This window comes from Paramormyrops kingsleyae, chromosome 3 (genome assembly GCF_048594095.1).
Source record: "Paramormyrops kingsleyae isolate MSU_618 chromosome 3, PKINGS_0.4, whole genome shotgun sequence".
In the NCBI taxonomy this organism is placed as follows: Eukaryota; Metazoa; Chordata; class Actinopteri; order Osteoglossiformes; family Mormyridae; genus Paramormyrops; species Paramormyrops kingsleyae.
In genome coordinates this window covers 11,208,795-11,269,742 of record NC_132799.1, presented here as the reverse complement: position 1 = coordinate 11,269,742, position 60,948 = coordinate 11,208,795, and the positions used below count along the sequence as shown (strand labels likewise).

Sequence of the window (60,948 nt, the reverse complement as noted above, 5' to 3'; positions counted from 1 at the left end):
CTGCCTAAAATTTCATTCTTAATCCAGTTTATCACAGGGAACCGCACAGTCACACACTATGGGCATTTCAAAGATCCCAATTCACCTAATCGCATGTTTTTTACTGCAGAAAGAAACATGCGGGGCACACACAAATTTTACATGTAGAGAGCTGAGGTTGGGATTTGAGCCCCAACACTAAAGCAACCATGTTACCCCTTTTGTCGTCTTTATTGTCCATAAAAACCAAATAAATAGCCAAAGATTCAATTACAAAGCTTATCTCAAAACTGCACTGAAACCTCAAATATTCAGGGGAATCTGTATAATTTGTACTTGCTGGTATTAAATGTAGAGTGCCATCATCCAACATGGCAGAAACTGTCATTGTATCTATACTGTAAATGCATCCCAGTAATGTACCACTGATTAACTTAACCATAAAAAGAGAGATTGTGGTAGTAATTGTTTATCTGTGGTTGACTCTGTCTGTGACCTTGACGCTTGATACCTAAGAAAGTCATTAAATTTTAACTAAATTATTTATGTGTAAAATATGCATAATAGGGCAGTGACAAACTTGCTTCATATAGCCTAAGTCTTATGGAACATATGTGATGTATGGTGTAGTATGGTTTGGCGTATAATTATGCGGCGTTAACAACTCACTGTCATTATCCAATACCGATATCTGTTCTTTTGTTTTCTTAACTGCTATAAGTTTAGCTGATCAGAGGCCTCTGTGATGGAAAGGTTGCAAGGGCAGATGAAAACTGTCTGGAAGTCCTTGGGTCTTGGTCAAATACTTTCAGACTGAAAAACACTGGTGGTTCTGTGAAAGCCCATGTGCTATAAAGGAGACATAAGGTGGATTCCGTCTGGTGGTAGAACAATGAATCAACCATTGTGCCTCACAGAGCTGTGTGACTGTTTGTCAGAATAAGCTAACATTGTCTACATCTATGTTGTAGATCGTGAAAAGGTGTATGGTCATAAATACTCAGAACATAGAATGGGAGGTTCTGGAAAAACATGGGGTACTGGGGCCACTTTTATATCTTGTTAAATCCCCCCCCACCCCGTGCAGCAGTTGTGGAAATTTCAGCTCCAGAAAGTTTTTATTCCAACCAACCAGGGGTGGTTTTCCTAAAAGCTTCGTAACGCTAAGTAGTTTGTTATCTTGTTCGTAGATTTACGAGTGCTCTGACCCACTGGTTTTTTTTCTACATCGTTCTTTGTCCAACTTTTTCCAGCTGTCCTGTCATAGAGACACGGAAATCGACCAAAAGAGATGACAAAAACACATTGACACTTTTTTTTTCCAGTTCATAAATTCTGTACTACCCTGGTAGGCTACATAATGAGCTAGCCAATCAAACTTACTATGTGTTCACTCACAACCTTTGAATTGGGAAGGAGAATCAGCCCTTACCACCAAAAATGGCAGAAAATTGTGCTTGTCAACAGAAGACAGTGTTTGAGGAAGCCAAGAACCCCATGGACCATCTCAGTAATGCACAATTCATAGAGAAATACAGGCTGGTCTGGGGTGATGCAATGAACCTCCTTTATCTGGTGCAGGATAGATCAAAAAGAGGAACACACCAGAATTGCATTGATGCATTGATCACTGTTGCACCGTGTGCACAACTACATACAATATCTGGCAAGAGGAGATGCCTTGCATGAGACTAAAAGTGGTTTTCCTGGCATTGCCGGCATACCTATCATTGTAAGTGCTGTGACCCCTATTCATATTTGCAGCCCCTTGAATCCCACCTGCACCTGTTGAAAAGGGTTCTTGGCACTAGGTTTCAATGTCCAGGTGATATGCAACCATCAAGGACATTTTACAGACATTGTTGCCATGTGGCCTGGTAGTACACAAGATGAGTATATTTGATCCAGCTTTGGATTGTGTCAGATGGCAAAGGATGGTGCATTTTCTGGTGGCTGGTTATTGGGAGACATCAGGCATCCTCTTAGCTAATATCTGCTGATTGTAGTGTCCCAAACTGTGGCTGAGGAGAGGTACACTTCACACCAAAGAACACACACTGCTGTAGAGGATGCTTTGGGCATGTGGAAGATGTGATTCTGGTGCCTACACAAGTCTTTGGGAGTTCTAAGATTTCCTCCTGAATGTTGATGTGCTACTTTTGTTATGTGTAGTATGCTGAACAATATTGCAGTAATTATTTGATTAAAATATATTTTGATCACCTCCTCAATAATTTTAAGTGTTACTTTCTTTTCCTATTGCTGCTCATACACCTGTTTTTTTATAAGGACACAACATCACATTTTGAGCCTATTTTTATATTTTCAACAAATACTGACTTATTGTGGTCTTAATTATGTTTGCTATGGTTAGCTTTTAGTCTCTTACTGATGGTAAGATTATACATGACAAGAATAGAAGGTTTCATTTGGTGGCTGCAGGTTCATGGACAATAAACAGATCCATGGTGAGACTCAATCTACCCAATCCGCATCTATGATCATGATCTGTAATCATTTCAGAGATACTATGAACCAGTCATCTGGCCATAAGGAACTGGCCTTTGTCAAAGTCACTCAGATTTATACCCCAGCTGATATATCCCAGACCTTGACATGCACCGTTTTTACAAGATAGTCAACATACGAACCTAATTTTGTTGCTTGTCGATTTCAGCAGTTCAATTACAATAAGTTTTCTTATGCTTATTCTCTTATTTCTTATATGCTTCATGAATGGTCATAATGTTTTGGTTCATCGGTGTGTACTACAGTTATTGATCAATGGATGGACAGATAAGAAGGATTATGATGGGTTTGTTATATAAAGTAACGTTATCATGTTGTTATGTTTTACTTTTCATTCCATCAATATTATATTTTTTTGTGTGATAGAGCAAGAGGATCTATAAAGAGTGTGTTTAGTTCCTCTGGAATTTGAGGAAATGCTGCATATGATACAGAACAATTTAATGCTACTTTTATTTAACTATTAGATAGACTTAACTCCAATAGACATTTTCATCTGAAAAGAAAATGGAAATCCACTTATTACTAATTTTTCTTGTTTAAATGTTCTTGCTAAAATTGTGATCAAAGGTGCAGAATTTCAATGCCTGTGGGCAACACTGAAAATATGGGTCATGTTATGTTGAAATATGGGTCACGGCAGACTGACAGAACCTTTTGTAGTGACGTAAAGTCGATCCTATAAAATGGTCTTTTGGTGATGAAGACTCGATCGCTGTCTTCAGCATTTGTGACCAGGTTCTCAGAGTGGAATAAGACCTTATGTTTGATCACGGATGGGGGAAATGCAGCCAGTGATGTATTTCTGGTAAGTGCCCATCATTGCAGCTGGCATTGAAGGCCAAACAGAAAGGAGGGAGGTGTAACAGCACTAGTAGCCTTGATAAGAGGCTTTTGGCATATTGGGAATGTGGTTAGGTAGTCTAAGACCTAAGAGTTTTACTATGAAAGTGAAGTTACCTCATGATGATATAAGAAAGTGTACATATATACATAAAAGAAGACTGACATTTACTATGAATCCGAGGAATAACTTCACAGGCTCTTCTACTGGAATCACATGACTAAGGGTGCTTGGTAAAATGAGTAATTTGAAAGCAATGATTAAAATCAAGTCTTAGGGCTGCAGGAAGAAACTCCCACACAAAACCGGACGAACATGCAGGTTCACAAAACCGCAGCCCTGTAGGTGTGAGGTATCAGTGCAACTCATTGAGCCATCCAAACAAAAAAGCTTTTTGTATTTTTTTATTATATTTAATTTGCATACTTTTAACAATTCACTCTCTATCCCTATGACAAGATTTATAAAACAACATTTAAAGTGATTAGTTGTCACTGTTGACACACAGTGCACAATAACAAAATGGACCCTCTGTATTTAACCCATATATAACTTTGTGTTGTAGCAGAGGGCAGCTAATTCAGCGCCCAGGGAGCAGTGCTTGGGGGCTGTACCTTGGTCAGAGTATGTCAGTGGTACTTTGCTACACAGTTTTGTATTCCATTGAGAATCTCACATTTTATTGTGTAAAGGATACAACACTTGGGTGGCTGAAGACATTTGAAGAATTAATGTCTTTGCATTTTTTATGTTCAGCTAACAAGGACAAAGACATATTGCCTACCAGGTATGCCTTTGCAATGTAGGCCAAATGCAGATTTATTAGCTGCTGCATTTCTACAGAAATTTAAAGTATAATTCTTGACAACATTGTTGAAAACAACTGTAGGCAGAATTTGATGTTTGCAATTGTGGGCATATTGCATGCCTTATATGTCAATACATGCATTTGATGCACGCATGACATATTTTACCTACCTAGGGTATCTAGGGTACCAACAAGCTGTTCATGCAAAGGTGCCAAGTACCAGCATAGAACACAGTACAATGCTGGTCTTGCCATTTAACTGCAAGTTCGACTCAGGTGACTAGGGGAGGCACCCACCACCCCCCAAGCAGTCATATAATACTAGCAAATAAAATCAGAAAAGAAAAAAGCAAGAAATAATTTTACAATGGTCCCTAAACAACACAACGTTTACATTTCGCTATTCTGCTGTTGTTTCAACAAGTGACAGAAACTGTGATGCCTCCCCAGTATTTTAACATACTACACTTCTAAAATATTCACGTTCCCAAGTTAAAACTGTAATCGGAGCCTGTTTTTGTGAAACACGTCAATTAACCAGGTCACACGTGACAAGTGAAGTTCCTCCCTCAAAAGGTCAAAGTACAACGCGTTTTGCTCCCCATTCATTAGATTAGAGGAGCTATACTGGAAGTCCATACTTTTTAAGATACTGTTAGGACTCATCGTACTATTTCGTTCTCAGTAGGAACAGTTGCACGAAATCTAAAAAGAAAGTATTCGTTATTTTATGAAGTAGTACAACACAATCGGTATATGCTAATAAGCAGTTGTCTATGTTAACCACAGAAAAAAAGGAATTGAATTAGATTAAATGTTAATGTTAACTAATTTATAGGATGTATTCTTGTATTTCACAGTAAACGGTATGATTAAATTACCCGTTTTACGATTTAAGTACAGATTCGCGGAGATCCGTAATCTACTTCGGTTGTGCCTGGTACACCTAGTTTTTCTAACTACAAAAAGTGATTAGAACTTCACCATATCTGAGACTATAGTAGTGAATGCAATTTTTAATCCAGTTCCACCAGATAGTTCTAATAGCAGTACTTCAGTGCTGCATAAAACGGTCTGCATAAAATATGCAGACGACAACATACGGTCTTAATACGGTTTAAGATACCAAGCACTATATTCGGAGGTTTGCTAGGTAAATGGAGAGTGTGCGTTGTTCCTAAGAATTGGAACACGGCTGAAGATGACGACCGGAAGTTGTCACTGCATAAGAACAAGGAGCCATGTTTGGGGAATTGGGACGCAGCCTCACTATGTATTTCCGGGTTTGAAAATCACATTATCACCGAAGATTAAAGATGGGTTTAAATTTTTTGATTAATTACGAATCAAATCATTGTACTCGTATATCATATTATTATTAACAAATACTCAGACTGTAACTCCAGATAGCTAAGCATCAGAGAATTTGCCGAACTACTATGCCGGTGACGTCAGGTAGCAGTTCAGTCGAATAGGTTTTCGTCGCTTTTTAGCTATCGCATATCAAACGGAACGTGCCCAGTCATCTACCTGTTTCCATTGCAATAGTTTAGTATCCCTTATTAGTTACATCGATTTTTATTTGTTTAATCTATCCCAAGGATGTACAGCGGGCTTCCCAGCGGTCTCTCCTACAGTGACTCTGAATCCGATTCCGAAGACTGCAAAACTCTTTCACAGAATCAAACAGAACAGCAACACGAAACAGAAAAGAATGATTATCAGCGCGATCACAGTGTGATAACTGATCCTACAGAAAAGCTGGCTTCCATTGACACAGAGGACTGCTTACCTGGAGTTTCTCCTCAGCTGTGGCAAGTACGTATTTTAGCAGTCGAAAAAAAATATGACGAGTAGTTTTGTTTTTAAGTTACAGTTTAAATAATAATAATAATAAGAAGAAGAATTATTATTATTATCATTAGCTTTATGTAAACAAATATGTATATTGTGACATTCTAAAACTGTAGTTATGTGTTTATTGTTACTTCAATTTAAGTGTTAGACTGTAAGTTTAAAACACTGGAATTGACTCTAAACTTCAGGCCCTTTCCTACCCTGTTTTAAAGATGTTCTTCGTATATAATTTTATATAATCTTAATTATGCACACATTAGCACCGAAATGAAAGGATATTCTTTGACCCCGTAAACAGCTGAGGCCGAATTTAAGTGAAGTTTGACTTAGTGGTAAATTTAGAAAACTTTAATGTGTGTGTGGGTATATTCTGGGTTTTAGTCTGGGGCCTTTCATTCTAAGCATACAGTACTTCCAAAAGGGGAGGTATGCATTATGCGGGGAAATCTCAAGACGACCATATCATATATATATATATGTATGTGTGTGTGTGTATGTGTGTGTGTGTGTATGTGTATATATATATATATATATATATATATATATATATATATATATATATATATATATATATATAATATAGCCACTGCAACACAAAACGAGCAGAATATCACCAATTAACCCTAACTGCATTTTGGATTTAAATACTTAAATAATTAAGCTGCATAATAGGCACGCTGCATGTGTATACTGTTTTTATACTTTGTTTAGTTGCACGGCTTTTTCACATAGATTTTAAATTGACTTAAGCATAATATTTTATTCTCCAGATTTTGTGCTATGTTATAGTGTGGAGTTGATCATGCCCCCATCCCACACCATACTAAATACATAATAAAATGATTTCCTTGTCACATGCATTTATTTTACATTCTGACTGAAGGGATTCCTGCAGTATTAAATTTCAGGCCTCTGTGTGTAAATGTAAACCTGTTAAAGTGTATGTTCTGCTACCATAGGCCACTCTGGTTTAAAAGTACTGCTTGTGAAGTTGCACGTCCAGGAGGTTGTTGCAGAACAGTGGGACTGAAATTATGAGACTGACTGACTGGAATCTGTTAATAGAAGCTTTCTGGCATTATGATGCATATTTTTATATCATGCATACTAAGCATAGCAAACCAATTGCAGACCTTCGCTAAGCTGCAGTTTTATTGCAGCTTATTTCTTAATGTCAAAACATTAGTTAAATAAAGGGAAATATTATTGATCGTAGAAATTAAAGACACAACTAAAATATAACTGATAAAGGTAACTGAGTAGTCTGAAGATTTGAAAAAATCTTAAATTGTTGAACAATATATAACTATTTAAATATGCATGTAGTATCTTCTATAATTTTCAGTTTATTTTTTATATGTATGTAAAATGTATTACTAGATAACAAAACTGAAATAAGTGGTGGTCTAATTTAAAATTAAGCCTTTACGGAGTAGACCAAAGGAATTTTCTGTGATAACTAAAATGTACAGTATCAATTCTCTGTATAATTTACAGCTAGCTAGTTATAATATTTTGAATTAGCCTTGGAGAAAGATTAACTGAAAATGGAAATGGAAAAAATGCCGATATATGTATTGATCTTAACCTATAAAATATTTTTTCCTTCTCCAGGGTCATACAATAAATGCCTTCTTTTTTCCTCCTAATTTATTGATACTTATGTGATTTTTAATTTTTTTTAGTTATTATAAATGTTTGCTTTTATGTTACAGATTTCAATTGAATCTTAAACTTACGACCTGCCTTGAATAATTTTTTTGTAGAAAAAAAACACTGAAGATTATTGCTAATGATTAACAATTAATTGAAGACTTGGTCACTTTCTAAAAAAATTAGACATGGTTTTCCCAGTCAGTCACTGCCCATGCAGTCTGTTTTGGTGTTGATTCTGTTAATTGTGGTAAGCAGATTGGGTTGTGAAACAGCCAGTGTCAGCCCTTTTATTACGGTGGATTATGTTAAATTTTTACAAGCATGGGACATTTGAAAATAATTCCCACCACCACCCTGTTTTGGATAAGCTGTCATAGGGGATGGCTTGATGAAAATTCCATTCTTGACCTAAGACGGCATGTTTCTTGTTTGTATAATTTGTTATCCATCGTTGTCGTATGAAGGTCGGGACCGTGCAGTGTCCCAGCCTAAAGGACAGAGAGTGAAAGCGCACTCAGATCTCAATTCTGCTGAAGTCTATGCAGGGAAATATTCATTTAGAAAGGAAAATAATGACTGAAATTATATTAGATTTGAATGGCCCTATGACTTTCTGCTTATAACTTTTGTTTATTAAAAAAAACTGCATATAATTCTGCGTTTGTTTTTGTAAAATTTAGCCTTGCTTTATGTGTATATTGTTGCTATGTGCAGTGTTCCCATTGCATCATTGTGTTATTAATTGTTTTAAGTGGATATTTTAGATATAAGAATTGCCCAAGTAATCGCGTTGGTGGTGGTGGTAAGTGCTTGTAAAAATCGAATAACCTGTTTGCGATGTTCGCTGTGCTTGTTTCCATCTACGTCTGTGAACAGATAAGAGACACGATGTTAGTAATTTGCCAGTGGTTTGCAGTCTATCTTCACCCATAACATAACACCAACATTGTGGTGTCTACATGGCTGGAGCTGTAGCTCGTTTAAATTCAGAATTGAGTATATTAAAACCCTGATTTCACCCCCCCCCCCCCCCCATTTTGTGTATAGCATTATTGTACTCAACTACACTTTTAATATCTACTTAATGTTAAGCCAAAAAGTTAAGTTGTGCATTTATTTGAACTGCTCATTCTTCTCACCATGAAATGTCGTATTTATTCTTTGAATTTGTCAATTTTGATTAATATCAAAACATTTTAGCTCTTTAAAGAATCCCTTAGTATATTAGCAGTACCGTGCTTTAATTGATATAAATAAAATAGTATTTTTGGAATGCAGAGGTAGTTTAAAGGGGTTTGTGTAACTAATATATATTGACATTTTGGTGTAGTAGTTATTTTTCCATTGGCAAACATCTCATTATCACACGAATTGCGCCAAATGTAGAGCAAATTTCTTTTGTTAGTTGAGTAAAGCAGGTTTCATACATGTGCTATTGTTATAACGCTGGACCTATATGTAACTAAACCTTTGTTTATTATCTTGTCTTTTTTAACCAGAAATTTAGAGAACTTAAGAAAAAAAACCAGGAGCAGAAGCTACTTGAAGTGAAATGTAAAAGACGAAAGAGGAATAAAAAAGGTATAATCATTTAAATTCCAGCATAACAGTGCTCATTTGAAAATACTTATGAGCATTTACATCTATAAAAGATTGTAATTTGTGAATGGAAAACTATTTAGCAACACGTGATTATTGGTAGGCTAATTACCATATATTTTATTTGTTGTAATTGTAATAGTTTTTTTGGTAATACAAAATGCTACATTAATAGATGGAATTTAATGTCTTTTTGACATTCTTTTCACAGACATGTTTGCACAATGTATTGAACTCTAGAGTGCATTGTGGGGCAAATGCAGCACAACAGTGGTGTTATAGTTTCTGTTGCATTTAGCATATTTATCCAGATCATTTTTGAACTGTAACGGTAAACTTGCAGCTGTATACCTGTTTACAATGGTGCCTAAGATTAAGTCTGCAGAATTAAAGTCTCTGCTTTTAAACAAATTAGATATATACAAATATTGGAGTTTCCAAGCCCCTCCCCCCAGGAAATGCAATATTTTCACTTTGGTATTAATTAAACCTTTTGGCAAAAATGTTTTAATGTATAGAGTGTTATCTGTATTTCCTACCTCTTCAGGACTTGTTTTATACTTTATACTTAAGTTGATTTTATTCCTTGCAGTATTTTTTTTTAATGGAATTGGGGGTTTACTGTCATCATTCAGAAGTTCGGTAGCTGTGAGGAATATGATTGAATGCTTTATAGTCAGTATACTGTTTGTTTGTTTAATAGCAGTGCTCATTTCTGAGTCAGTTTGTCACCCCACGATATCTTATATACAGACTGTCTCCGACTTACAGCCTATGCGACATACAACCAACGTTTAAACCAAATATATGTAAGAATACATTTTGGGCAGCCGTACACCTTGGCAGTGATACACTATCCAGTGTGCACTGTGCGCCGTGCAGTAGTTGCCACTGGAAGGTACTGTACTGTATAGCAGTGTGACCATCTGAGTCTCACATACATCTCCCAGTCTCATTCTCACACCTAAAAGACAATGTGATGATCTTATTCTGAAATATGTCCAATTCTGAGTACAAGCTGTCTGCCAGAAAGGGACTCAGCCATAGATTTTGGGACAGTCTGTATATGACTTTTGAAATATCACTGTTGCTCTTTTTGGTTGTAGACGTTACATTAACTTAAATTTCACACTCATTAGTGCATGATCAACAACTTTGAATTTACTTCAAACACTGTCACAGTCTTTCTCATACTGGTAGTGACGCAACTTAAATCATTAAATCATAAACTAACTTCTGCATTGCTTAACTGAAATGCAAAGACAATTTTTCTAAAATTAACCAGCAATATAAAAACACTAAGCTATGGAAACTTGTAACTTTGCATTTGGCCTAAAATGTATGACTATGATTTCTTTCTGATTTTTCAATAAATAAAAAAGTTTACTGTTTATATTTTTCACCATGTATATACTTCACCATTTTTGTCTTTATATTCCTAAAACAGGTGATACAGCTGCCTGTGAATTGGAGAAAAAAAGGTAATGAACTTTACAAAAATATATGTAATTGAGTATGATATGTTAATGGTTTTATTGTATATTAATAGCCTCACTTGTATGTCTCATTGTAATGAAAACAGACACCATTTTTATACATCGTCATGCTTGTTCTCTTTCTGGGTGTTACGGTTGTCGTATGTAGCTGAAAACAGCCTGTGTCTTTAAAGTTTCTGTTGTGTCTGGGCTTCCTGGTTCATAGTAACCCTCTAATGAATAAATTGTTGTGTAAAATGGATGGATTTCTGTATGTTTTTGTGACTTTAAAGGCTGACATATCTTACAGTCAGTGGGGCAGTGGTAACCAATTCTCATACCTTGTAACTGAAATTTTTAGCATTTTACTGTGAAAGGAGCGAGGAAAAGATTATGCTTAGTAATATTTAAGATAAGTAAACATTACATTTGACAGTCTCTGATGTTTAGGTTTTGGAATGATTATATTTGTAAAGTTAAGGATGGTTAACATACTTATGACCAGTAATACTTTAAATTTAGAGAGTTAAAATAATGTTTAAAGATGTTCTTGTCATTTATCAGTGTTGCATAAAACTAATTATAAGGCATTTTAACTGCATTTTTACATTCTTTTTTCCAGAAAGCTTCAAGCTGAGCATGAAGAACAGTGGAATAACCTTAAGCAATATTTCTCCATAAATGATAGATTCCAGCCTCCGCCTTGTAACAGATCCAGTGTAAAGGTAAATACTTATACCATTTTATTATTTTATAATTAAAAAAATGTATATTAACATTATTCCCTGAACATGAAATTAAATGTTTGTTTCAATAAAGACAAAAAATTATTATAGTTTGGTCTGTGTATGTTATTGGTTCTTGGTTGAGAATGAAATATGACGACTGTGTATCCGTTTGTCCAACTTCTTAGCATTTTTTTTCCTGTCAGTGCTATGGAGGTGAACGTGGAGCCTATTTCAACACATACCTGACGTCACAGAAGTGGCAAAAAAACCCCACTAACCATACCTTTATAGACTAGGCCTGTTTCGTAGTTAGAGTAAATTGATTTAACACAGTGGCACACAGATGTTTCACATGCAGTAATACTAATACGTCCAATTTAATGTCAGCTTCTATTCGGTATGTGTTGGTATATAAAATTCCAAAAGATAGAAATAGAGCATACTCAACAGTTAACAAAAACCCTAAAATTATACGGAATAATATTGGGTTTTTTTTGTCTGGGATTACTGGGAAGTGCTGTGATTAGGGGTGTTTACCCTGAAATCGTTGGTGGGCCCCTCCAGATACTGCCCTTCGCTTCAAGAGGTTGAAGTGTAAGTGATACATTTACAGTGTATTCTTCTCAATGGCTCTAAACATCCCTAATAGACCTTGTGACCACTGATTAAGTTTGATTTAAGTATGGGTAATAATAGCAGCTCTCCATCTCCCACTGTAATTTAATCCCTTTGTTATATGACATTTGTTGCTGTTTCTGAAACCGGAGCAGATGTTCCCCGCTACCCCCTTTGTACTGTGCACCCATCGCACTTTGCTTTCTGCTCCGATCCTGCTCTCTTATTTGTCAGACTTGAATCTTCCCGTATTTTAAATGAGATCTAATGTGCTGTTCGCCTGGTTGCTGTATATCAATGAAAATAGGGAAAAGTCCTTCGGAACTTTGAAACTTTGTGAATGTTGAATAACAAACAATTGATTAATTTCAGTAATCACTGAGAGTCTGGTTATCATTTGTCTGGGCTGGCCGGGGGTTACTTTCACATGCAGCAGTGTATATAATTCTTCTCGGATGACAAAAAGCCCTGCAAAAAAGAATCTCTTTTAATGGCATGCTCACCTTGGACAAAAAGGGGAGCCGTAACCTCAATGATAACTTTAGCTTAAATATCGTCCGGGCTTCCAGAAACCATGTTGCGCTGCATACTTTGACTAACGTAAAACAATGCACAAATGTAGACCAATCTAATTGAATAAACTGGGTAAAGCAGAAGTATGTAGTGACATTAATTAGGTACATATCCTTAAATCATGCATTCTTTTTAAGGTTGGTTTCTACACATTTCCGCACTGACTTCTAATTAATCTACTACGCTTCTGTTAGCATGTAAATGTGCTGCTGTTGACTGAAAGAAAAATGTGATTTACGGTCATCCGTCTTTCATATTTAATTATCCAGTATAGAGTCAGAGTGATGATTTGCGTATGAAATATATTTAATGCAGGAAATGTGGTAAGGACTTAATGTCTAGCATAATTATACTTAAATTTTTAATATGAATGTACTATTTCCAGTAGAATCCAGTTCCGTCTATAGTATCCCATTGTGAATGTCGAAATGGTTATTTCTCAATGTAAGCTGTTCAAGAAGTTTAATGGTATATTAGAAAGTGTTTTATCTGCAATTATTTGGAAATAAAGTCTGACATTCAATTAAAACCTTTTAAATAGTTTCTTGAAATGTTGTTCTGAGCCCAAATTATCTTACTGAGGCATAAAATTAAGTTTTATTGCTTTTTTTGCTTAGCAAAGCATAAGTAACTAAAGTTACCTCAAAATATATTTGTACAATTTATTTAAAATTTTACAGCTATTTATATATTAATTTAAGTAAAAATTCCTGAAGTATTTTTTTGACAAGCAAAGAGAACAAATTAATTGATGAAATAAAACAGAACTGATATCAGTATACACCATTTTGTAAATGTTGCTAAATTATTCCTGAGAATTTTTTTTGTAGTTTTGTTATGGGTGTACATTTGCTTAATTGTGAAAGTTATTTAGTTTATTGTTGATAAGGAGTAAATTGTGTGTAATGTGTGATTGTGTGTACATGTGTGTGTGTTCTGCAGTGAGCTGACATCCTATCCAGGGTGACTCTGTGCAAGTGAGTGGAGGGTTGCTGGTTCAAATCCCAGCATAAGCATAGTGATTTTTGGGGCCTTTTACTGTTGGGGCCTTCAGCAAAGTTAATGTTAATATGGATGGACTGATGGATCTAACTTTCTATGTAAATGTTGTGGCGTGGTGGCTCTGTGTGTAGTTACATTGCTGTTTCATACCTCCAGGACTGAGGGTTCGAATCTCAACTCTGCTCTGTATGTGTGGGGATTGCATGTTTCCCTGTGTGTGTACTGGCTGTGTCTTCCTCCAGGTGCTTCTGCTTCCTTCTGCAGGCCAAAGGCTTGCCGTCAGGGTGTGGAATCTCAGCTTTTTGCTTATGCTGCCAGAGAGGGGTTAATTGGTGACCAGGATGAATGGCTAGGAGATGGATGGATGGATGGATGGATGGAAATTCCTAAAGACATCAAACATATGAATAACTGTGCCTAAAAGAAGTAGTTGAAATCCACAGGTCTTTAAGGATGTAAAGTTTTGTTCCGATATTATTTCTAATATTTAATAATTTCTAAACAAGAAAATCAGAAACTTCGGGTGCTATTCCAACTGAAATTTAAAACAAGACATCCAAAAATCTCTTTGAAATTGAAATGTTGAATTTAAATATTCCCTCACATTGCTGTTGATTAGTAAAACGAATATCTGCTGTTTCTGAAAATGGAAGCTTTTAAATTAAAGTATATTCTTAAAAATGTTTTCTGACTCCAAAGCGAAGCTGAATGTCAGTTTTGGTGTAGTGCTGCCCCAACTGGTTTGTCCCACAGCCGACCTTTTAAAACTGCATTTCAGCCACGAAATCCTAAAATCTTGGAAGCATTTTAAACAATCCAGCACATATGTAACACATGTGTTGATCTAGCTATTATTGTTTAAAATACTTCAGTAGACTAGTGACCTTTACTTTCATACTCCTGTGTGTTTGAAGGGATTGTAAGAATCCTCAGTATTTAATTTAATGAAAATGTATGCTATGGTGGTTATTCATAGTGGTTAGCAGTATTGCCTCACACCTGTGGGACCAAGGTTCGAGTCTCTGTTGTGGTTTCCCGTGTTGTTCTGGTGTTTCCTCTGGTCACTCCTATCTGCCTTGTGTCCACGGGTGTCTGTGATCAGATCCAGACCTTTGCAACCCTACATAGGCAGCAGGTACAGAGGATGGATGGAAAATGTAGACTGTCTGAATATTGTCTGCTTTGGTTGGAGAAATTGATAGGCATGTAATATTCTTTACTGTGTTTTTTTCCTGTATTACACTTATGTTTCAAGCACATAAGTCATATATGAAATAACATATGTACAAATGTACCATATTTATGGATTTTATTTATGACCTGACTCCAACATGAGTTGGATACACGGAAATGATTCAATTAATTTTTCCAGTAAAGTAAATTAATTGCCATTTTTACTCTTCCTAAAAGTGTATGATATTGCTCAGAAATTACATGTTTCCGCCTATCAGCTTCATCTTGATTTGAGGTCAGACTTTATAAATATGGTGAACTTTTTAGTAAATCATTCGTCACCTGAATTGAGATTATTACAGTTTTCATTATGCATTCAAACTGGTTTAATTAAAAACCATTACTTGAATAAATGCACAGATAATTGAACCCTTCAAAACAAAACAGAATGAAAACATTAATTGAATTATTAGGTGCAGAAAAGGCTTTCAACAAAATAAATTAGAAATTTCTATTTGCAACCACAGAAAATTGGCTTTGGAAAACCGTACATTCATTGGATAATAATATTGCAAAACTTGCCTATGGCCACAGTCACTGCTAATGAAATAACATCACAAAGCTTCGCATTATATATGGAGATCAGGAAAGGGGCCTCACTCCTGCAGTCATTGTTTACACTCATTACTGAAACTCTTGCAACTGCAATACAGCTAAATATCAGCCTTAAACATCACACCACCAATATAATGATCAGCCTTTGTAACTATAACTAGAAGACCCACCTAATTCTGTACAAATAAGCCATTAATCTCATTAATGCATTCTCTGGAATGTCTAATTATCCTGTAAATTTGCCTAATTCCATTGGTTTACTTACTGTGTAGATTACCAATATGAAAACTGGTAAATCAGAATTTTGTCAAAAAACCACCTTGCTTCACTAGCAAGATTAGGTACTAGTGTTGTTACTGCCAGTCAGCTACTAAAGAACATAAAGATTATCTGTACCATAGCGTAATTTTCGGAAAAAGTTAGAGATACCTACCAAACATATCACCACGTTGTCATTTGCAAAGCACCGCGAACCAGAATCTTCCTCTTCCTCTATGCTTTATAACAGGCCCTTGCAGAGAACATCCGTTCATTTGAACTTTATTACTTCTGTTTGTAAAAAATCAAGCATTTAAAGATAGACTTAATGTAACTACTATTTAATCAGGTGTGTCCAAATGTGACTGACAGTGTATGCATTAAATATGTTTTCTTGTATTTGTTTCCCCCAGACAGGTCTAGAAAACAGCATTGATCTGGCCATTACAGAAGGTGACTATGGAAAAGCGGAGGAACTGAGTGATAGACTTGCCACTAGAGAGGTAGGTTTTACAAGATGGCAGTGCAAAACCAACTGTATTGAGAATTATAGCAGCTGATAGAATTGAAAAAGGTAAATACTGTTTTTGTTTTTTTTTTAAAAAAAGGGGGGAAATCAGCAGTTTTGAGTCTTTCCAGTCATCTTTTTGGAAGTATACTGTAGCAGTATCCAGATTTGTTTTACTGATGTTTTTATTGCTCTCAAGGTAACTGATAAAAGTATGAATCATCATTTGTGAAAACACAATTTACTTTGCCTGAAGTTTTAAAGCTACATAATAATGAAATGAACTTTTTGAAGGAAATTTTGCCACACTCATATTAAGTACACCCGAAAATAGTTCACATGCACTGGTGTTTCCATGTCTTAGCAGACTGTGGTATATATTTGTATGCTATATTTTATTTCTGAATCCATGCTATTTTAATGCCTTTTTCACTATATTAATCTACTACAATAGGCTAAATAACTCCACCCAATAGCCTGCTATCTTGATACACACAACTTAATTCTAATCATCATTTAAAATAGCAACAATTGCTAAAATAGCAACTACCCTAGTAAATTAAGCCCTAATACTTTATATAGAACGTATGCACTGATGTCACTTGCCCACTGGACCATGCAAGCAGTTGGACTCGACAGAGATCCATACAACTACCCAAAAGACCAATGGACCATGGGCATTGATATGTGGCCAGGAATCAGGTCTCCTGACATTAATATGTGTGCAGCCTCCTCATTTAGCGCATGACTGTACTCAGACCGCACTGTCACCTTGCAGGCACTACCTATTTATATTTCAAATTTGATGTATTTTAAAATTTATTATTCATTATTATTATTTCTGTTTTTATTTTTCTATTATTTTTCAATTCCATTTCTTTAACTTACTTGTTATATTTCCTTCAGTATTTTTGTACTGTGCACCAGGACCTGAGGAAACACGTTTAGTTCCTGTCCGCTGTACAGTGTGTTGATGTATAGGAATGACAATAAAACCTTTGAAATTTAAATTGAATTGAATTATATGTACCTGATTTCGACGCCAGGGAAATGCACAAAGCAAAGCCAGAGGGCAAACAAAAGCTTGACGCTTGGTTGTACTTCAAGGTGGGATTTGATGACGAAATGAAAGTGAGGAGGACACCAATGGATATTCCACTTACATGTGGACAGCTCTGTACAAAATTTATTTTATTATAACTTTTATTTTGAAATTCCAGCTGCAGATCCATGTTTCAGAGTCTGGATTCCAGTTGTTTCTGCAGATTGCAGCTATCCATTTGCTTCACTTTTATTTATTTTTCAGTGGTTGTTAAAAAGGTAGCTTGGATTTCCTGTTACATCGATTTGTACAATCAGTCGCACAACAGCTTTTTCCCATTTTAGATGTTTTTTTGGCAGCGTTCAGGTCCATTTATTGCCACTCAGTGGGTGTAACCACAGTGGCAACTGCCTACTGTGACATGTGCATACCCTCTATTTTTGTTCAGTAATTTAAACTACATGTGCTTGATATGTGCTTGCCAGTTCTGTCGTTATAATAGTGTTAAGTAGTGCACTTGTAAGTGAGCATTCACTGGAAGCAGCACTTGTAATAACTACCAATAACGTAATAAATTTACCATTCTTATTAATAAAAGTCGATAATGTAATAACTGGCTAATAATATAATACATTTTCTGTACCAATAACGTGATGAACTTTTTACCGATAATGTAATAAATTATTACATTATCGACATTTATTACACTAAGAATTGATGTTATGTCATTTTATTACATTATTGGTAGATAGCACCTATGTTTGTAATGTTTGTAATTAGTTGGTAAACTAATTGATCGGCTCATAAAATCGCCCATATTTAGACTGATTGGCCAACTGCCAGTCAGCAGCGATCAGGCAAAAATCTGCCGTTTCCCGTCACTAACTGATCAATCGATGCATCCCTAGTTTGTGCCTGTACGCACTTGCATTTCGTTTGTTCTACAACATGGCAGTGCTTCAAGTAGTGAAATAAGCTTGCTATATTTCCGATTTTAGTTGGCATGAGTTTGTAGTACACAGTACCAGTGTGTTTTGTGTTGAACTTTAAACCTAAAGAGTGCTGCCATACCACCAGTGTCTTTTTACTTTGTCCACCATATCTCAGTTTTTAAAGGATGTTGTGACTCCTAAGCTGCTGCTTTCTTCATTGACACTTAACGTTTCCTCTGAGGAACCACTTATCTCCTATGATATTGCCAAAATGGCACCTTATGACGTGCCCCGCTAACTTAATCAGCCTTGCTGTCTGTTTGCTTTATGTAGGTTGTGCATGGAATTGCTTTCATTTCTGTGATGCCATAGGCTGATGTGTACTGTCTAACAGTCTTCCTTATCCACAGTTTATCAAAGTTTCTCATTTTCTTATAATTTAAATTTTATATGACGATAAGCCGATATATCGTTTGTTGCCCAGCCCTGTGCCGCACCCATTGACTTTAGCCAACTAACGTTGATTATGATGCTGACTGAATGGAGAATATTATGCTAATTTTCCAGTGACATTATGAAAGACAATATCATTATTTATGCATTATCAGCATCTTTAATGGCCACATTGCATTCCTTGGACTTTTCAGTTCTTCTTCTCTTTTTATATGCTTTGTAATTTGTGCATCCAAAAGCCATGATTTAATGATATACATAATTGTAGCTAAACGTGTATTACTGTCCTGTTATGGGGGGGCTTATTGTTCATGAGTCCTAAGAGTGAAGTCCAAGTTGAGTCTGAAGTTATTCAGGTGTACATCTGAGTCGAGTCTAAAGTGGCAGGTATGCTCCACTTAAGTGTGGCTTGAGGTTGAGTTGCCGTTGAGTCCCTATCTCTGGATCTTTTTACTCTGTTTATTCTATTTGATCTTTGATGGATCTTATTACCATTTCACAAAAACATTATATGGATGAAAATATACACCTGATGCAACTGTGACAAATGGCCCCAAAACTGAAGCTAAATGGCATCAGAGACTGCAGAAGCCATCTTGTGAACAATAAATCTGAAAGTATCGACCTTTTTCGAAGTCTAATCTGAAGCAGGCACAGCAGCCTAGAAAAGGCCTATTACTGCTTAAACAGCTCATTTCACTGGTCATAGAAACAAATCAAAACTTTCTTTTGATGACCATAAGGTAGCAAAAACACTATAACATTTTAGCATTTACCCCTCTTTCTTATATATTTTGTATGTCTTGTATTTATTCTCTGTCTATTCTCCCATCAAACACTTATCGTAAGTCAAAAAAGCACTTAAATTAACACAATTTTGAGTTGCCCATATTTTCTCCTTATCAGTGCGGTCACGCCTACCATGTTTAACCTAAAAAAGAAGGCAAGTCTAAATAATTCATCAAGAAAGAATAGGGAGTTACTCCCTCAGTGATTTTGGCAATAAGAAAAACATGGTACATGTACTTTTGAACATGAACATGAGAATTTTTAGACTAAAATGAAATGTCAGTTCAAACACTGCATTTCATTGTAACATTACCTTCACTTGTTAGGTAAATCAGAATTATGTCGTGTCCCTCAATGGTTCAAAAAGGAGCATTTCATGATCCACATGGATTGCAGTGCATTCAGTGTTGGTCAGTTGAAGAACATCAAGATGAGGGCATCTCTATCTCACTCTTGTCGCAGCGCAAATACATGCACTTCTGCTTAGGATTACAAGGACAAACTACTTCCTTTGAACCTGTTTTTTACTCATTTTAATTGAAAGAATTATAATTTATTCGACCAGTCATTCAGCCTACTAGGCGCGCTGACAAGGACGATGTCATTTGAATCTTACCTAATAGTACTAAACTTGTATATACACTCCTGGACAATCGACCATACCTTAATGTTGTGCAGTTTGGGTTTGGCCCACTTTTTTGCCCAGGAGTTTACATTTCTGTATGCGGCTGTTATATAATTCTTATGTAACTGTATAATCATTCACATGTGCTTTGGATTATGACATTTACTTCAAAATGTATGATAATTGTAAAGTTTCATTTTGTTACATGCTTGGGTTTCTGAAAACTACAATGTTACATTTGGCCATGTAGATGTATGTAACTTAATGCAGCCCTCCAGAGTGCATAGTGAAAAATACAATTATAAGTACTTAAGTCAGTGGCAGAATGTGCGTAAGGGTCATTATATGCGACACACTTTGCACATCTAGCTTAAGCGCACGTAAACCCCAGTCATACATTGATGGGAGAACACGCTTAAGTGAGAAGTGCACATCTATGCTATATTATGCGCACATATATGCTATCATACTGAATACCTGTAACCCTGCTCCCCCCCCCCCCCCTCAAAAAACAACAGAAAAAAACCTGCAACACAGAATCATTCTTTTCAGTATTACAACAGCCCATCAACATCACATTTGTACAGAGCCCATAAGGGAGGTGAGAAATAATTTTGCGTTCACCCATGATACTTTTCGATCCCTTGTAATAGTTTTGCGTTCACCCATGATACTTTTCGATCCCTTGTAATAGTTTTGTGTTGTCACTAATAATGACTGTACTGTGTCCGTTTAAAGTACAAAACAGAATTAATGGACTAAAGTATAATCCTAAATGATACAGATATATCCCGTTAAGTGTGGTATAAGCATTAAACTGGGGAAAATGCACACCATGTAACTTTCTCTATGTGTGTCTTTATATGTATTTATTAATAATTGCACTGTATCTGTTCACCAGCAGCGATTGTAAACAACAGCTGGGCTAGTGAACGAGAAGTGCGCACATAAACATTGTATAAAATCATAAATTGACTGTCAGTCCAATCTGTAATGCAAAATCAATTGCTCATCCTTTGGTTCTCCCAGTCACGGAACACACTTTTTGGCATGTTTTCTTCATTTATCACCATGAACTCGGCCATGTTGAGGTTGAAAGCTGTTTTACTTACTGTGGTTACTAAGGTCCTTTGTGCAACCATTTAATGAACTTTAAGGGATTCCTAAGTGTAAGACCAAGATAAGGAGAAAAACTTAAATATTTAAGCGAACATTTTAAGGAAACCTTAAGGAGAAGACTTAAGGGTGTTTTATGCAATTGGCCCTTGATTCTGAAAGATTATGATTAAACTTAATGCTGAGGAAATTGAAGCTAACCTATCTTGGCATTTTGTCTTAGATTTTTTTCCATCCTGTAGAGCACAGTCCATTATATCTTATTTATGTTTACGAGATTATGATGAGGTCGAGTAACCTAGAAGGAGTTATATATTTGGAGAAAACTTTCCAAAAAGGTGTCTGCTTCATTGTAATAAATACTTATCTTTACATTTTAGTAGCTCCAGCAATGCTGGGCAAAGCCATCAAAATGTGTTTATGTTTGCTAAGTGTATCTAGTCTTGTATAGCGGGAGTAGAGTAGAAGTAGAAGAGTAACTGCAGTTTATAAGAGCAGAATTTGTAAGACCTGTAATTAAAAACCATATTAAACAAAATGTACAGCAAAGATCAGGAGATTCTCTTAATGGTATGGCAGTCCATTGCTGGTCAACCATCCACATGCACCAAGCCTATTTCACCAAGCCTAAGTTTTATTTATTTGATTGTTTATTTATTTGTAAAAAAAAAGGAATCCGTAACCTTTTAATTTGGACCTATAACCTGGATAAAGGCTATATTTTGTATGTCTGCTTTACTTACAAGCTTGTTGGGTTGGTCCTTCATACTTAGTGGGGTGAAATCCAGAGTACTAGGGCTAAGAATCATTGTACTTTTTCTTTGTGGGAAGATTTTAAATACATACCCACATATTTCGTTTCATTTTTATATCAATCCACAAAGATTTTTTAATTTGAATGGATTTTTTTCTTTACAAAAAACAACATATCTGAGTGGCAAAAAATAATTTTGAAATCAATTGATACAAAGCTTTATCAAAAGCTGTGTAATCTTATTTGGATTATTGTATTTCATTAATTACTTAGAAAACCATACATTTCAATGTAGATTTATGCTGTTTAATTAATTACCATGTTTTCTTTTTTTTTAATTAAAGCATTTTTAAATTAAAGCCCATAGCAAAACATATAATTTGTTTGTAATTACTCTTTAATTGGTGGTAGTGGAAGCTTAACACCTTCTGTTTTGTTTTTCATGATTGCCATTTTATTACTAGTCAGTCATTAATTAAACTGCTTTCTAATTAGCTTATAAAACTGTTGATGGCACATTATTGTAAGTGTGAGTTCAAAGCTTTCTAATAAGCCTTGCCTACTCAGAAGAATAAGATAAAGGGATGAGCACAAAGCAGAAAAACTTTCATAGTTTTTTTTTTTCTTTCCCTAAATATGTCCTGTAAGTTTAGAAGCAGTTTATTTAAATGGCAGAAAGACAGAGTTTCTTGTTCCGTCTTATTTCATATAGTCAGTAATGTTGTTTGCAAAACAGAATAGCACCTAAATAGCAGAAGATTGTAAGTTGATATTGTCATTGTGTTGGATTTGTATTACTTGTGCATGGGTAGGAGTTTATTGCAAAAATTATTGTACAAGTGTTGATTTGTGTAAGGATTTGTGCAGAGTGGCCTCAGAGTAAGTCATACTAGATTATAATAATGTAATAATGTAAATGACTTAATTTTGTTTTCTAAGTTTTAAAATGCATTAATATAAAAATAAGGGTTTAATTTTTATTTTATTGTTCTTTTGAAGTTGAAATTGATTTTTTTTTTATTTTATTACTTTTTTAATGCCCTTTTTTATCTCACTTGGTCCTTTGGTTATAAATATAATTCATTTTCATCAATTTTTTCCCCTTAAAGTACTTTTTAAATGTGTTGGCAAGACATTTTTAATGAGTGACATTGTGGTAGAAATATACATGGCTGCATATATGTGCAAAATGAAGTTACTTAAAAAGTAAACGTGTAAACAACATAACGTTAATTATAGAGGAGAATGCTATTCATCTACCCCTAGTGGACAAAATCTGCAGTAGTATATTTGCAGGAGTTACCTGATTTTAGGTCACGGCACTAATGTTGGCCTTGTGTTCCTCCTGCTCTTTTGTTCTAAGCGTCATCAGCAATCTTAAACAGCTTTAAGAAAAGATACAAATGATACATGTCGGCCTTTCGTAAATGTTGGAGTAGCCCCTGTATTTCTCTTGAACAAAGAACATATGAGAACATATATTATTATTCACCCCCTGTTTCTCCTTTGCCAGTTTATGATATGAAAGGATTTGGCATTAAGAAGTATGCATGAGAGGGGAGGGCAAAAATCCTGAAAAGTGGATCAAAAAGTAAATGAAAAATAATGTCATATTACTGAAAATATGAGAGGCTAATTTGTCCCGACTTTTTGCTAATTTTGTTCCAGCCATAAAAAGAAGAGCCGTCACCTGCTCACTGCAGCGGCGATGACAGTGCCAGTGATCCATGAAATAAGCTGCCGCTGGCTTTGTTCTGATAAGAATGAACAAATCTGCACAATGTACTGCTTAGAATCTCATTTTCATACTTGCATGCAGGCTAAAAGAAATAAGCTGTTTGCAGGCTTGATTAATCAGACATTTGAGGGTGTTTTTTTTTTTTGTCTCTTTGATCTGTTCCGTCTCCTAGGTAACTTGGTTGACATTAATGTTGTGCTCTGGTAAAGACAATCAAGAACTGATTAAAAAAGACCTTTACTGCTTTAAATAGTTACAGTTCTCCATATTTGAAAGAGGGGGAAATGGTTATTATTTTGATTTTGAGAAATATTTGAAGAAATGTTTAGCATGGAACGTTTTGAAGATATTTGCATAGGAAATATCCCTTAAACATAAGCACGATAATGTGAGTAATCCTTGTGTAGAACAAAAAGGAAATTTGAAATAATTTAGCATGTTCTAGATTGTTTATTTTTGCTGGATGTGATATTTTCTGTGAGAATATCTGGGGGAAAAATCTCTTTTCGTCTTTCACCAAAGATGTTTTAGTCCTTCAACACTGCGCAGTTCTCAGTAAGACCCCTTCAAAAAATCTTTTCGTTAATCTACACTTAACATAAGCATGATCTGCCATTATAACTTTGCCTTTTTTTTTACCAACATCTGACTAGAAAACATGATTTACAGGTTTTAAACCTATAAAAATGTGAAGAATTAACCGACTGCCACAGTTAGCTCCAGGTTATGCAGATGCTTTTACAAATCTTCCAAGTGATTCTATAGATGAATGCCTCGAGGGCCCAGCCAGAGCCAGCCACTTACAGCCAGCTAAAGCCCTTATCTTAAATCCAAGCAAAGTACCATTAATCTTTTTGAAAGACCTTTATGGCTTTTAATGTATCCCAAATTAGAACATTTTACACCCTTGGTTCCTGAAATATGGTGATAAAAAGCCTTTAGAGTTTAATTTTTCCTGACTACGCGCTCTGACCTGCTTAATCCCAGCATACATTATAAGATATTTTAGTTTCAGTCTTTCTAATAAAGTTTATCCCAGTTAATTATTATTGAAACATTTATTTTTCCCCTGTTTTTTCAGGTGGAGAAATTATGATACATTTCTTTATTACCCCAAGAATTTCCCCTTCTTTGTATGCTGTAAGCCATCTAGAATTTGTTTTTGGTATTATACTGAATATGTGAATATTATGCTGAATTATAGTAATATTTAGTGATTGTTAGAATTTCATTTATTCACCTGTTATCCTCCAAAATCTTCAGGGTTGGTATTTTTTCCCTCGCATAGTCTTTTATATTGGTTTCATTGAGGGTGTACAGTGTGAATTCAGCTATAACAATGCACATATCACAAATGTAATGGTATTACAAATGACACGCAATTCAAATTGATCATTTTCCCCATCAAAGGCGGCATTGGTCTGTTGGTGGAGAGGAGTGAGATTTGGTTATTTGATGAGGCTTATTGGCTCGAAAGCAATATTGTCTTCGTTAATGTTCTTTTTGGAAATCAAAGTTACCAGTCTTATCACATAATATTAATCAAACTGATAATTCTGAGCACATCGGACTTATTTTATTCAGCATTTTAAATTTTACCCGAAAACCCATACTGATGTTCAAATACATTAATTATTTGACTGCTGTAGTGTTTTGAATTTGTTGGTAATGAAGATTTTTTTTTTTTGTTTTTCCCTTTTCAGCTCATTTTATTTTCCATAATGACGGAATATAATGCTAGATTGTGGCAACATTATGAATTGCTTTTTGTTCCACGGCACTGTAGAAGGTGTGTGTTCCAGGATGACTGCTTTACATTTGCTAATGGGCCTCGTCTCTGTCTCCTTTTCAATAGCTGGCCGTGAAAATTGCAAAAGCCACAGATTGCCGTGACTTTGTGAAAACCAAACAGGAAGCAGCAGCTTCAGGGGAAGCCCAGAAAAAGAAGAAACAAGTAGCTTGGGGGTTAGTCATGTTTCTCGGATTATTTTTCAGTTTCATTAAATCAAAATACATTTTACACACCACATTTATGACTATCGTAAGGCGGCCTCAGTGGCTGTTCTTTAGTTTTCACTTTTTAAAATCCAGTGTCTCTGGGGAAAAATTGCTGTCAGTGGTGAATCAAGATGCAATCAGTTCCAAAAGGCAGTTTACAATGTCCTAGCTATTTGTTTTCATGTCATTAAAATGTTACTGCAGATGCAGTCTTGATATTACAATTGATGTCAGAATAGATCATCATTCATAATATTATTTATTAATAAACCATCACCTCGACCATACATTTCTATATCATATGGCAGTGGCCCTGAACCCTGCCATCTTGTTGTGGTTAACTGAAAATTAACGTCAATGCTATTCTTTTAATACCATTTCAGATTTGAAGCCAAGAAAAGATGGGAAACTAAGAGCAACATGGGCTACATGTGACTTCAACATATAAGATTTCTATATATATATATATATATATATATGCGCATTGCCTTTTTAGGGGAATTTTAAGTTAATTGCTTGAAATACTGTAATAATTATTTTATATTGTGCAAAATGGTATACCGAAACATGAAATGTGATTTTTGTATACAAGTATGTAATGTAAATATGTTACATAAGAAACAGCTGTAATGTACAGTTGACAGTGCTTTGTGTATGAGGGCTTAATTCATATGTTCAATTCATTCATATGTATTGCTGTATCTGAAAGAGAAACACATCACAATAAATCACACATTTTATAAAAATTCTTGAAATACTTATAAATACATCTGTTCAATGATCTTCAATAACCAGTTAATTGAAAATTGCAGGAAATCCATGGCCGATTAATAAATCGCCATTTCAATCAGATGATCTTTGATGCTACACATTTGTAGAAGCATTGATTTTACATGTAATTGTAGGAGATGTTTTGCAATTTATGCATGAGACAACCAGAGATGACTAGAAGTTTCCAGCAACAGCAAGGATTTTTCCTTAGCCTCACCAACAGCCATCCCTTCATCTTCCATAACTGCTTATTGAGTGCAGGGTTGCAGTGAGCTTGGAGCCTATCCCAGGAAACGGGACACTTTGGAGAGGATGCTAATCCATTGCAAGGCATACATTCACATTCAAATTCACACACACACACACACACAAAATTGCAAAATCACAAACTATGGACAGGTGCCAACCCATCACAAGGCACACACCATTCACACGACGACATCGGAGGAACATGCAAATTCCACACGCGTCAAGGTGGGGTGGAGACTCGAACCCTGGTCTCCAGAGGGGTGAGGCAAATGTGCTGCCCCCCCCAAAGAAGCCTATTTAGCTATAATTATTATAATGGAAGACTTCAGTTTAAAAGAGGTGTGACACTGGAGCTCTGATGTTAGTAGGGAATTCAGTGACCAATAAAGCTCAATTTCAATATCTTCTGAGAGAAAGGTAATTTCATCATGAAACTCAGTCATCCACAACAGTGCTCAAAAGTGTTTTCGGTCTGTTTACGATAAGAAGTCATTTAAAATGAAAGAAAATAAACAATTGCTGGTCAGTTGACTGTAATGGTCAACTGGTTCATGAACCACCAATTCAAGCTTAAGAAACTTAATATATACTTGAATTGGAGTACAATCGTGAAATTGCAGTCGACAGACCAGTTATCACACCTGGAATTGTTGAATATTGGATATTTAAATATTGGATTGATCTCTGCACAGGTAGAGATCACTGTTCATGTCATTCCTGACAAACAGTGTAGAAAATGTGTGGCACTGGCTTCAGCTATAGACCTCAGTTACAAGACTGAAGTTCTATCTTCCAACTGCAGGTTGCATTTTTTTGACGTCAGATACTACAGTATTTCTTTTATTTCTAAAGTGTGCAGTTAAGCTAATTGGTGTGTCCAGTCCGCCCATACTATGATGGTCTGTGTGCCCTTCAATGGAGTAGCATCCCTTTGCTGCCTGGGATAGGTTCCACTCCCCAGCAATACTAAAAATGATAAGCAGTTTGAGAATGTATGGATGGAAAAGGCCTTGTATTTGTAACTGATACAGAGATTTACATTCAAGGACTCTAAATCCTATTGAAGTTTATCTAAAACCCTGCCTGTTGTATCTAAAAATATGCGTTATTTATGAATTTGTTTATAAATGTATTGGCAGGTATAACCTACGGTATGTTGAGTTACACTCAGAACACGCCCCATATCTCATTTCTTGATCTTTAAATCCCTTTGAATGCCTTGAGCAGAGAATATGTCTGCCTTAAAAGGCTGAAAATACCTTTTGTCTTTGTTACTGCAAAAATTCTGTGATTGCTGCAGGCCAGGTTTTTTCTTGTTTTGTTGCAAAAAGCAAACTTGTATATGCCAAAGCACTTGAGGCATGACCTGCATATTCTACATAACTTAAGAAATAGTCTTTTTAAAAAATTCAATCCTATTATATGGTTCAAATGAAACGAAAAGTTGGTTCCGCGGTGAAAGAAACATCCTAACATGTTTTTGGTAATCAGAAATCAATAAGCCATTGTATTGAGAGAGAAACAAAATTAAAGAAAATAAAAACTGCAAGACAATAGTAACCCTGAGTCAAATATGACAGATAAGCTACAATCTTAGAACAATGTTCTAGCACTTTGATATCAAAAATCTTAACCGGAAGCTGTATGTTTTCTAGGAATGTCTTAATACTAGTTAGTAGTTTAAATACGAGTGTCGTTTTACTTTTGCTCAATGAATATCATATACGGAAAGGACAAAATAACGTGCACATCTACAGTTATGTCAAAATCTAGGAGTAAGGTCAGGCTTTACCTTCAGAACAGTTTCAGTCCGTCTTGGACCACTGTCATAGAAGTCCTAAACTACAACAATGATGTGTGTCTTCTGCATTTAACCCATATGTGACATAGCAGGGGGCAGCTAATTCAGCGCCCTGGGAGCAGTGCTTGGGGGCGGTACTTTGCTGGTCATGGATTCAAACCAGCAATCTTTCTATAACTATAAGTGTGCTTCCCTAACCATGAGGCTACCACTGCCCCATGTCAACAGGCCTAGGGGATTTAAGCATTCTTTGATAGAAACGTGAACTGGCAAAACATTCCAAACACAACCGTATTTATGTTGCTCAAGGGTCCAGCCCTTGTGTTCATCACAACAGGTTATGTGTGTTTGTGCATGCATTGTCCTTGGATACAAGTGGTCTCTGAATGGCAGCTTCATGAAGTTCAGTGGCTATGTGGTTCAAATATTTAGATAGATGAATGTAACTGAGAGCCATGCAGTCCATTTGTCCCGGATATGAAAAAAGAGCAAATAGGAATGCTTTCCTGATCAGAAGGGTAAAGTTACTATTTTATAAAGTACACACATAAATTCATAAATACATACAAAAATCTACATTCTTTTTTAAAATTAGCAGTTAATTCTCAAGGTTGCAAACTGACTGACATTATACAGTAATAAGTAGGTTTACACTCTAAAATAGCTTCATCCATGCAGTCAGAAAATTTTAACAATTATTAAAATGAAATCATACATTACTACCTACAGTCATTTGACTCCACATAAAGTTTTCAAAATTTCTTTCTATACTTAATAAAATATATTAATGGTGGGTAAGGTAAGTTATTCAAAGCTGATTTAAAGCTGTGAGCTATTGGAAATAGTAGTAATTTAATGCTATTGAAATCTGGTTTTATTAAAATTATGTTAATAAAATTTCAGGTATAAAGTCTGTATTTGTCAAAAAATCTTGTCACACATTACACTTTTCTGCATCAACAAATCTGCCAACAAAATATATTCCCGATCATACAGTTGTGTTCAAAATAATAGCAGTCTGACATCACTAACTTGATCAATCACTGTTTTTGGTAGAAATTGTATTTCTACATGGCAAATAATTTACTAGTAGGTGTAGTAGAGTAATGGAAAACCAACAGACCCAACAGTCATGACATGCACGCTGCTGATTATGTGTAACAGAATCATTACTTGAAAGGGGCGTGTTCAAAATAATAGCAGTGTGAAGTTCAATTAGTGAGGTCATTCATTCTGTGAAAAAGTAGGTGCCAATTATGGGCTTTATTTAAGGAAGGAAGGCAGCAAATGTTGTACATGCTGGTTATAGTGCATTTCTCTCTGAAATTCTGAGTAAAATGGGTCATTCCAGACATTGTTCAGAAGAACAGCATACCTTGATTAAAAAGTTGATTGGAGAGGGGAAAACATATAAAGAAGTGCAGAAAATGATAGGCTGCTCAGCTAAAATGATTGTGAATGCTTTAAAATGGCAACCAAAACCTAAAAGACGTGGAAAAAAACGAAAAACTACCATTCGAATGGATCGAAGAATAGCCAAGATGGCAAAGACTCAGCCAATGATCAGCTCCAGGAAGATCAAAGAAGGTCTAAAGTGAGTACTGTAACAATCAGATGACGCCTATATGAAGCCAAGCTATCTGCAAAAAGCCCCCGCAAAGTCCCATTGCTGTAAAAAAGACACGTGCGGAAGAGATTACAATTTGCCAAAGAACACACTGACTGGCCTAAAGAAAAACGTCACAACATTTTGTGGACTGATGGAAGCAAGATTGTTCTTTTTGGGTCTAGTGGCCGCAGAGAGTTTGTCAAATGACCCCCAAACACTGAATTCAAGCCACAGTACACTGTGAAGACAGTGAAGCATGGTGGTGCAAGCATCATGTTATGGGGATGTTTCTCATACTACGGTGTTGGGCCTATTTATCACATACCAGCGATCATGGATCAATTTGAATACCTCAAAATACTTGAAGAGGTCATGTTGCCTTATGCCGAAGAGGAAATGCCCTTGAAATGGGTGTTTCAATAAGATAACGACCCCAAACACACCAGTAAACAAGCAACATCTTGGTTCCAGTCCAAGAAGATTGACTTTATGGAGTGGTCAGCCCAATCCTTGGACCTTAATCCAATAGAAAACTTGTGGGGTGACATCAAAAATGCTGTTTCTGAGGCAAAACCAAGAAATGTAGTCCAATCATCCTGGGCTGGAATACCTGTTCACAGGTGCCAGAAGTTGGTCGACTCCATACAACACAGATGTGCAGCATTTCTCAGAAACAGTGGTTATACAATGAAATATTAGTTCAATGATTCAAAGGAAAGCAAAATCTTAAAACATTTTTCAGTTCATGCAGTGAATCCTTTGAGTTTGTAAAGAAGAATGTGGACACTGCTATTTTTTTGAACAGCCTAATGTTCCCTTTCCTTCACTTTCTGTATTGGAATAACACAAATGTGATGAATTTCTCTTCTTGTTTTGATTTGGAATAGACTTTTTAGTGTTCCTGATGCATTTGCATGTATGGAAATAAAAACTATTATAAGGATTTTCAGCTTTATTCACTTTTTTAGACGCACTGCTATTATTCTGAACAGAACTGTATATAGCACAGTAGTAAACTATTATTTTTAATCACAACAAATCTATACAACAATACATAGTATATCCACCACAAACCTAGTGAAGTATGGATTGCTGACTTGAGAGCACTACTACTTGAATGCAAACCATGACATTGCAAGAGCACAGCTCCAACCCCTAACTCTGACTCATCTACCTCCACTACAAAGGGCAGCATGGGATAGGGCTGTTTGAGGATTGGAGATTGGAGCGTCTTTAATTCTTGAAAGGCTGAGTGGGCTTCCTCCCTACAACTGACACAAAGCATACTGGTTTGCATACTACTACTGTGGACAAGAATGCACAGCCCTCGTAAAGATTGTGATACAGGAATCTTTGTAGAGAGTTTTCTTTGACTTCACATTGCAACCTTTTCCTCAAGGATAAGATCGAAATGCCATATGGAATTTTCAAGGTTCAAGGTATGCAGTTAGTAAGTTGCAAAAATCTGTGTTAAAATCTGTACACAACAGCTTCGTAAACTCCTTTCCTCAGTCCCCAGTTTCATAAACTGTGTACTATATAAGTCTCATTCCATGATTTTCTTTTCCGCCAAACATTGCAAGGGTTAAGAAGAACATAATGTCAGCAATGCATTTGGTTTAATATAATGTATAATGTACGCTGGCACATATTCCGTTCTCTGCTTAAGGCGCCATGTGAGAGTTATTTAAAAAAATATTTTTGAATTTCCCCCATTGAAGTAGCACTTTACTTGAGCTGCTTATTTGGGCAAATGATATAAACATTCATAAATAAACACTGGTCTATTCCACACAGAATATTTCTGCTATACCTAGCACTGAGAATTAATTTATGCTATATAGTGGATGGATCATGTGGAGAACTGTGAAATTTTAGCTAGAGGCAGAAATTGTGCAAATACTTAATATTGCATTTTGAGTACCCAAAAGGGTGTTTTAATTTACTTATAAGTGCCAGACCTTTGGGACTATAGCTAACCAAATTAATAGGATATTTACAAAGTTTATCCTTAAATATCCAAGAGTTCTTTCATCAATATGACTGAATGATGAATATGTAACCGACGAGTCTTGAGTTCATGCAGAAGTCAAGAGTCAAGTTTTAGCATTATATTATTATTGGCTATAGTGATCCCTTCGGTCTTAAGACCATAATACAATAACATTATCATCATTATACATGAAAATATGTATGTTTAAAATTGTATGCATAAATCAGGGGTGGGCAATCTTATCCACAAAGGGCCGGTGTGTATGCAGGTTTTTGGGGTAACCTTTAGGTCAGCTGCTCTAACCCAGGTGTGAGGAGGACTCAGCCAATCAGTCCTCTAATTAGTAATATAATTAGTAAGTTTCAGTAAAAACCTGCATACACAACGGCCCTTTCTGGATTAGATTGCCCACCCCTGGTCTAAATGACGTGTAAAATGTGTGCGCTTATATATCTTTAAAAGCACTCAAAGTGTTTGTAGAAATTCTGGTGCATGCTGACATGACTGCAGCACGTAACTGCTACAGATTTGCTGGCTGCACGTTCATGCTGCAATTCTTCCAATTCACCACACCCAGGTGATCCACTGGATTAAGATACATTATTGTATTACGAATATTGCCAAATATGTATAATTGAAGTTCACAAAAACTGGTAGCTATGAAAAGAAGAGCAGTAAAATATTCATAGTATGGTAAAAAGAAAACACAATGTTCTTTCTTCAAATTGGTGTGGTATAATTTAACATAAAATTAATGTATTGAAAATATTTACATATTACAACAATCTTTGCTGAATGATACAATTCATTTGCTCAGTTTCGTTTACATACATGGGAGTTCCAATCCCATCTATGATGAGCGTGTACAGATGTTCTTCCCATATAACATAAGTTTCCTCCTGCAGTCTAAAGGCATCCATTTAGGCTAATTGGTGTAGACTGTGTGTCCACATACGTCCCGTGATGGACTTGCAGCATGTCCAAGTGGCCCTAATGTTGATCCCTATGCTGCCTTGGCAAGACTCCTGGGGACCCTTATTATTCTAAGTGTTTAGAAGACGGTCAGATGAAGCATTCTTGAAATCTGTGCACAGTATTCTAAAAAATTCAATATTGCTATTTTTGCCAAGGAAAAATACAAACAAATAAGGACTGCTACATATGAATAAAGATCATCTTACATTACTCATTACACTCCATCTTTGCTTCTTATCTCTTTATTAAAGAAGTTGCTTTGTGAGCAATCTTATTCTTATTTGTTTAAGTAATTACTGTTTGTCTTAATTTCCTGCTGGCTCTGACAATTCATGGATTCATGAAAAATAAATGTTCCTCCAAGAGGATGGAAGATGATGGGTGTCTGTAATGAAATACAGTTAAACAGAGCTCCCACACTGCATGGGGAAAAGGTTATTTGCTGATTAATTATTTGGGTTTGTTTTTAGTTTAATGTCTATAATTTTTGTGAGATGCACTAAATTGAGCATACTGATTTTGTAAAGAGTTGTGTCTTTGTGCATATATGCTGGTGCTTAAGTCATTAATAAAAAAATGGCAATGGATGCATGTTTCAAAGGATTGTAATAAAATTTAAATCTGTTTTCCACCTGATCTGAGAAGATTACTGTCTGCATGATATGACCTCAGGTTGAAGTTAGTTGCATGAAACTTGTATCAACTTTTCAATAACTGCATTTTTAAATAAAAATGTACATTTTTAAGAAACTGATTATTCAATTTGCATCGCTAGATGTACCTTGTATGGAACTGCATCATGCTCAATGTTGTTCTTCATCAATGACTGAAAATATTATTGGTATTGCACAAACTGATCAAGACCTAGAGACAATGCTCTAGTCTCCAGTTAGTGAAAAGAGTGTCCTAGGTTGGTGTTGGTCCTGGTATTAAAAAAAATGTTCCTGCTGTACTTTTTTGTATCTTTTCTATTTTGATCAAGGCTCAGGGCGCTCAGTTAACAGATGAACAGAGCACCATAAACTAGACCACAATTCTAGCTTTTTGGACAGTACACCACAGGAAACAAGCAATCAATCAGATTCATGGCTGCTAATGGATGTGTTTCTTAATACGCATACTTGACTGTACTTGTGTTCTCATGTACCCGTTTTACATCATCTTCTGTTGCTGAAGACCAGTTCCACTACTCAAAAACAGAAGTACAGGGGGCGGTAAAAATCCCTGGATATCGCTTGCCCCGCCCAAAATATCAAAGACGCATTGGTTGCATGCTTGCCAAGCGAGACCAATCCCATTATTCATTGCACCTCAAGGTCGTACTTGGGAAGCAAGTTAGTAAGACCCGTCTCGTTAAGACCACAAGTACGATCTTTGCATTCTTGCTACTGAGAAACACCCCAGGACACAAATATCAGGAAATGGGACTGAAACAGAAAAACAAAACAACCACAAAAACCTTCCAATTCTTGCCTGGATTTGGTTGCCTTGCTGATTGCCGTCTCGTTATTGACCCTGTACCTGCATTTTGTCCTTTGGCTTGTTTTGTTTTTCTGCCTCTCTGGTTTTGACCATGCATGTTGTCAACTTCAATACGAGCCTCCAAATTAAACACCAGATCACCCTGCATTTGAATCCTCTCAGTCTTTTCACTATAGGATACTCAGCCACAACCATGGATACAGCAGAGGTGGAACAGAGGCTGATAAGGCAAGAGGAACAACTGAGACAACTTGTCCAATTGTATAGTGAAGGCATGGCCTGCCTTCCTTAGCTGAATCAAACCACCACCGCACCTGTTCCACCTGCCTCTACTACGGTGATGTACACTCACCTAAAGGATTATTAGGAACACCCGTTCAATTTCTCATTAATGCAATTATCTAATCAACCAATCACATGGCAGATGCTTCAATGCATTTAGGGGTGTGGTCCTGGTCAAGACAATCTCCTGAACTCCAAACTGAATGTCAGAATGGGAAAGAAAGGTGATTTAAGCAATTTTGAGCGTGGCATGGTTGTTGGTGCCAGATGGGCCGGTCTGAGTATTTCACAATCTGCTCAGTTACTGGGATTTTCACGCACAACCATTTCTAGGGTTTACAAAGAATGGTGTGCAAAGGGAAAAACATCCAGTATGCGGCAGTCCTGTGGGCGAAAATGCCTTGTTGATGCTAGAGGTCAGAGGAGAATGGGCCGACTGATTCAAGCTGATAGAAGAGCAACTTTGACTGAAATAACCACTCGTTACAACCGAGGTATGCAGCAAAGCATTTGTGAAGCCACAACACGCACAACCTTGAGGCGGATGGGCTACAACAGCAGAAGACCCCACCGGGTACCACTCATCTCCACTACAAATAGGAAAAAGAGGCTACAATTTGCACGAGCTCAATAAAATTGGACAGTTGAAGACTGGAAAAATGTTGCCTGGTCTGATGAGTCTCGATTTCTGTTGAGACATTCAAATGGTAGTCAGAATTTGGCGTAAACAGAATGAGAACATGGATCCATCATGCCTTGTTACCACTGTGCAGGCTGCTGGTGGTGGTGTAATGGTGTGGGGGATGTTTTCTTGGCACACTTTAGGCCCCTTAGTGCCAATTGGGCATCGTTTAAATGCCACGGCCTACCTGAGCATTGTTTCTGACCATGTCCATCCCTTTATGACCACCATGTACCCATCCTCTGATGGCTACTTCCAGCAGGATAATGCACCATGTCACAAAGCTCGAATCATTTCAAATTGGTTTCTTGAACATGACAATGAGTTCACTGTACTAAAATGGCCCCCACAGTCACCAGATCTCAACCCAATAGAGCATCTTTGGGATGTGGTGGAACGGGAGCTTCGTGTCCTGGATGTGCATCCCACAAATCTCCATCAACTGCAAGATGCTATCCTATCAATATGGGCCAACATTTCTAAAGAATGCTTTCAGCACCTTGTTGAATCAATGCCACGTAGAATTAAGGCAGTTCTGAAGGCGAAAGGGGGTCAAACACCGTATTAGTATGGTGTTCCTAATAATCCTTTAGGTGAGTGTATGTTGCACTCCCGAAGAAATTTGATGGGCATCCTGATAACTGCAAGGGCTTCCTAATGAAATGTGCGATGTACTTAAGCCATCATGCAGAAAGTTTTCTTACTGCCAAGCATGTGGTGCAATTTATCAAATATTTGCTAACTGGAAAAGCCTCATTGTAGGGAACTGATTTATGGTCTTCAAACAATCCTGTAATGGGTTCTTATGCCCGATTCTTCAAAGCCTTAAACAGGTTTTTGATCACCCCTCCTCAGGAAGAGAAGTGGGGGAACAACTATTCACCCTTAAACAAGGTAACCCCCCCCCGCCCCCATGTTTCAATATACTCTTGAGTTCAGTATTGTGGCAGCAAGAATTGGATGGAACAATGCTGTTTTGTTAACCGCATATTGCCAGGGCTTAAACCCATAACTCTGAATGGAGGTGCCCGTTGGGGAGAAATGGGATGTAGAGAGATTTATCCAGACAAGTTAGTGTAGGAACACAGAAGACCCATGTGAACCACTTTGTCCTCCACTCCACGGATTCATAATACTGAGAAGGAGAAGCCCGAGCCCATGCAACTTGAAAGGAGACCCCACAGCCCAGAAGAACACCAAAGACAGATCCATTACAGACCCTAATTATACTGTGGATAGGCTGGACATCTTTGCACCACTTGCCTGGCCTGACCGGTCCCACACTTGATTAATTCAGGATCTGTGGGTAACTTCTTGGACACCACCTGGGCCCAGAAGCTTGGGGCCCATTTGTCAGGCATCTTTCTGAGGGCTGGATGGAAAAGCCTTGTTCACCAGCTGACCCAGTCTGTCATCATACAGGCCAGATGAAATTGAGTTTCTTCTGCCACTATCTTCCCTGGACTCAGTCATCCTGGGGCTTCCCTGGTTATTAAAACATGACCAAATGGGAATTGCTTGCTTGGGAGGTTGTTGTTGGTAGGGTTGTTTATCCATTATATACAGTGCAATCCAGGTAGAGAGCACACAAATCCTGGAACCCACTCTTGACTCCCACCAAGTATAACCTATACCGTGATGTATTCAGTCTCACCAAAGCATCCTGCTTATCACTACATCGGGCTTGGGACAGCGGCATAGACTTGTTGCCTGGTGTGATCTGTTCCCGAGGAGCAAGCCATGGATAAAAATATTGAAGAAGCACTTGCTCTAGACATCATTTTGCTGTCAGCTTTTCCTGTAGCATATGGTTATTTTATGTCAAGAAAAAGCATGGTGGTCTTCATCCATGCGTCATCTTGCTCTCAATAATATGACAATATAGTTCAGTACCCCTTGCCACTGATTCCCGCAGCTTTAAATCCCATCCGGAGGGCCACTATCTTGACCAAGTTGGGTCTGAAAAATGCATGTAACCACATTCGAATCCAAGGAGGTGATGAAGGGAAGACGTTTGTGACCACAAGAGGGCGCTATGAGTATCTTGTTATGCCTTATGGGTTATCCAATTCTCTGGCAGTTTTTCAATTGCTCATGAATGAGGTGTCCGAGAACATGATTTTTAATCATTTACATAGATGATCTACTGATATATTCTCCCTACCGGGCTTTCCATAAACGTCATGTAGCAAGCTTTGCAGAGTCTCCGGGAATACCAATAGTTCGCTAAAGCAGAAAAGTATGAATTCCTCCACCAAATGATTTCCTTCTTGGATTATGTCCTAGGCCTAGGGGAGGTGTGTTTGGGTGAGAGCAAGGTACAAGCATAGCCAACCCCTTCCACCATGAAGGCACTCCAATGATTCCTCAGCTTTGTGTCAGTTGTAGGGAGGAAGCCCACTCAGCCTTTCAAGAATTAAAGACACTCCAATCTCCAATCCTCAAACAGCCCTATCCCATGCTGCCCTTTGTAGTGGAGGTAGATGCGTCAGAGTTAGGGATTGGAGCTGTGCTCTTGCAATGTCATGGTTTGCATTCAAAATGACATCTATGTGCTTAATTTTCACATAAGCTGTCCTTAACCAAATGTAATAATGATATAGATAACTAGAAGCTACTGACTGTTGTACTAGCCTTAGAAGACTGGTACCATTGGCTAGAGGGGTCGATACACCCCTTTTTAGTGCTGACTGACTACTGCAACCTGGAATACATCCATGAAGGCAAGCATCTTATCCCTTTCAACCCTATCCATTTTTGCATGTTTTTCTATCCCTTTGATTTTAGTTTTATTACATTGTATGTATATGAGTTAGTCGCATATGCTGTCAAGCAACATACCAGTACTGTAGCACGTCATCATGTTTACATATGCGAGGCGTTCCAGTTACATGATGGGAGCGTTCTATTTCAACTGTTTTGACGGAACTTGAAATCAAAGATACAAATACAAACTTTTGTGAATAAATATTATGAAAATATCAAGCAGTTGTCTTCCTAATAAATAGAATGCTGTGTTTTGTTATTATTAGTAGAACGTCAGCCAATTTTTGAGTGTTTTTGTATCCCTTTATTTACAGGTTTATAATAAATATATTATCATTTTTTTCCCCTCCAAAAGGGTACCGCGTGGATCACTGTGGAAGCGGATATGCACTTTGTTTTCCATCTAATGTAAATATTATGATTGTTTTCTGGACTATTTGGGTGCATTTTGGTGGAAAATGTTTAAAATATATGCCTCATTGTGCACAGGATTACTCTGGAATACTTAGTACACAATGCTGCAATTCTTGGATGACCAGATTGAGTAAGTTCTCTCGATTCCAACAATATTCATGTCTGTGCATTACACCTATCTAAAGTTACGAGTCTGAGATTAATGGGTGAGAAAATCAATACATTTTACATTTGTCAGGTTCTAAGGGTTAACCCATGTGAGCTCCATTTTTCACCCATTTTCAGTTTTCTATCACCCACCAACTCGACTCAAAGAACACCAAAGCAGATGCCCTGTCCTGGCAGCAAGATCCTCCTAACCACTCCAGAGACCATCCTGCCCACCTCCATTGTGGTGGACCCAGTATGCTGGTAAATCATGGATTCAGTCCAGGAGGTCTTGCAGATGGATCCCTGCCCCCCAACATACCACTGGGTAAACAATGTGTACCCTCAGCGATTCGTGGTCAACTCTTGCAATAGGTCCACACCTCACTGAGTTCTGGCCACCCTAGCATCACTCAAACATTATTTCTCCTATCCTGTAGGTTCTGGTGGCCGTCAATGATAGATAACATCCATGATTGCATAAGTGTGACCATGGTCACACTTACCCATGGACTTCATAGCTGACTTACACTATAGGGACAAAAGTATTGGGACACTCCTCTTAATCATTAAATTCAGGTGTTTTATTCAGATCTTTTGCCACAGGTGTATAAAATCAAGCACCTAACCATGCAGTTAGGTCTTGTAAAAGAATGGGTCATTCTGAAGAGCTCAGTGAATTCAAGCATGGCAATGTCATAGGATGCCACCTCTGCAACGAGTCAGTTCATGAAATTTCTTCCCTGCTAGATATTCCACGGTCAACTGTAAGTGGTATTATTGCAAAGTGGAAGCGTTTGGGAAGAACAGAAATTCAGCCATGAAGATGCAAACCACGTAAGGTAACAGTGCGGGGTTGCCGAGTACTGAGGCGCATAGTATGTATAAGTCACCAATGCTCTATTTACCAATAACTGTAAAATGTCACACGTCTTCTGGCATTAACCCCATCACCAAAACTGTGCACCAGAAGCTTCATGGAGTGGGCTTCCATAGCCGAGCAGCTGCATGCAAGCCTCACATCACCAAGCACAATGCCAAGTATCGGATGTCCTGAAGATACCAGCACAAGCATCTCGGCAATATCTTCTTCAGTAATACGACTGGTGTGTGGGGTTCAGTAGAAGAAAATAGTTCATACAATGAACTGCTTACTACAAACTCCATCAATTATATTCAATAACTGAGTCTTGATTTCTGGTAAGAGACATTGCTGCTGAATTCATCAAATGTATTTTTCTGGCGCTTTAATCACCACAGAAAGAATACCATTCATTCCCATTGTATTCGACATTTCTACAGATGATATCTCCAAAACTAGGCAACTCCCAGCAGAACAAAATAGATGGATAAATAGCACTAAAGCCCCTCTAAAACATATCTTTTTTCACTTTTGGGGTGAACTGCCAGTTTAAGTTCCATAAGTTGTGAGGTGAGGAATCCATGGATCAGACTTGTTTGACCAGCACATCACACAGACGTTCAATCTGGGAAATTTGGAGGCCAAGTCAACACCCTAAACTCTTTTTCATGTTCTTCAAACCATTTCTGAACAATTTTTTGCAGTGTGGCAGGTTGCATTATTCTACTTAAAGGGCCAACTGTTTCCCGAGGATACCATTTCCATGAAGGGGCATACTTGGTTTGCAACAATGTTTAAGTTGATAGTATGTGACAAAGTAACATCCACATGAATGCGAGCACCCAAGGTTTCCCAGCTGAACATTGCCCAAAGCATCACTCTGCCTCCGCTGGCTTCCCCTCCCCCCTAGAAAAACGATGAACATGCACCTGGCCATCCACGTGATGTAAAGAAAATGTGACTCATTAGACCAGACCACCTTCTTCCATTGCTCCATAGTCCAGTTCTAATGTGCCCATTGTAGGTGCTTTCAGCAGTGGACAGGGGTCAGGATGGGCACCTTGAAGAGCCTATGGCTACGCAACGCCATACACAGCAAACTTCTATCTTTGACAGCATTATGACCAGACACATAGTCCATTTTTCTGAAACCACTTGTCCTATTCAGGGTCACATGGGGTCTGGAGCCTATCCTGGAGGCTACGGGCACAAGGCAGGGAACAACCCAGGATGGGGTGCCAACCCATCGCAGGGCACACTCATGTACCAGATACTCACACATGCACTCCCACGGGCAATTAGATAACTCCAATTAGCCTCAGCATGTTTTTTGACTGTGGGGGCAAACTGTAGTACCCAGAGGAAACCCCTCAACGACTCAGGGAGAACATGCAAACTCCACACACTTGGAACCCTGGTGGAGACTCAAACCCAGGTCCCAGGCAATAGGGCTAACCACTGCATCACCATGCCATTCCCAGTCACATCATGACTGCTTTAATGTTTAACAATACCCAGCATTAATTTGTTAGTTTAGATGTTGTTGGTCTTTGTTTTTTTTTTTTTTGCTTTATTATATCCACTGGCTGGCTAAATATATACATTTTAGGCAGCTTTTCTTGGGATGACTTTTAACTTGTAATGTAAGATTATATTTAAAGGGAGCCATTTGCTGCACATGCAACTCCAAAAAAGGCTGTATCAGCCATAGCTTGAGCACTAAATCTTTTCCCTACAGCCCTGCAAATTCGTGCTTCACAGTAAAAGGAAAAGAACAGTATTTAATTTAATGCAGAGACCATCTGTTCACAATTTAAATTGAAACGGCTTCCAAGAGCTATTTAATATTGTCATTGTGTTAACCAGTCCATCAAAGGAATAAAATTTTTAAATGATCCCTGTGTAGCCATCAGTGCAGGGAGACATTTGTAAAATGCTAGCAGGTCACATAAATGCTTATGTGAGCATTTTGTTTTGTACATATATTATAAAGCTTATTGTTTGCAATAATTGTATGATTTGACTGAATTGATGCATGTGGCCTGTAGTCTTCCACAATCATGACAGTTATTTTAAATATCAAGCAAAATTTCTGTGTTTATTATCTATTTAGGGATTATTGTCTGTGGTCCCTTGTGTTCCATCTGCGTGTTGTAAATAAAAAAGTTGTGTATGCGGCCTTGGTTTCTGCAAACCCACCGGTTTTTGTAAAAAGTGTCAATTTTTCAGAGAAACATCACAAGCAAATAATGTTCTATTTAATATTTTTGTATTTTCTCTCCTTTATTTTCGATTTTCATAATGTGTCATGTTTTGCACTGCAGGGCCACTGTAGACAAGGTACAGAAGTGGGTGTGCAGAGACTTGGGATTGTACTGATGCCGTCTGCTTTTCTAAGGCATCTTGAGGTGAAAATTGCCCTGAAGTGTTCTGTGATGGTCTAAATAGGCTTCATCACCCTAAACAGGGCTCTACAGTCCCAACTGAGTAGTTAACATATCAAGAACTGATGTATAATTTATCTTTCTGCTTTCTAACTTCTTTTTGTTCTAATGTATTTTATATAACGCAATAATGTGGAACAGTACAAATACCTTATCATTATCATTTTAAGCTACAGCAGAATAATCAATCCTGCTCTAAAACTGAAAAGCACTTTCATGGCTACATTGTATACATAGAGATATTATATAAATATATATAGTTAAGTAACAGCCAATTTAGCTAAGTGACAGGGTGATGTATGGCGATTTTTTGATGTTTTCAGAGCACTGAATGGGTCTGTGGGGTGATGAGGGAGCTAAGTCATCAGGTGAAGCTTGTGGTTTACCAGTCAAACTATCTTTCATGCAGACACTCACTCCAGATCAGTTGCAGTAGCATATTCATCTATCGGACCCAAAGGCCCTCACAGAGGCAGAGAGAATGGAGAATCTGTAAGCGGCTAAGCATTTGGCGACTCTGCCCCATACCACACTGGCTGCATTCATCAGGCCAACACTGACGACAGGACTAATGGGTGTGAGTCCATTTGCTAAATCTAACCAGGAGTAGGTTTCCTAAAATCATAGTTGCTAACAAAGTTAGCAGGTTACTTAGTTGGAGCCACACATCTGAATGGCTCCATCTATGTATGTTGGTAATGGGATCTTTTGGGAAACGTACCCCAGCACGGCCTGTGTGCACAAGCTGTGTTACCACTGTGCAGAAGTGGGACACATGCCAGTGCAGAGTCACTGGAAAACAGAGCAGACAGTGCAATTAGGGGGATTTCACCACCCTTCCAGCATAGCAGGCATATATGGGATGTCTAGGGCATACATGTGTACTCGGCTACCATCCGTACAAGATCCAAGTGGACTTCTACAGTATCCCTCAATTGACTGTGTGTACTTTCAGACGTATAGCCAGCTTTACCCTAACTGCAACAGTGCAACGGGGCGGGGGGGGTGGGGGGGGGGGGGACAGTGAAAGGTGAATGAGGAAGGATGAAGGAGAAGAGGCTCTTGCAGTTAACTGTTGGCAGTCATGAGGTCACATACAAACTTTAGGCAGTGGAGCAGAAATTAAGAGAGTTAGTAAGAGTGAGACTCATAAAACCATCACAAAGTCCATGGATGGCTCCAGCAGTCCTTATCCACAGGAAGGACTCCTATTGGTGGTTCTGCATGGATTAACAACATCTAAATGCTGTTACCCATAAGGACTCCTATCTACTGCCCATTTCTGATGTCAGCTTTGATGACAGTGCTGGATCAAACTGATACCCAAAGCGAAGCCAAATAATGCCTTTACTACTGGCTAAGTGGTTTAGTTGTTTTGGGTGATGCCTTTTGGACTTTGCAATACCCCTGCAAATTTTATGCGCCTCATGGAGAGGTTGCCAGCCCCTAAACCACAAACTTTCTTGTTTTGCATCTCAATGACCTACTGGTGTGCACAGCAGATTTCAGTGCAGCCATATGCCACTTACAGTAAGTCTTTGTGGCATTCATCAGGCTGGCCTCCACCTTAACGCAACAAAATTTTGCGTGAGACATTTTTCATGAGCTATGTGGTTAGCACTCATGACATGGTGACCAATCTACCAAAGGTGGCTGTTGTCCACAAATGGCCTGTCCATCATAAATTACAGAGCTGCATAGCCTCCTGGGATTGGTGTTGTGTTATTGGTTATTTATCAAGGGTTTTATCACCATAGCAAGTCCAATCTATCAAATGACAGAGAAGGTGTGCATAATTGGAATGGTTGTGTCATGATTTGAATATGCTTTCCTCCACTCTCATAGAAGTTCCTGCCAACTGCCTAATAGCCATTCATTGCGAACACTGATACTAGCAGTATGGGAATTGCTGTTTTGTTTTCCTAAGAGGTAGAAGAGGGGAGCATGTGGTGCCCTATTCTTGCTGTGCCTTGAGCTATTTTAAGCACAACTATCACTTCACACACAAAGCTCTTCGCTGTGGTCCAGGTACTACTATTCCTACCTGTATGGAAGGTGTTTTCTGTTGTGGACCATGCTTCCCTCCCATGGCTACACAGCTTTTAGGGACTTGAGGGTCAACTGACTTGGTTGACTGACATAATCTAAGGCTATGTCTTTGAGGTGTGGCACTGGACTGGCTGACTCCACTGCAATGCCAACGTACTATCCTGACTCCCTTGTGCCACTGTGGAATGCTGGTACCTTTTGTTGTCAGGAGGAGCACAGTGGCGACACTTAAAGGGAGTAGCATAGAGCGTGATAGTCTGCCCACACTCAACCCAAGACAGCTACAATAGGAGCAGGAAAAGGACACTGTCCTGGACAGGATACATGGATGGCTGATAGTAGAAAGGTAACCAGTGGAAGGTAGTGTCAGTGATTGATCCTGAGACAAAAGCTTATTACTGTCGATGGGACATGCTCCCATCATGAAAGGGTCTTCTATCCAGACCAGGGGCATACAGTTAGAGTTACTCAACCATCACTTCAAATGACATCCAAATCACAAATGAGATATTACGCATTACTATGATTCCAGGGACTTCATGGCAAAATTATCAACAGCAATTTACAATATTTTATTAAAGATTTTTAACAGTATTACTTACATATGTATGTATTGAAATATGAATTTGGTGATGACCTAAAAATATCTTAAACATGCACATCTCCTGCAAATATTTCAGTTCCTCTTGCAGCCATTGTAGCTGACAGGGGGATTAACTTAACTCTTTCCAGAAGCTCTTCTCTTTGTCTATCATCTAGTAGTGTTTCAGCAACTACATTCATGCATCCCTTTACTATTGCTCCATCAGTAAATGGGTGTTTGTGTTCCCTTAAAATCCACTGTACTCTCATGGAACAATTGTGTGTTCATTGTTGAGCAGTGAAAGACTGGAAGAGGACCCTCCTAGGCTCTGAGTTTCATTATTTTTCAAATCCTTACCTCAGACTGCTGTGAACAGATTTTTCCAAAGTTTTGGTGTTATGTTTCATAATGCCATTTGATATTGCCACTTCATACAACTGCTAAAGACTTGAAACAGATCAAACAAACGTGTGTCGTTGTATTTCTTGTTTGGAGAATAAAGCCAATTTTGTCTGTCTATTCAGTGGCATACCTAGAAATTCTCGGCTCCCTTGCCAAATTTTAAATATATAATTTTACTTATTCAAGGACCCCTGTCAAGTGCTGAACCACCTGAATCTATCAGAGTATCTATGCCCCTCTGATGCCTCTACTCATCCGTAAACACTGCGTTTTTATTGTTCACATCTCTGATCTTTGAACAATCTACTTAGACAAGACATACAATGGCTGTCAACTCAACCGAACAAGATGCTGCAACCAGAAAAAGTCACAGTGGCCTGCTGAATTGGCCACCTTAAAGCATGAGTTTTGGCATCACAAAAAATGACCACTGGTTTAGGCACTGGTGAGTACCAAACAAGGTAATCTACTTAATTTTTTGGGTCTCCATATCTCAGAACTGTCTCTGGGTCTACTTGGAGGGATGCCAGCATTACTACACTTTCCATTGCAATACCTGTACTGCCCAGAAAGGACCTTCTTGTCCTTCCCATAGCCCAATGCCGCTGTATCGGGTGGGTCCCCATTAAGTGTATTGATACGCGGCCATGGCCCAACATGCACTTGGGGAATCGATATATCTAGGTGGTCATTGATTACTTTCTCAAGTGATCAGAGGCTGCGTGAATAAGAAAATATTATTTTTATATATCCTATGTACATAGTTTCCATTGTCTACCATAAATGTATTGATATCTTATAAATGTATTCATATGTTAATGAACACACATTTCAAATGTTTTGACTATGGTTGCTGATTATGTGTTGACTGATTTTTTCGTCTTACTTATATAGATGCACAAATCAATATGGAAGACAGGATCTCTGCCAGCACTGAAACCTTGTGAGACCTGTTGCAAATATACCCATTGCCCCCTTTGTCCACCAACACTATTCAAACCTGCACCAACACTATTCAAACCTCACTGATGAAACTCGAGTAATTAATGACATTTTATTAAAAGAAATAGTCATGCTGACACCAAGAATATTATTTTACCCATTTGCACCTACCATGTACTCTTGTTCACATGTAGTTTTAAAGTCCTTTACATCGAAATGCAAAGTCCATCATTCCATGCATGAGATGCACGTCATTTCCTTACCTTCAGATGAGATGTACTAACAGAGGTTAACTCATAGGTGAGGTGTGTATCCAGACCCTTCTCTTAAAATCTGAGAATGCCCTTGGATGTGATATTTGGTCCCCATCATGGTATGAATAACATGGTGAGGCAGCGATGTAGTATCTACACAAATTGCGTGAGCTTGGCCACCAGGTACACGCAGACTCAAGGGCTCATCAGAAGTGGGTGTATGACACCCATAGAGAGATCCTTGACCTGGATCTGCTATCACAGCAATCCCATATGGACCACCCAGATCAAGAGGAAGACCCAGAATACAGTCCCTTAGGTCTAGCATTCCCTCTGGGGTTTGCAGTGCTGCCCCTGGGAAGTGGGATTCTGTCAAGAACCAGGTTGGTCTCCTCCATCGAGGTAAGGGCCAACCCATAGCGTCATGCTCCATGCTCTACCTAGGGTTACCAGGACCTGGCACTATAAAGGGGGCTGTACAAGTCTCTGTTATCTGTTAGAATTTCAGTATTGTTAGCCGACTGGCATTCATATTCCATGAGTATTTTTCGGCGTAATCTGTTTCTTTTTTTTTTTCAAATCGCAGTGTCATGTTTTTTTTTTGTTTTTACTTTTTCCTGATCATCCCCTGCCCAACTACCATTGTTTTGTTCATTGAATCCTCTGTTTTCATTTCCTTCATTTTTCAGACCCTTCTGGATTTCGGACCTATATCCTGTTCTATTTCGGAACCCTTCTTCCAACAACGATGTACTTTTAACTAACTACATTGGAGAGAGTTTTATATTCCCTGCTTACGTTTGTTAAGACATTAAGCATATCTGCACCACAGTCTGGAGTCCCAAAGCATGACAACCTTGTCTAGAGTATTGAATCAGAGTATACTTAAATACTGGCTTGTTACTTATCAAATTTATTGAAAAATATATTTCAGTTAAAATCAAAATCAGAATCTTGAATGATGACAACCTTTTATTTGTAATAATAATAAATTAATTAAAAAACAATGGCCTTTCTGTATTTATATTATTATTGCTAGCAATCAGTCCGCTATCGCTATTCTGGACTCTCCTTTACAGATTTAAACACGAGAGTGAAAGATAATTGTATATGCTTAGAAAAATGCCTTATTATTTTGACAAAAGGAATTGGTTAATAGAAAGCTGGTTCTCAGCCTTCAAACCAACTATTACCACTAGATGGTGTGTCATGTCCACTTGTATCAGTTTCACCTCTAAGAACACTATCAAAAAAACACAGTTAGGAACAAAGAAATAGAAGTAAACTGGAACAGAAATAGGCTGTTCAGTACTTTAGTAACTTTTTATTCTTTTATATAGTAGTAATACACTGTAACAGTAACTGAAATAATATTACATTAAACAAAAAATGCTTAGCATGCACCTGACAATAAAAATGAAAATACTTAAAAATAGTATCCATTGAAATATTAATATACATTGAAAATAATAATATCAAATAGAATGATAGCAAATTGAGAGGTAATATAATATTAAGAATTTCAAAATGATTATTTTATTTAGAATAAATAACCACTTACAATCACTGAAATTTTAAATTTAAATGTTATAAAATCAGTAATAATAGTTGTATATAATTCCCATTAAAACAATACACGTTTATGTTTAATTTTCCATATATTATATTTTACAGTATATGTTTTCTCTAAAGTGCCCAGTCTTCAGAACTGTACATTGTAAATAAAATGATGAAACTAGTGAAAATTAATCAAAAGAAACATTTATAAAAGAAACAGTATGTTTTCAAACCTGTCATCATGCAATTTATACTTGAAAATGTGATTCGGAAAGCATTTAGCACACAGACGTGTCATGTGTATTTTAATGCCTTGAAAACAATATATAACTGAATGGAGAGATACACCAAAGTCTAAATTTGAACAGTTATCCTTTGGCATATCCTGGTAGCTGTCACATTAACAAAAGCATATACTATACCACATAAAATCTAATATTTGCTAAATCTGCTTTCATTTATAACCTTTAAAGAGATATTTTGAATTTAAAGTATGAGATTTCAGGCAACATTAAAATGAAATCGACCACTCCTTCTGTGCTTAGTGCCCTTTACTTTTTCGCTGATAATGAATGCCTTAAGACTATTTTGACATAAGGACTTTACATGCACTCTGTACTACTGAAATACCGTATCAGAAATCACCAATCAACCACTGAGCTGAAGAACAAACATAAAATAAGGCCTTGTGTGCTGCAAACTGCAGAAAGGGCCTGCTGAATGTCAATGTAATAGACTGGCTTGTGATGTGTAAATAACAAGCCAAGTAATGACACACTCAACAATTCTCACAGTGCCCATAAATGCTGTTTTTCTCCTTTTCATTTGAATCACAAATGCAGTGTAGAGAAGATTGTCTAGGGTTGCTGTAATGCCTATATTTAATCTCTGTGACCTTCAAAACATCAGGAAATAATACTATAGTTCAAATTATGAATTTTCAGAGGTGACATTAATAAGCAATATAATGCAACAAATAAATAATACATATAGCTTCTGTGTTTAAAAAGGCTCCATAGTTATATGATTAGGTTTGGATGCTTTTTAAAGGAATACACCTTGCTTTTTTTAAAAGCATGCACGCATTGTTTTTTTATTTTATTTAAAATTCTACTGCCACAGTGTAATTTTGTGGTAGATTATATCAACCCTAAAGTAATTTTAAAAATTAATGAATATACACACTTCTTAAATATCTATATACATTAATTATACATATAGATTGCATATATAAAATCTAAATATGATGTATAAATATTAATACATATTAAATATACAATCAGTTTCCTTTGATTGATAAGGAAGTGATGTCTGCATATAATTAGCAGTTTTACAATTTTCAGTTTGTCTCACATATTATTCTGTATTAGATAAGAGTTCTTTCTAATTTAATTAGATACATTATACTTATATAATGTGTTTTCCTGTACATACTACATAGCAGATCCATATTACATACATATAATATTTACAAGCAATAATAAAATATATACTATACTATACTAAGAAATTATTGGGCTTTTAAATGTATTGATGCAAAAGTGCTACATACGGGGGGAAAAATCTATTTTCAAAAAAATTGAAGAAAACTCTTTCTAACATAATGTGTAAGGTTCACATTTCCATCAATCAGCTAAGTGTAGATTTGTGATGGCCTGCATATTAGTTTGCCTTGTTAGAGGTAAAATTCTTTGATTTCTTCTCCCTTTTCTTTTGAGCTGAGATATATAGCCGGTTTCCATGTCAGCTGGCCTTGAAGACTTTTTAGAACTTTCTATAGACTCAATTTGCTGGGATTCAAGGTTAGTCCAAATTTACCCCTTACTTTGTTAAATTACCAAACCCTTGCCCATGAGACCCTACTTGAAAAATAACACCTGTCTTTTCAGTACTTAGAAGGTTACAGAGGAGCAGGATACAGAAAACACTCACACACACACATAAAGTTTAATATATGATTGAATAATTTTATCTAACCCAAAGCTCTGAGTAAATGACCACTGATCTGAGAGCAGTGGTGTGCTGAGTAATTTTGCATTTTCCCAGTCCTGTGTAACAGTGATAGAAACATTAGAATGAATTTGTTTAATAGCCAGAGGAATATGCTCTGTAAAAACAGCAAAGAACAATCATTGTCACTGAAGGCCTAATAGGCAGTTATACTGAGCAGTTTAAAAAAAAAAAGGTAATCTATGATTTGTGAACTTAATTTCAAAACTTAGAGTGCATGGGATTGGTTGCTGTATCTTTAAACAAACTACTATGTGTAATTTAATCTGCATTGACAAAAAACACAAAAACAATTTAACACTGAATAGCAGTTAGAAATGGAAATAGAAAACTACCCTGAAATGAGTTCTTTAATCAATATAAATGATGGATCTATGTATGGATGGATGGACAGAAAAAAGTTAAGTGGAAAGTGGATTAGGATTACAAGTACATTTTATCCTGGCAGTTTATATAGAGCTTCTGTGCATTGAAATGTATGACAAAGATGATTTTAATTCACACGTCCAACATAACTTATCTTTGTGTTAAAAGTACAAACACGCCATAAGAATGAGGATACAGCAGCTCACACCATAATAAAAGTGCCTGACCTACATTCAGCCGTTTATGTGCTTCATAAGAAATTTTAATCCATTTACATGATAATCAAAAATGAACAAGGAGATTCTGCTCTATGTGGCTGATATGTATATATATATCTTTAAAATTGTACTTGAAAATGAAAGACAAAAATAATTTCACATTTCAGTGCTACATGTAAAATATTACGTAAATGATATGAAAATTACAAACAACCTGCACAGAGGAACCTATTTTAGTTTAACATCATACATTATATAATAAATATATAAATTAATACACGTATTGCTTTTTCGTCCTACTGAAGTACCACACATGGTTGCATGTATTGAATTTGTTTAAATGTTTACAAGCCAGTTCGATAGCTGAAGTACAGGGATAAAATAAACTGCTTTGTAATTGGAGATTGAAATGGTGGTTGGCCACACAGAAGGACACAAGAAAACTGTTGGTCCTCTGCTGGTCTGGCAACGTCAGCAGTCAGAGAACTTTTCAGAAAATTCGTAAAGTGTCAAGCCTGAATGGTGATTGTTATAAATTAAATGCAGACAATAAAATGTTTCACACCTCCTGAAAGACAAAATATTCTCTTGCCTGTCTATTAATCTGTATTCCCAACAGCTATATTTCGTAGTGCATTTCAGACTGCAGCACCTAATGCAGGTAATACATTTTGGATGAGAAAATAATGAGAAAAAGCACATTATTCCTATGATGTTTGTAAAGTAGTAGCAGACACTCTGGCCACTTTGTTTAACACAAACGGCTTGCTCCTACACACAGTGAATCATGTGGCTGCCATTGAATACACAGAACACACAGACAGGGTCAAGAGGTTAATTTACTCTGCAGCTAAGCATTATAACAACTACAGTAGGATGCATGATCTTAGTGATTGGTGAGTTATTATTGTTGGTGCCAAACATGGTGGGTCCAAAATGTCAGAAACAGCTGCCCTCTGGCGTTTTTCATACCCTACAGTGTCTAGCGTTTACAGGGAAACAGTGCAATAAACAGGAAAAGAAAAACAAAACATTCAGGTACGAGAAGTGTTGTGTGCAACAAACACCTTTTTAATGAGAGAAGTTAGAGGAGAACTGCCACATTTTTTAAAGGTAACAGAACGGGTACGATTGAAATAATAACAACTAAAGTACATTCATGAAGGCATTCAGAAAGGCTTCTCTGAGCACACAACTCATCAACCCTTTAAGTCCTTCTGGAGACAAAATAGGGGTCCTACCTGGAATCATGTATCAGTACATAATAAAGTGGTCACTGTTTGTATAATGAGGACAATGTTCTCAGTACCAAAGTCTTTGTAGTTATGTATCTAGCCAGTTACATTGACAATCCCATATACTGATTGCCGAGAACAATTTATTATAACTGGAACATCTCAATATTCAGTGCTATAAAATTTAACATGTACCCTTAACTCATCATTCTCCATAGCATCTTTGTTTATTTAATATTTTACTTGTGTCATTGGCTCCTGTTACATAGGTGATTTCCTTGTTGCCTATAAAGCAATATAAGTATACAAGTAGTACTAGTAGTGTTAATGGCTACAGGACATACATTTAAATTCTGCCTACAGGACACCCGGTACGGCCTCTTCTCTTTAAGTATGACAAACCTCACCTCAATGCAGAAGATTTCAAGATCATTCATATGTTTTGGCTTGCCTTCTTCAAATCAGACCACAAGTTTGAGTAGGGAGACCAAGAGGAACACTGGAATATTATTTGTTTTGTGTTCCTGCATTTCTGTGTTGATTTTCACGTATGGGATCTATAGCCAAATCCTAAACTCTTAAGCAGAGGGAATTAGGTTTTGGCCATAATTATCCTGCTACTTAGTGGAATTCATTATGTCATTGATCATAAGGAGATCCCCGGACTATTAGCAAAGAAACTGCCCCAAAGCGTCAATGATGAACCACCATATTTTACTCTGGGTATCAGGTGCTTTCCCTTGCATGCAATCGTCTTTCAGCGCCAAACATACTGATGGTGTACATGGACAAAGAGTTCTATTTTGGTCTCATCAAACCACAACACACAGTTCCAATTGTAATTCCAATGATGCCTGACAAAGTTCAGGCTCTGCAGTGTGGGTTGAGCACAGTAAGAGCTTATTGAGTGCAATCCTTCCAATGAACTTGTTGACATGGAGGTGGTATCTAATAGTGAATTTTTAAACTGCAACCCCAAATATTCCACTAAAACGTGCAGTTCTTTAATCCATGAATTATTCTTTTCCTGCCTCATCATCTTCCTCACTGTGCATGGAAGCAATATGCACATACTCTTCTTGGCAAAACATCTCAAACTCATATTGTTATTATTATTTGTTACCTGATCAGTGTAGTTCAACAGCTGTCAGTCTCTTTTCAGCTGAGAACTCTTTGGTTTTCCTCATGGTGATGAATGGCAAATGGATTTTACATGTGTGTAACCTCATATTTTTACCCTGGGTACTGGTGAAAGGCAGCAAAACAGTTCCTGGAGACCAGCTAAAAAGAATATATTTTCATAACAAATAAAATAATTCTGGGGGAAAAATACACAATAAAATGTTCCGTGTTTGAGAAGAATAGTTAAATCATGATATCTTTATTTTTTGTGTCACGCTTTACATTAACTGTACCTTCATAATGCCTTTATAATGCATTCATAGAACATTCAGTGCATCTTCATAATGCATTCATAGAACATTCATGTAAGTACACCTTAACATCCTAACATACCTTAACAGCTTTGACATACATTAATAATAAGCATTACATGATAATAACAAACATTATGCTATGTATGTTAGAATGTTAACATATACTTACAAGCTGCTTATGAATGTTCTATAAATGCATTATGAATGCATTACGAAGGTGCACTGAATGTTCTATGAATGCATAATGAATGCATACTGAGGATGCAGTCAATTTAAAGCATTACCATTTTTGTAATCATTTTTACTCATATTGGATCCCACCCAAGGTGTAACCCTTGGGCCCTAAACCTCCTGGGATAGGGTCCAATCCCCAGCATGACCCTGATCAGAATAAGCAATTACAAGATGGATGGATGGATAATTAAAATGTTATCTGAATTAGTTTAGGCAATACCAACTTAGTTAGGTGATATCTAGCCAGTTCAAGTTCCAGGAGGGCTATTACAGTAACTTAGAATATGATAGCCTTTCTTTGATAAACGTTCTCTACCATGACCCAGGCAAAACTTATAACTTAAAGATTTATGACAAGTATTGAGTGTTTGCCCAAGCTCATGTCCAAAGGAATAATTTATGCAATTATTGGGCAATAATGCTTTATTCCCAGTTTCTCTATAATAGTCAGTTCAATGAGTTTTTGACCAAAACAACAGGTAAACTACTAAAAACACTTGAAGCTGTAATTGTTGCCGACCATACCTGCACTAAATATTGAGTTCAAGGGTTTGAATTCCCAAGCAAACAGCACATGTAATTTTAAAAGTTTTTTAAATACTTCGTGATGTGAGTCATACTGATGATTAATATTGAGTAAAATGTTTTTATTAACATTTCACAAGGAAATAAATATTGAAGTATTATTTTATTATCCAGGCAGTTGCATGATTTTGGTCTGAATACTTAGGTCTGAATATATATGAAGTACTGTATATCTCTAGCCTTTTTAAAATACGTAATCCTGGCAACATTTTATTAATGAATTCTACAGTGAGGTCAGTAACTGACCAGAAGTGACAGATTCCCCAAACATATCTAACAGTGGGGCCAATAATTTATCCTTGAACTTTTTATAGATGTTTCTGGGTATAGCATCTGGGCCGGAGGCCTTCCTTCACTTCAAGCTGAAAATAGAATAAAAAAAGTTCTGGAATTTCAATGAGAGAATCTAACTAATGTTGGATCCTTTACTATGGCGGTAATCTGTAACTGGTCTTAAAAAATTATAAAGACATTGTGTAACAAGTGGACACTCAGACGTATAAAGCAGTCAATAGTATTTTTGATTATTACATTATTAATATTTTCTGGATTTGTTGTTCTTGTTCTCACTGTAGTTTCAGTTTCACAGATTAATCTTTCATGATGCAATGATTTAGCAGGCTAGACCATGACTTTCTCTGCCCTTTCTCCATGGCGATATTAAGTCTGTCTCATTCTTATTCAACTGTTAAAGCCTTACTATGGACAGCAAGCTTCTGTCTGGCCTTGATTGTAACATTAAGAATTATTTTAGTCCTTCATATCACTTTCAAACTCCGTAATTTTGCTGGTAAAGTTTGTGCAACTAATGATTTTATGTTTTATGCAAGCTTTAAATACATACCACCCGGTAGTTACTGATATTTAATTAGACTTCAGTTGATGGAAGACAGTGTTTGTACCAATATATTTGAAGGCCATGTACGAAATAAGCCAGTTTATCGCTGATGTCCACCGGAGGGGAGGGGGATGTTGTTAGGAATCCTCAGGGGATGTAGAGGACTGTTCCAGATGGGTTTGAGGAGGGAGACATGAAAAGCTGGTGACATTCAGTACCTGAGTGGCAACTGGAAACAGTAGGTTAAAGTGGTAATGTGACACAAGTCAACTGGGGACTGATTTTTGGGGGGAGTTGGAGCTTAATGTCATGGGTTGAGAGTCATTGGCATGGTACAGGGATGGTGGCAATTGATGGAGAATTTCTTTTGAATCTGAACTGCTTTATGTAGCCGTGCATGCGCTGTTTCCCAGACTTGACCACTCTGCCAGAACCACATACCTAATGCAGGCATGTCATGAGTGGGGGAGCTTAGATGTAAGGAGGTAAGACGTAAGGACATAAGGAGGTGTGCTCTAGGGAATCCCGAACATATTCTACCAAAGGACATAAGGAGGTGTGTTCTAGGGAATCCCGAACATATTCTACCAAAGGACATAAGGAGGTGTGTTCTAGGGAATCCCGAACATATTCTACCAAAGGACATAAGGAGGTGTGCTCTTGGGAATACTGAACATATTCTACCAAAGGACATAAAGAGGTGTGTTCTAGGGAATCCCGAACATATTCTACCAAAGGACATAAGGAGGTGTGCTCTGGGGAATCCCAAACATATTCTACCAAAGGACATAAGGAGGTGTGCTCTTGGGAATCACAAACATATTCTACCAAAGGACATAAGGAGGTGTGCTCTGGAGAATCACAAACATATTCTACCAAAGGATATAAGGAGGTGTGCTCTGGGGAATCCCAAACATATTCTACCAAGATGATATACTGGCTCCATTTGGACTGTTTGGTAGCACGGATAACAGCTGACTTCCACGATGAGTCACTCAGTCGGTTCATTTGACTGGGGATGGTACCATGAGTTTACTCCCAGAAAGGAGCAGAACGCTTGCTATTCCCTGGAGGAAAACTGTGAACCCCAGACTGGTGTGATATCATCAGGGATGCCAAAAATGTAGACTGATTAAAGAGGCATTCCACCAAATAAATAGCCATCGGGAGATCCAGAGAAGAGATCTCAAATTACCAAGATGGTAGTGTTCCCTAGGGAAGGAGGCAGATCTATTTAGTTCCATGGGCAGTGGGGAACAGGTAATCATTCTAACTCACTGGTGGGCAGTTGTTTTGGAGTCATTGCCAGGGCACAAATAGGTTAGGATAGACACAGTCTCAGTAACCACCAGAACTTTGGGGAGATGAGTTTCAGGGTCTGGTGATTCTTCGGTAACCACAACTGAGGGGAGCTGCGTGTATGGATTAGGGATGGGACAAACTGTTAGTGGGTGTTTCAAGAGGACTTGGTAAGGCATCCTGATTTCCCACTGGATATGAGCCTTGGTATCTGAGCTATAGATCTGCTTATTGAGAAATGCATTGGGTTTAGTATTTTTGGAACCAGGATGGTAGGTGATGGTAATATTAAAACAATATAATTTCTGCTGGGAAGAGCTTGTAGAAGAAATAGGAATAAGCTGAAGTGTAGTGGGATTCGTCTTGATGCATCATCTCCGACATCCCCCTAGGATGCATCTTCTTCAACCATAAATGGTAGAGTGGGGTCAGGTTGCTGGGAAACTGGCTCATAGTTAACAAATCCTTAAGGCAATTGAATGCTATTCAAGCATCTCACACCATAACTTCGTGTTACCTGATCATGGCCTTGAATGAGCCAGCCACAGAGCTGAAGTTACTGTCTATAGAAATTAGCATATCCCAAAAACTGCTGCATACACTAATCTGTCTTGGGCTCAGGCCACGTGTCAACAGCACTCTCTAACCATCCATCTTTACCGCCTGCAGACTCAGTACATAGCCTAGAAAACAAATCATTAGTTAAACTAACATTTTTCTGGTTTGGTGTACTGCTGGTGTTCCATTAAATGTTGCAGAATGGTTTGTGCACGTTTACTGTGTTCGATCCAGTTTGGGGTGTAAATGAATGAAAATGATGATGAGCCTGTCAGTCATGTTTTAGAAATTTTTTACTCTTGAAAGGCTGGATTGCTGAAGGGGCATTGGCCAGCCCATAAGTTATAAAGAGGTACACATAGTTATGAAGCTGGTTTTCCACTTGTTGCCTTGCAATCTTTCAAGCAAAAAAAGTAACTGGAAGCCGCAGGAAAAGCTGCATTTTTGAGTGCTTTGTCTATATATTTGCCTAGTTCCTTGTCCTCAGAATGGGACAGGGGTAGACATTCCTCCATGGTAAACATTACTCCATGGAACGGGCATGCCTGGGTGCAGAACTACAAAAAAGGGGATGGACAGCCACTTTCTCCTAACTGAACACACCCAGAAACTACTGGTGTTCTCAGGCTACAGGTTCAACAGAGTGCAGATCCAGATGTTTGGCTTGATGTTCAACGTTAGAGTAAAATAATATAATGGGACCATGCAGTGGGGACTCCAGTAGATTAATTCTCCTCTACCCCAGAAAAAAAAACCTGGGTCATGTAAACATAGTTTGCCATGTCCCAACACCACTGGGTCGCATGGAGAATTAGTCATTAAAAATTGTAGAGTCTCTCTGTGCAACAAGCTGTTGGATGGGAGTAGAATTATTGTTTTACATATGATGTAAACTCCAGATTAGTTCAATAAATAGGTGACGCCAGTCAGAGAAGGGTACCCGGTAGAACTGAAGATCCATGCGAGATCCTGGATATGGGGCCAGATTAGGTGGTAGACATGACAAAGAAATCCCATGCACACTGCAACCAAAGGATACAAAGCACTCTATTTTGAAAGAAGAAAAAATAAAAAAAAATGTACACCCTCATCCAACAAGGTGGGTGATTGATGCATAAAACCACAATCACATATGAGCAGTTTGTAGAATCAGATTACAGACAAAGATTTAAAAAATATCCATTTAAGACTAATTGAAAAAGGACACATGGAGTGACTTAATAATATTACTAAAAGCTACACTACACTTGTTTTATAATAGACTACAGTAAAATAGCCTACATAAGTCAAATTCTCAGTTGTTTGTTAGACTGGGTATTCATTGGCAAGCAGTACAATGCCTCATTTTGTAAACAACTCTTGGATAAAGGACTGAAAAAGATGTTGTTTATAGATGTGGAGATGTTTGTAATTGTAATAATGAAGGTGCAAGTGAAAAGTTATAATCCTGTAGAGGAGCCTATTTCAAAAAGCCACAATGCTATGCCCTAGATCAGAGTTGGGTGCCAGGCAAGGATATATCAAGTGCAAATAGAGTATTGGGGAATATCCAGAATTGTAAGATGAGAAATGAAGCCACTAGAGAATCAGAAATCTAACCAAATGCTCAGACCATAAGTTGAAGAAGAGAGAAGAGACTTTGCAGTAGGGTTAGCTTCCTGGTGGTTTAAGTGCTTGTTAATACTCCACAGGTGTACATAATCAGGAACCTGAATGGTCCACTTAGTATTCTGGTGGGAGGGATTGCTGGTGGGAATTTGAGGTGTTAGATGGTGTGACAAGTCCTGGGAGGTATTACTGTAAGTAGGTCTATGCAATGATGAGACTATATGATAGAGTTCATTGGAGAATGAGGGTCACATGGTTGTCCAGCCAGATGCCATAAGCAGAACTTCACTCCCTTTTATTCTAGAATATCCAGATCATGAAACGCTTTCCATCTACACACTGAGGTCAGGGGTATAGATTCAGGCATGGCCATATACTAGATCTAAGAGGGGAAATAAGTATCAATTCATTTTGCTTTGTAGCTGGTAACTGTAACTGGTAGGAATTGCTCCACATAAGATTACAATGCAACTTTCTATTTGATTTATCAAAAAGCTACATTAACACCATACCCGATGCACTTGTCTTGTGCACTACTGTCTAACCAGGGGCAGACTAACTTCTCTAGGGGCCCTAGGCTGAGATGGGTAGGGGGGCCCAAAGTGGGCCATTTCAGCTATTTTTGACTGTGTGAATCCTCGGGGGTACATCAATTCAAGCGATGCAAAATTCCTCCAGCGAGATATCTTTCGTTGACAAATCTGATGAAGAAAATGAAATGCTTTGAGTTTATTTGATGGGTTTCTTCCCAAAGAGTAAATGAATGATGACCATATTTTCAGTAGCAGCTGACAGTTTCAGTAAGTGGGTGGAACTCTTCCCACTCCCACTCAGTACCCTTGATTTGTGTAAAACGTATTAGCAAATCCCTTTCTTTGAACCATCCAGAGAGTTGGCAGGGTCCCCAGGGGACCGTACCATTTTAAGACCATGCTTTTACGGGGAACCAGCTACGCTCCAGAGGTTAATAGACTTCATAATACAGGACATGGAAGAATTTAACAAAGCTTATCTGGATGACATTTTATACTACAGTAGCTCATGGAAAGACCACGTGCGTCATCTTCCAGGAATATTTTTCTTTACTCAGTGAAAGGGTTAACTGTTAATGCCTCAATATATGCAATAGCCCAGACTAAGGTCAAGTACAAGGAGTTTGTAATTAGTACAGGACTGATCAAATCACAAGTAAGGAAAGACGACTTTAGAATGTCTGATACCCATTATCTTACCCATTACCCATTACCTGCTGTAATGCAGGTAACATATAATAGACATATGAAACGAATTCAGTGTTTGTTGACACAGCATACAATTGCTGGTATAAGTAGTCACAGTAAGACTTGCAGAACATAAACAATCAGTGATTTAAAATTAAATCAAAATTTATAATGTAATGAACTCCAGTCTACTAGTACTCACCTACTAATGGGCTGGCATCCATCCAGGCTGTTCACTGCCCTGAGTATTCTATCCCCTGTGTCCGGGTTCACAGTATTGATTAAGCAGGTGTAGAAAATGGAAAATGGATGGACGGACATAATTGATGTTGACAGGATTCTTTGGAACGATTTGTCCCAGAAAAGTGAGACAAGTGACTGAACAGTTCAGTCTTTATTACATATGCTTCCACTGTTTATTTTTGTGCTCGTCTTTTTTTTTGTCATGCCAGAATGGGAAAAAAACTTTTGACTGTGTAGTCCCTCCTTTAATTATCGAAATGAAGCTAAATGATATAATAAAGTTATTTTCCCCCCAAATTTCATGTCATGTTTTGTCCCATTTCATGATGCCCCATTAAGAGTTATGGATTAATTTTTGAAAATCAATTTCATGTGATATATTTATAAAAGTATGGTAAGACATGAATACACAGTAAAGGAATTAACCTATAAGCTTAATCTTGGTGGCTGTCTTCTCAAAAAATTACACCCCAAGTCCTGAGAAATAGAAAATAAATATGTGACTAAAATCTTGCTGCAGAAGGAAGGGGTTATGGCTTACACAAAACTGCATAAACATCCCAGGTGCTTTACATCTGAACTGCAGGGACAAGAGTATGTTGGGAATGCCTTCAAATATATTAGAAATTAACTGTGGAGTGGGGCAAGGACTTTAAAATAGGTTAGTGGGGAGGATGGTAAATTATGGATATGGGTGTGTTGTCCGTTCACAGTCACATGACTGTCCATGTTCACATTGATTTAGTTCTTTAGCTTTACACTAGTGACTTGGATCAGTCCCCATGACCCTGACAAAGAAAAGAAATTAGAGGACAGATGAATGGATGGATGGAGGGAATACATATATTATGACTGGACACCATAAAATAAACTGTTAGCCTGTCAGAAAATATCTGTAAGATAGTGGTCTTGAAGTGCGGATTAGATGAATGCCTTTCATTTTTTCAACTTACCTAAATGCATTTTAATGCAAAATTTTGAAGTCACCTGCGACATTGAGTAATGACTACAGGAAAAGGCATTATTTGAGCACACAGTTTAGTTACTCAGTTTTTGTTTTTTTTGGAAAATGTAAGGAAAAAATTTGCAAAAGTAACGTAATATATAGTAACGTGTAATATGAAATGTTTTCTCTGTATATTAACATATGTTAGTAAAACGCTACAGA

At 37.3% G+C, this 60,948-nt stretch overlaps 1 protein-coding gene across 2 annotated transcripts; it reads left to right on the top strand.

Moving 5' to 3' along the window:
- Positions 1-5,294: 5,294 nt before the first annotated feature.
- On the top strand, positions 5,295-26,412 carry fam204a (family with sequence similarity 204 member A). Of its 2 annotated transcripts, XM_023842352.2 has the most exons (8): positions 5,320-5,615; positions 5,762-5,978; positions 9,173-9,254; positions 10,720-10,753; positions 11,370-11,472; positions 16,125-16,214; positions 25,524-25,633; positions 26,050-26,412. In XM_023842352.2, exons 2-8 carry the CDS (start codon positions 5,763-5,765, stop codon positions 26,099-26,101), a joined length of 687 nt encoding a protein of 228 aa, XP_023698120.1. In that variant the 5' UTR covers positions 5,320-5,615; position 5,762; the 3' UTR covers positions 26,102-26,412. The 2 variants fall into 2 exon arrangements, with proteins under 2 accessions (XP_023698126.1, XP_023698120.1); XM_023842358.2 differs by lacking the exon at positions 9,173-9,254 and having other exon boundaries at positions 5,295-5,978; positions 10,720-10,752; positions 11,368-11,472.
- The last annotated feature ends 34,536 nt before the right edge of the window (positions 26,413-60,948 follow it).

Coding starts and splice junctions, on each gene's coding strand:
- fam204a (XM_023842352.2), top strand. CDS start 5,763: ATGTACAGCGGGCTTCCCAGCGGTCTCTCCTACAGTGACTCTGAATCC. Junction 11,473..16,124: donor GTAACAGATCCAGTGTAAAG/GTAAATACTTAT, acceptor TGTTTCCCCCAG/ACAGGTCTAGAAAACAGCAT. Junction 25,634..26,049: donor AAGAAACAAGTAGCTTGGGG/GTTAGTCATGTT, acceptor ATACCATTTCAG/ATTTGAAGCCAAGAAAAGAT.